General features: G+C 46.0%; 1 protein-coding gene across 1 annotated transcript; it reads right to left on the bottom strand.

Annotated features, from left to right (window-relative positions):
• Positions 1 to 21,290: 21,290 nt before the first annotated feature.
• On the bottom strand, positions 21,291 to 45,812 carry LOC148508297 (uncharacterized). The gene is made up of 2 exons (XM_088444757.1): positions 45,777 to 45,812; positions 21,291 to 23,520 (listed from the first exon to the last, which is right to left on the bottom strand). The coding sequence occupies exon 2, from the start codon at positions 23,513 to 23,515 to the stop codon at positions 21,779 to 21,781; it is 1,737 nt and encodes a 578-aa protein (XP_088300883.1). The 5' UTR covers positions 23,516 to 23,520; positions 45,777 to 45,812; the 3' UTR covers positions 21,291 to 21,778.
• Positions 45,813 to 72,089: the final 26,277 nt, after the last annotated feature.

The following is a 72,089-nucleotide window of genomic DNA, read 5'->3' as shown; positions in this document are numbered from 1 at the left end:
ATTATTTTTTTGGTTTGGACTGGAGTGTACTTTCGGGGGTTACAGCACCCTTTAACGGTCAAGCCAGCCGGCCCTTTACTTATGACACAGGCGCACGCTTGGCACTAATTTGTTGATGCACGTGCGGCTACTGCGCACACAATTCACAAACACAGAAAATAATTTTTTTTTTGGTTTGGACTGGAGTGTACTTTGGGGGTTACAGCACCCTTTAACGGTCAAGCCAGCCGACCCTTTACTTATGACACAGGTGCACGCTTGGCACTACTTTGTTGGTGCACATGCGGCTACTGCGCACACAATTCACAAACACAGAAAATTATTTTTTTTTTGGTTTGGACTGGAGTGTACTTTCGGGGGTTACAGCACCCTTTAACGGTCAAGCCAGCCAGCCCTTTACTTACGACACAGGCGCACGCTTGGCACTACTTTGTTGATGCACGTGCGGCTACTGCGCACACAATTCACAAACACAGAAAATTATTTTTTTTTTGGTTTGGACTGGAGTGTACTTTCGGGGGTTACAGCACCCTTTAACGGTCAAGCCAGCCGGCCCTTTACTTATGACACAGGCGCACGCTTGGCACTACTTTGTTGATGCACGTGCGGCTACTGCGCACACAATTCACAAACACAGAAAATAATTTTTTTTTGGTTTGGACTGGAGTGTACTTTGGGGGTTACAGCACCCTTTAACGGTCAAGCCAGCCGGCCCTTTACTTATGACACAGGCGCACGCTTGGCACTACTTTGTTGATGCACGTGCGGCTACTGCGCACTCAATTCACAAACACAGAAAATAATATTTTTTTTTGGTTTGGACTGGAGTGTACTTTCGGGGGTTACAGCACCCTTAACGGTCAAGCCAGCCGGCCCTTTACTTATGACACAGGCGCACGCTTGGCACTACTTTGTTGATGCACGTGCGGCTACTGCGCACACAATTCACAAACACAGAAAATAATTTTTTTTTGGTTTGGACTGGAGTGTACTTTCGGGGGTTACAGCACCCTTAACGGTCAAGCCAGCCGGCCCTTTACTTATGACACAGGCGCACGCTTGGCACTACTTTGTTGATGCACGTGCGGCTACTGCGCACACAATTCACAAACACAGAAAATAATTTTTTTTTTGGTTTGGACTGGAGTGTACTTTGGGGGTTACAGCACCCTTTAACGGTCAAGCCAGCCGGCCCTTTACTTATGACACAGGCGCACGCTTGGCACTACTTTGTTGGTGCACATGCGGCTACTGCGCACACAATTCACAAACACAGAAAATTATTTTTTTTTTGGTTTGGACTGGAGTGTACTTTGGGGGTTACAGCACCCTTTAACGGTCAAGCCAGCCGGCCCTTTACTTACGACACAGGCGCACGCTTGGCACTACTTTGTTGATGCACGTGCGGCTACTGCGCACACAATTCACAAACACAGAAAATAATTTTTTTTTGCTTTGGACTGGAGTGTACTTTGGGGTTTACAGCACCCTTTAACGGTCAAGCCAGCCGGCCCTTTACTTATGACACAGGCGCACGCTTGGCACTACTTTGTTGATGCACGTGCGGCTACTGCGTACTCAATTCACAAACACAGAAAATAATATTTTTTTTTGGTTTGGACTGGAGTGTACTTTCGGGGGTTACAGCACCCTTAACGGTCAAGCCAGCCGGCCCTTTACTTATGACACAGGCGCACGTGCGGCTACTGCGCACACCATTCACAAACACAGAAAATAATTTTTTTTTGGTTTGGACTGGAGTGTACTTTCGGGGGTTACAGCACCCTTAACGGTCAAGCCAGCCGGCCCTTTACTTATGACACAGGCGCACGCTTGGCACTACTTTGTTGATGCACGTGCGGCTACTGCGCACACAATTCACAAACACAGAAAATAATTTTTTTTTGGTTTGGACTGGAGTGTACTTTCGGGGGTTACAGCACCCTTAACGGTCAAGCCAGCTGGCCCTTTACTTATGACACAGGCGCACGCTTGGCACTACTTCGTTGATGCACGTGCAGCTACTGCGCACTCAATTCACAAACACAGAAAATAATTATTTTTTTGGTTTGGACTGGAGTGTACTTTCGGGGGTTACAGCACCCTTTAACGGTCAAGCCAGCCGGCCCTTTACTTATGACACAGGCGCACGCTTGGCACTACTTTGTTGATGCACGTGCGGCTACTGCGCACACAATTCACAAACACAGAAAATAATTTTTTTTTTGGTTTGGACTGGAGTGTACTTTGGGGGTTACAGCACCCTTTAACGGTCAAGCCAGCCGGCCCTTTACTTATGACACAGGTGCACGCTTGGCACTACTTTGTTGGTGCACATGCGGCTACTGCGCACACAATTCACAAACACAGAAAATTATTTTTTTTTTGGTTTGGACTGGAGTGTACTTTCGGGGGTTACAGCACCCTTTAACGGTCAAGCCAGCCAGCCCTTTACTTACGACACAGGCGCACGCTTGGCACTACTTTGTTGATGCACGTGCGGCTACTGCGCACACAATTCACAAACACAGAAAATAATTTTTTTTTGGTTTGGACTGGAGTGTACTTTGGGGGTTACAGCACCCTTTAACGGTCAAGCCAGCCGGCCCTTTACTTATGACACAGGCGCACGCTTGGCACTACTTTGTTGATGCACGTGCGGCTACTGCGCACTCAATTCACAAACACAGAAAATAATATTTTTTTTTGGTTTGGACTGGAGTGTACTTTCGGGGGTTACAGCACCCTTAACGGTCAAGCCAGCCGGCCCTTTACTTATGACACAGGCGCACGCTTGGCACTACTTTGTTGATGCACGTGCGGCTACTGCGCACACAATTCACAAACACAGAAAATAATTTATTTTTTGGTTTGGACTGGAGTGTACTTTCGGGGGTTACAGCACCCTTAACGGTCAAGCCAGCCGGCCCTTTACTTATGACACAGGCGCACGCTTGGCACTACTTTGTTGATGCACGTGCGGCTACTGCGCACACAATTCACAAACACAGAAAATAATTATTTTTTTGGTTTGGACTGGAGTGTACTTTCGGGGGTTACAGCACCCTTAACGGTCAAGCCAGCTGGCCCTTTACTTATGACACAGGCGCACGCTTGGCACTACTTCATTGATGCACGTGCAGCTACTGCGCACACAATTCACAAACACAGAAAATTATTTTTTTTTTGGTTTGGACTGGAGTGTACTTTGGGGGTTACAGCACCCTTTAACGGTCAAGCCAGCCGGCCCTTTACTTATGACACAGGCGCACGCTTGGCACTACTTTGTTGATGCACGTGCGGCTACTGCGCACACAATTCACAAACACAGAAAATAATTTTTTTTTTGGTTTGGACTGGAGTGTACTTTGGGGGTTACAGCACCCTTTAACGGTCAAGCCAGCCGGCCCTTTACTTATGACACAGGCGCACGCTTGGCACTACTTTGTTGATGGACGTGCGGCTACTGCGCACTCAATTCACAAACACAGAAAATAATATTTTTTTTTGGTTTGGACTGGAGTGTACTTTCGGGGGTTACAGCACCCTTAACGGTCAAGCCAGCCGGCCCTTTACTTATGACACAGGCGCACGCTTGGCACTACTTTGTTGATGCACGTGCGGCTACTGCGCACACAATTCACAAACACAGAAAATAATTTATTTTTTGGTTTGGACTGGAGTGTACTTTCGGGGGTTACAGCACCCTTAACGGTCAAGCCAGCTGGCCCTTTACTTATGACACAGGCGCACGCTTGGCACTACTTCATTGATGCACGTGCAGCTACTGCGCACACAATTCACAAACAGAAAATATTTTTTTTTTTGGTTTGGACTGGAGTGTACTTTGGGGGTTACAGCACCCTTTAACGGTCAAGCCAGCCGGCCCTTTACTTATGACACAGGCGCACGCTTGGCACTACTTTGTTGATGCACGTGCGGCTACTGCGCACACAATTCACAAACACAGAAAATAATTTTTTTTTTGGTTTGGACTGGAGTGTACTTTGGGGGTTACAGCACCCTTTAACGGTCAAGCCAGCCGGCCCTTTACTTATGACACAGGCGCACGCTTGGCACTACTTTGTTGATGCACGTGCAGCTACTGCGCACACAATTCACAAACACAGAAAATTATTTTTTTTTTGGTTTGGACTGGAGTGTACTTTGGGGGTTACAGCACCCTTTAACGGTCAAGCCAGCCTGCCCTTTACTTATGACACAGGCGCACGCTTGGCACTACTTTGTTGATGCACGTGCGGCTACTGCGCACACAATTCACAAACACAGAAAATAATTTTTTTTTTGGTTTGGACTGGAGTGTACTTTCGGGGGTTACAGCACCCTTAACGGTCAAGCCAGCCGGCCCTTTACTTATGACACAGGCGCACGCTTGGCACTACTTTGTTGATGCACGTGCGGCTACTGCGCACACAATTCACAAACACAGAAAATAATTTTTTTTTTGGTTTGGACTGGAGTGTACTTTGGGGGTTACAGCACCCTTTAACGGTCAAGCCAGCCGGCCCTTTACTTATGACACAGGCGCACGCTTGGCACTACTTTGTTGATGCACATGCAGCTACTGCGCACACAATTCATAAACACAGAAAATTATTTTTTTTTTGGATTGGACTGGAGTGTACTTTGGGGGTTACAGCACCCTTTAACGGTCAAGCCAGCCGGCCCTTTACTTATGACACAGGCGCACGCTTGGCACTACTTTGTTGATGCACGTGCGGCTACTGCGCACACAATTCACAAACACAGAAAATAATATTTTTTTTGGTTTGGACTGGAGTGTACTTTCGGGGGTTACAGCACCCTTAACGGTCAAGCCAGCCGGCCCTTTACTTATGACACAGGCGCACGCTTGGCACTACTTTGTTGATGCACGTGCGGCTACTGCGCACACAATTCACAAACACAGAAAATAATTTTTTTTTTGGTTTGGACTGGAGTGTACTTTCGGGGGTTACAGCACCCTTAACGGTCAAGCCAGCCGGCCCTTTACTTATGACACAGGCGCACGCTTGGCACTACTTTGTTGATGCACGTGCAGCTACTGCGCACACAATTCACAAACACAGAAAATTATTTTTTTTTTGGTTTGGACTGGAGTGTACTTTCGGGGGTTACAGCACCCTTTAACGGTCAAGCCAGCCGGCCCTTTACTTATGACACAGGCGCACGCTTGGCACTACTTTGTTGATGCACGTGCGGCTACTGCGCACACAATTCACAAACACAGAAAATAATTTTTTTTTGGTTTGGACTGGAGTGTACTTTGGGGGTTACAGCACCCTTTAACGGTCAAGCCAGCCGGCCCTTTACTTATGACACAGGCGCACGCTTGGCACTACTTTGTTGATGCACGTGCGGCTACTGCGCACTCAATTCACAAACACAGAAAATAATATTTTTTTTTGGTTTGGACTGGAGTGTACTTTCGGGGGTTACAGCACCCTTAACGGTCAAGCCAGCCGGCCCTTTACTTATGACACAGGCGCACGCTTGGCACTACTTTGTTGATGCACGTGCGGCTACTGCGCACACAATTCACAAACACAGAAAATAATTTTTTTTTGGTTTGGACTGGAGTGTACTTTCGGGGGTTACAGCACCCTTAACGGTCAAGCCAGCCGGCCCTTTACTTATGACACAGGCGCACGCTTGGCACTACTTTGTTGATGCACGTGCGGCTACTGCGCACACAATTCACAAACACAGAAAATAATTTTTTTTTGGTTTGGACTGGAGTGTACTTTCGGGGGTTACAGCACCCTTAACGGTCAAGCCAGCTGGCCCTTTACTTATGACACAGGCGCACGCTTGGCACTACTTCGTTGATGCACGTGCAGCTACTGCGCACACAATTCACAAACACAGAAAATAATTTTTTTTTTGGTTTGGACTGGAGTGTACTTTCGGGGGTTACAGCACCCTTAACGGTCAAGCCAGCCGGCCCTTTACTTATGACACAGGCGCACTCTTGGCACTACTTTGTTGATGCACGTGCGGCTACTGCGCACACAATTCACAAACACAGAAAATAATTATTTTTTTGGTTTGGACTGGTGTGTACTTTCGGGGGTTACAGCACCCTTTAACGGTCAAGCCAGCCGGCCCTTTACTTATGACACAGGCGCACGCTTGGCACTACTTTGTTGATGCACGTGCGGCTACTGCGCACACAATTCACAAACACAGAAAATAATTTTTTTTTGGTTTGGACTGGAGTGTACTTTGGGGGTTACAGCACCCTTTAACGGTCAAGCCAGCCGGCCCTTTACTTATGACACAGGCGCACGCTTGGCACTACTTTGTTGGTGCACATGCGGCTACTGCGCACACAATTCACAAACACAGAAAATTATTTTTTTTTTGGTTTGGACTGGAGTGTACTTTGGGGGTTACAGCACCCTTTAACGGTCAAGCCAGCCGGCCCTTTACTTACGACACAGGCGCACGCTTGGCACTACTTTGTTGATGCACGTGCGGCTACTGCGCACACAATTCACAAACACAGAAAATAATTTTTTTTTGGTTTGGACTGGAGTGTACTTTGGGGGTTACAGCACCCTTTAACGGTCAAGCCAGCCGGCCCTTTACTTATGACACAGGCGCACGCTTGGCACTACTTTGTTGATGCACGTGCGGCTACTGCGCACACAATTCACAAACACAGAAAATAATATTTTTTTTTGGTTTGGACTGGAGTGTACTTTCGGGGGTTACAGCACCCTTAACGGTCAAGCCAGCCGGCCCTTTACTTATGACACAGGCGCACGCTTGGCACTACTTTGTTGATGCACGTGCGGCTACTGCGCACACAATTCACAAACACAGAAAATAATTTATTTTTTGGTTTGGACTGGAGTGTACTTTCGGGGGTTACAGCACCCTTAACGGTCAAGCCAGCCGGCCCTTTACTTATGACACAGGCGCACGCTTGGCACTACTTTGTTGATGCACGTGCGGCTACTGCGCACACAATTCACAAACACAGAAAATAATTTTTTTTTTGGTTTGGACTGGAGTGTACTTTCGGGGGTTACAGCACCCTTAACGGTCAAGCCAGCCGGCCCTTTACTTATGACACAGGCGCACGCTTGGCACTACTTCATTGATGCACGTGCAGCTACTGCGCACACAATTCACAAACACAGAAAATAATTTTTTTTTTGGTTTGGACTGGAGTGTACTTTGGGGGTTACAGCACCCTTTAACGGTCAAGCCAGCCGGCCCTTTACTTATGACACAGGCGCACGCTTGGCACTACTTTGTTGATGCACGTGCGGCTACTGCGCACACAATTCACAAACACAGAAAATAATTATTTTTTTGGTTTGGACTGGAGTGTACTTTCGGGGGTTACAGCACCCTTTAACGGTCAAGCCAGCCGGCCCTTTACTTATGACACAGGCGCACGCTTGGCACTACTTTGTTGATGCACGTGCGGCTACTGCGCACACAATTCACAAACACAGAAAATAATTTTTTTTTTGGTTTGGACTGGAGTGTACTTTGGGGGTTACAGTACCCTTTAACGGTCAAGCCAGCCGGCCCTTTACTTATGACACAGGCGCACGCTTGGCACTACTTTGTTGGTGCCCATGCGGCTACTGCGCACACAATTCACAAACACAGAAAATTATTTTTTTTTTGGTTTGGACTGGAGTGTACTTTGGGGGTTACAGCACCCTTTAACGGTCAAGCCAGCCGGCCCTTTACTTACGACACAGGCGCACGCTTGGCACTACTTTGTTGATGCACGTGCGGCTACTGCGCACACAATTCACAAACACAGAAAATAATTTTTTTTTGGTTTGGACTGGAGTGTACTTTGGGGGTTACAGCACCCTTTAACGGTCAAGCCAGCCGGCCCTTTACTTATGACACAGGCGCACGCTTGGCACTACTTTGTTGATGCACGTGCGGCTACTGCGCACACAATTCACAAACACAGAAAATAATATTTTTTTTTGGTTTGGACAGGAGTGTACTTTCGGGGGTTACAGCACCCTTAACGGTCAAGCCAGCCGGCCCTTTACTTATGACACAGGCGCACGCTTGGCACTACTTTGTTGATGCACGTGCGGCTACTGCGCACACAATTCACAAACACAGAAAATAATTTTTTTTTTGGTTTGGACTGGAGTGTACTTTCGGGGGTTACAGCACCCTTAACGGTCAAGCCAGCTGGCCCTTTACTTATGACACAGGCGCACGCTTGGCACTACTTCATTGATGCACGTGCAGCTACTGCGCACACAATTCACAAACACAGAAAATAATTTTTTTTTTGGTTTGGACTGGAGTGTACTTTGGGGGTTACAGCACCCTTTAACGGTCAAGCCAGCCGGCCCTTTACTTATGACACAGGCGCACGCTTGGCACTACTTTGTTGATGCACGTGCGGCTACTGCGCACACAATTCACAAACACAGAAAATAATTTTTTTTTTGGTTTGGACTCCAGTGTACTTTGGGGGTTACAGCACCCTTTAATGGTCAAGCCAGCCGGCCCTTTACTTATGACACAGGCGCACGCTTGGCACTACTTTGTTGATGCACGTGCAGCTACTGCGCACACAATTCACAAACACAGAAAATTATTTTTTTTTTGGTGTGGACTGGAGTGTACTTTGGGGGTTACAGCACCCTTTAACGGTCAAGCCAGCCGGCCCTTTACTTATGACACAGGTGCACGCTTGGCACTACTTTGTTGATGCACGTGCGGCTACTGCGCACACAATTCACAAACACAGAAAATAATTTTTTTTTTGGTTTGGACTGGAGTGTACTTTCGGGGTTACAGCACCCTTAACGGTCAAGCCAGCCGGCCCTTTACTTATGACACAGGCGCACGCTTGGCACTACTTTGTTGATGCACGTGCTGCTACTGCGCACACAATTCACAAACACAGAAAATAATTTTTTTTTTGGTTTGGACTGGAGTGTACTTTCGGGGGTTACAGCACCCTTTAACGGTCAAGCCAGCCGGCCCTTTACTTATGACACAGGCGCACGCTTGGCACTACTTGGTTGATGCACGTGCGGCTACTGCGCACACAATTCACAAACACAGAAAATAATAATTTTTTTGGTTTGGACTGGAGTGTACTTTCGGGGGTTACAGCACCCTTTAACGGTCAAGCCAGCCGGCCCTTTACTTATGACACAGGCGCACGCTTGGCACTACTTTGTTGATGCACGTGCGGCTACTGCGCACACAATTCACAAACACAGAAAATAATTTTTTTTTTGGTTTGGACTGGAGTGTACTTTGGGGGTTACAGCACCCTTTAACGGTCAAGCCAGCCGGCCCTTTACTTATGACACAGGCGCACGCTTGGCACTACTTTGTTGATGCACGTGCGGCTACTGCGCACACAATTCATACACACAGAAAATAATTTTTTTTTTGGTTTGGACTGGAGTGTACTTTGGGGGTTACAGCACCCTTAACGGTCAAGCCAGCCGGCCCTTTACTTATGACACAGGCGCACGCTTGGCACTACTTTGTTGATGCACGTGCGGCTACTGCGCACACAATTCACAAACACAGAAAATCATTTTTTTTTGGTTTGGACTGGAGTGTACTTTCGGGGGTTACAGCACCCTTAACGGTCAAGCCAGCCGCCCTTTACTTATGACACAGGCGCACGCTTGGCACTACTTTGTTGATGCACGTGCGGCTACTGCGCACACAATTCACAAACACAGAAAATTATTTTTTTTTGGTTTGGACTGGAGTGTACTTTGGGGGTTACAGCACCCTTTAACGGTCAAGCCAGCCGGCCCTTTACTTATGACACAGGCGCACGCTTGGCACTACTTTGTTGATGCACATGCGGCTACTGCGCACACAATTCACAAACACAGAAAATAATTTTTTTTTTGGTTTGGACTGGAGTGTACTTTGGGGGTTACAGCACCCTTTAACGGTCAAGCCAGCTGGCCTTTACTTATGACACAGGCGCACGCTTGGCACTACTTTGTTGATGCACGTGCGGCTACTGCGCACACAATTCACAAACACAGAAAATATTTTTTTTTTGGTTTGGACTGGAGTGTACTTTGGGGGTTACAGCACCCTTTAACGGTCAAGCCAGCCGGCCCTTTACTTATGACACAGGCGCACGCTTGGCACTACTTTGTTGATGCACATGCGGCTACTGCGCACACAATTCACAAACACAGAAAATAATTTTTTATTTGGTTTGGACTGTAGTGTACTTTGGGGTTACAGCACCCTTTAACGGTCAAGCCAGCCGGCCCTTTACTTATGACACAGGCGCACGCTTGGCACTACTTTGTTGATGCGCATGCGGCTACTACGCACACAATTCACAAACACAGAAAATAAATTTTTTTTTGGTTTGGACTGGAGTGTAAGGGTTAAGCACCCTTAACGGTCAAGCCAGACGGCCCTTTACTTATGACACAGGCGCACGCTTGGCACTACTTTGTTGATGCACGTGCGGCTACTGCGCACACAATTCACAAACACAGAAAATAATTTTTTTTTTGGTTTGGACTGGAGTGTACTTTCGGGGGTTACAGCACCCTTTAACGGTCAAGCCAGCCGGCCCTTTACTTATGACACAGGCGCACGCTTGGCACTACTTTGTTGATGCACGTGCGGCTACTGCGCACACAATTCACAAACACAGAAAATATATTATTTTTTTAGCACTTGGGGGGAGCACCCCTGATGGACAGAGCACCCCCTGGACAACACTACAGCACCCCTTTAGGACTGGGACACTGCACAGGACTTTGGAGTGGACACAGCCCCTATGGAGAACTGACTGCACAACACAGTCCAGCCAGCCCCTATGGACTTTGAAGTAGTGGACACAGCCCTATTAACAACAGCAGCACAGCACAACACAGCCAGCCCTATCGACTTGAAGTAGTGGACAACAGCAGCACTACACTACACTACACTACACAGCCCTAGTGAGAAAATGGCGCCGACGCGGGTACCTTATATAGGATCCAAAACCCGCGAGACTCGGAAGGCGGGATGATGACGTTTTGCCTCGATTTCAGATCCGAGTCAGGCGGGAAAAGTCGAGCCTGATTCAGATCGGACTCGGATCGGGGGGGCTCGGGGGGGTTCGGATTTCAGAAATCCGAACCCGCTCACCCCTAGTCTTGACCATCGCGACCATCGCCACTGCGAGCCGAAGCCTGCGGTTGAGATTCTCAACCGCAAGGCCCGGAGTGATTTTGGCTCTATCAGAGCCAAAATCACTCCCACTGACATCACTAGTGATGTCAGTGGGGCCGGCTTCTGATGGTAGGCATTCCCTTGGGAACGCCCCGTCTGGGAGGCACGCCCCCGGCACGCCCACCAAAGGGGGCGTGCTGTCAATCAACATCGACAGCACGCCCCCTTTGATCAGACACAACGAGCGAAGGAAAGTCCTTCGCTCGTCGCGTCTCGCGCATGCGCACGACGGAGCTCCCTCCGTCGTGCGCATGCGCAGTGCAGACCATTGACCCACTTGCGAGCCGACAGCCGCTCGCGAGTGGGTCTGAATCAGGCCCATTCTCTGTATAGCACCGCAGTATATGTGTGCACTGTATAAATAACTAGTAATAATTATATATATATATATATATATTTATATATATATATGTGTGTATATGTGTATATATTTGTGTGTGTGTGTGTGTGTATATATATATATATATAAATATATATATATATATATATATATATATATATTGAGACACAGTCAGATTAGGGGTCCCTCTCCTGGGTAGAGGTCTCCTTCCTTACACACACACACAGCAGCAGGGAAGCAGCACACCAGTCTGGATGCGAGTACAAGCTGGTCAGCGCCAGTCTTTATTGTACAGTGTCAGAAATAACATAAAGAAAACATAAACATAAATCCTAGCCCTGTCGGGGCACTAACTTCACAGGTGGTTCCCTCACTACCAGAACCTGGCAGGGCCTAATGCCCTCACCAGCAACAAAGGCCCAGCACAACACTCACAGTTAGGTTTTCAAGTGTCTCTGAGCAAACTCCCTGCCTGCTCTCCCAGGTGAGACACTCAGCTCTAAACACACTAGGCTTATATTGGCCACTCTCAGGTGGAAACCCTAACAAGCCTGTTACCAGGCTGTGAGAACCAAAACCTGGAGTGGCCGTGGGTGGAGCCCTCCCTCTCCTCTCACCCACAACCCCCAGGTCCCAAACTGGCTTTTCAAAAAGCCGAAACTCAAGCCTGCTACACTGCAGACTTTCTCCTGGGGGTTTAAAACACATAAGACAGGAATCTGGGACAAATGTACCTGCCACAGACCACTTTACCAGTGATCCTATCACAATATTCTATAAATATTTGATGCTCCGCCCCCCCATCATGTTCCTCCCAGAATGGGATTGAAATACCAATGTTTAGCCACAGGTTCAAATCCTGACTGCACAAGCCCGACTGGAGATATTCCGACTGGAGCTGGTAAGTATTCTACCCCTAACCCTCCCTTGGTGGTGCCTAGCTCTAAAATTCCCAGGGTGGTGCCTAACCCTAAATCCCCCCGGGGGTGCCTAATCCTAACCTCCCATTCCTTCAACCTAAACCTATCCCTCCCGGGGGGGAATTGGTGGGTACCTAACCCTAACCTACCCTTTCCCTAGCCTAACCTTTACCCTACCTGGGGGGTGCCTAACCCTAAGTCCCCCTAGGGTTGCTTAAATCCCCCCCCCTCCTCCCCACAGTTAAGACATGCCAGACTCACCTCGATCAGTGCAGCGTCTGTCTTCCAGCATCAGGGTTTAGGCATCGGTATTTAGACCAGCGGTCTAATAACTGCCTCCCGTTCCTCCCATATCCACCTGTGTTCCTTCTGTCTTTCCATGTTGTTCCCCCTGTCTTCCTCATGTCTCTCCCTGTTTTTCTCTCATCTCCCCCTGTTCTCCACATTCCGATGCTTAGAACATATTGGAAATGCGGTATAACCTCAGAAAACAAAATTTTCAGCTGTTTTACCACATTTTTCACTTTAGTACATCCCGCTCAAGTGAGAGAATTGGTGTGGGTGGATGTGGGCAGTTAGAGGAATATGTTCTAACTATTTCTTAGCTGGGTACACATTAGGTGATTTTTGTCCTGACATATCGTCAAAATCGTCTAATGTGTACCCACTATGTCGGCCATTGCGCACTCCTGTCGGGTCGTCGGCCGCATCGTCCGGTCATCCCACATAGGGCTGGATTCAATTTACGGTTAATTCATACTTGCCTACTCTCCCGGGACTGTCTGGAGCCTCCCGAAAACCGGGTGCCACTCCCGACACCCCGCAAGACTAGACAAGTCTCCCGGAATGGATGCCGACACCCCTCTATCCCCCGCGCCAGCTGCAAAAGTGGGCGGTGCGGGGGTGTGATGACGCGATTCGCGCTGAATCGCGTCATCGTAGCCCCGCCCCCTGCCTTATAATGCCAGTAATATTGGCATTATAATGCGGTGGCGGGGCCACGATGACGCTGTCATGTTGGCACTCCCCCGCTCCGCCTCTTTGACCCGCCCTCATCCTCCCTGCTGGACGTACCTGCCAGCCCCCTCCCGGATTCCCCAGCCTAAAAGATAGTAGTATTGCTGTAAAGTGCGGGAATTGTGTGGTACTGCTGTAATGTGAGGTTTGTATTGCCGGTTTCTGTGATGTGTAGAGTTGGAGGCCTATTGCTGTAATGTGAACAGTCTTTGTCTACATGTTACCCTCTGTACCTAATTTAGGAGATACAGATCTCTATGCACACATTGGGATTCGGAGATACACCATATAGAGAAATCAGATCACTTAAAACCACTTTGGGGGGGGGGGGGAGATGGGGTGTGTGTGTGTGTGTGTGTGTGTATATATATATATATATATATATATATATTATAAGTCGTGCCCTTATATTAAGGCTGCATCTAAAAAACACGGATTTCTCCATAGAGAATTCTGAAGGGGGGTCAGGGTGTTCAAAGGGCTGCACTTCAAAAGCTATAGGAGGTACGGATCTGAAATTTGGCATGGCCGGGTAGAACTGTCACTGGGTGCTGCATGCCAAATTTCAGGGCATAAACATAAAAAATGAGGACATGGGAGTACTCTAAAGCTCCAACTGTCAGTTTTTTCTGACATTCTCAATTAGGAACCCTTTTCTGCATAGTCTATGGGGGATATTTGGGAAGGCAAAACTCAGGGTAGGGGTGGAATTTAGACTTGGGGTTTGTTTTATTAGGTAGCTATTGTGCCAGGGTACGTGCTTTTGTGGTTCAGGTAAATTAGAAACTTACAGTTTTTAAACTATTACCTCAAGAATGCGCCATTATAAAGATAGGACTTTTCAACTTGTTGCGCAGCCGCAGTAGGAGCTTCCAGCAGGTGTAGTCATAGTGGCTTCACTTGGGTGCAGCAAGATGGCCATCGTTTGCGGGCGGCAGCGGGCAAAGCAGCGGCGGGGACACGGATGTGGCGGTGGGGACCTCAGCGGCGGCAGGTCGCGGTTGTTGGCGGGGGAGGCGGGTGTCTGCGGGGGCGTGGGTGTTGGCGGCGGTGGTGGTGGAGGGTCCGGCGGCAGCGGAGGGTCCAGCAGCTGTGAAGGCGTTGGAGGCGGGCCTGGACCGGAGAGGATTCAGACACCGCCAGCCATTATGCCGAATATGACAGCGGCGCCCATTTTAAAAATGGCGCCTCAGCTCTAGTTTAGAAATTCAAAGATGGCTGCAGCTAGCCAATCACGGCTCGTGACGGCCATCTTTGAATTTTAAAATGGGCGCCGCTGCCGTACTCGGCAGAATGGCTGGCGGGGACTAGATCCTCTCTGATCTAGGACCGCCGCCGACACCCGAACAAGCGCCGGTCCTGCAGCTGCTGCCGCCGATGACGTCGCGAGCCGTGATTTTCAAAGATGGCTGCCGCGAGCCAATCACGACTCGTGACGTCATTGGAGGCGGCGGCACCTGCAGAGGACCGTAGAAGCCCTGGGGAGGTGGCAGCCACCTCCCAGGTGAAGTCGCCAGAAGCCCTGGTGGGTGGGCGCCCACCAGGCGAAGACGCCAAAGCCCTGCCGTATTGGCGCCCACCAGGCGAAGACGCCGAAGCCCTGGTGGGTTGGCGCCCACCGGGTGAAGACACCGGAAGTCCTAGTGGGTGGCGGCCATGCAAAAGAGCTGACACAGGCTGCCGCCCACTAGGTGAAGAGGCCGAAGCCCTGGCAGGTTGGCGCCCACCAGGCAAAAATGCGAAAGCCCTGGCGGGTTGGTGTCCGCCGGGGAAGACACCGGAAGTCCTAGTGGGCGGCGGCCACGAAAAAGAGCTATCACAGGCTGCTGCCCATTAGGTGAAGACATCGAAGCCCTGGTGGGTTGGCGCCTGCAGGCGAAAACGCCGAAGCCCTGGCGGGTTGGCGCCTGCCAGGCGGAGGTGCCTAAGTTCCGGGGTGGCGGCGGCCATGCAAAAGAGCTTAAAGGCCACCATCCCCCAGATGAAGACCTGTAAAATAAAATATTACAATATTAAAGTGTGTTGTGTTATTTTAATATTTTTTTTACAGGTGGCAGTGGGCCCTAATGCCCAGCATGCTGGTACTTGTGGTTTTCCAAGTACCAGCATGCAGGAAGGTGTGCTGGGACCTATAGTTCACCTGCAAAAGAAAATATTCTTTAAAATGCACCACACAACACAATCAACCCAGCACCCACCGCCCAGGGGTGCTGGGGATAGCCTGGGCCTGGGGTGCCCTGAGGAGGGGGACCCCTTTATTGGAGGGCCCCCAGCTGCAGCATCACCCCTGACCGCAGAAGACACCGCAGAAGCCCTGGATGTGCGGCGGCTGCGCAAAAGAGCTTACTGGCCGCTGCGCTCCAGGTGAAGGTCCCGGACTGTGTCTGTGTGTTTTATTTGAATATTTCTCTTGCAGGGGTACTATAGGTACCAGCAGGCCCTTAATACTCCGCCTGCTGGTACTTGTGGTTCTCCAAGAACCAGCATGCGGGGGATGCCTGCTGGGACCTGTAGTACTATTGCAAAAGAAAATATTTGTATTTTCTTATGCACCACACTATACATAATCAACCCGGCACCCACCACCCAGGGGTGCCGGGGATAGCCCCGTGCTATTAGCCTGGACATGGGGTGCCCCGAGGAGGGGGACCCCTTTATTGGGGGGTCCCCAACTCCCCAGGGATCCCCGGTCTGGGTTGACTAGCAGTCAATGATCGTAATTTCATTGCTTTTTGAAGTTTGAGTGGCAGAAAATCAATAGGTTTTGTGAATTTTCAGATCATGTCTAAGCAGCCTTAATGGGACATATGAAACCATAAGGTTTTTTGTCTATGGAATATATATATATATATATATATATATACACACACACACACACACACACACACACACACACATACACACACACACTACCAGACCTGTAAGCTGTACACTGTTGCAGGGAAGCTGCCCTCCATTGGATATCTCTAGCTGAGGACAATAAGAAACATCAGACTGATAGGTCATTCATCATTTTACCTAAAAACTGAATATATATTGTAATAGGAGCAGCCAGTTACCTTAGTCTAAGTGCTGTTTAAAGAATGTACTATTTGCCATCCTGATTGAGGATTAAAGTTTAGGCTGGAAGTGCATACATTTTGAATTAAGCTATCATTGTAGACACTGAAAGTGGTTCCCTTCTTCGTCTTCATCTTCATCCCCTTAAAAGGACATTAAAACATAAAATATCAAGGGAAAATTTGAACCTGAATAATTGGAGTATGGCGCTCCCCAAGATCATCATTCCATATATAATATGTCGATCTCTGGTATGATTAATTTCAGCTCCAGGCCCATGAGGACCTTAATTTGGCACTGGAATCACCCACCACTCACATAAATGTCACTGTGTGCCCTGTACACAGACTGCTATGTAGCCTATCCTATGCAAGTGAACGTGGGTCCAAAGCACCTCTCCCCCCACCCCTTACCGGCCACGCGCATGGTGCCACACCTTTCTCTTGCATTGATGATGTCAATATATTTTGTTTTTGTTATTGGTCAGCTTTAATTTTAAAGATTGAGATGAAACAAAGTGCAGGTTATTGCTAGGAGTTTCCACTATAAAATGATGCAGTTTTCAAGAAAATCGGTTCAGTAGTTTTCGCGCCAACTTAGAACAGACAGACAGACACAACGTTCTTATTATATTAGTATAGATTACATTCTCAATCTGGGGCAATCATGCAAAGGACAGTGCATTAAAGAAATCAACACATTTTTACAAAGTAGAACTTTTATTACAAAATAAAGATAAATATTTAAAAATAACAATGCATCATATAAATCATGAAATGGGATACCACATATTACTGTAGTTCTATTATGAAATGGGATACCACGTATTACTGTAGTTCTATCATGAAATGGGATACCACGTTTTACTGTAGTTCTATCATGAAAATAGTCGCTAAAATAATTTTCTCTACTGATTGTCTTTCCGTCCATAGACAATTATTTTAGGCATTTTGCTGTTGGAGGAGCAGGTTCAATATTACCCAAAAAAAGGGCAGTGGAATAAAGTGGACCACAAGAAATATGACTCTACTCATTATAACATTCATTTATATTGACTAAAATATTTTCATTTTAACACTATTATCTACTTTATATGTTTCAGTTTCAATCAAATCATACCGTTAGTTTCACTCTACCGTTAGAAAAGAATGTTTGAATTTAAAAGGGTGGTTCATTTAGGGAGTGTGCTTTTTTATATCCTGCCCCAGCCAGCCTCCCACACTTCCACTTGTACCTTACCATTACCTAGTGCCAGCAGCCAGATTGTGCCGCTTCAGAGCAGACACACTGGCACTGTCCATGTGACTGACTTAACTAGTACAGGAGAGAGATAGACCCTCCAACATGACCCGTTCCATTAGGTACAAAATGCTCTGCTTCTGGACTTCCCTCTTAATTTCTGATTTCAGATACCTGTGCTGAAACATCTGTCTCATCAATTACCTAGTTCAACACAGGTGACTGCAATCATACATTAGGTGAGAAGTCCAGGAGCAGAGTGTTTTGTACCTAATTGAATGGGTCATCTTGGAGGGTAAGGAGAGAGAGAGAAAGTATGTGTGTCCTTCCTCACATCTGACATCCCTACAATGCTGCTAACAAAGATAAAGCATTTACTAGCTTACTACACACCTCTTGGCTGGGAGGCTGTATGTGCAGGTGCTCACAGAACTGCTTTCACAGGTAATCAGCTGTTATTTAAGCTGCTCTCCAGGTTGTTTATGACACAAGAGTCTGTAGAAGATACTTTGGCTCCTGTTTGTCAACAGTTCTTGGACAGACTCAAGTGTGACGATAGATACTCTGTTAGACTGATACTGGAAGAAAGGCACTATGGTAAGAATAGTGACAGCACTAAATGTGTGCCAAATCCTTCCACAAAGATATACAAACAGTATAATAAAACAAAGTTATAGGGGCTGGTTATATATACAACAAGCCATATACATACCAACACAAAAAGCCTATGCATAACTAAATAAAAGCACTGCTGCCAAGCTCTTAACCCATGAAGGCTAACTCCAGCTAATTAGTCATTTTACATAACATCCCCCTACATCCTAACTACCTACCCACAGGGTCCCGTGACACTCACCCCTACTGTTTTACAGAAGTCACCTCTGCCAGCGTTCACATTGTTTCAGACCCCTGTGTTGACAAAGGCAAATAGTTTGTGACACAGGTGCAATGTAGACAGGGCCATAGCTGTACACTATTAAGTAGGTCTGCCAAATGTAATGGTCGCTGTAATGAGACCCACAGTTCTGTTTTATGGGGTTGGGTACGGATCCTGGCTGTCGGGATGCCGGAAAGGATGATGTTCTGTAAAAATTCATCATAGTTAGGAGTTGAGGGGCCTATCCATTAGGCGACCTGACAGTCTAAATGTCTAGCGTTCAGACCTTCATGTCGCCGAGGGGCGTTGCCCGCACTGAACGGCGTTCACTGAACGTCATTCAGTGCAGGAGCCTGACCTCCTATCTCTGAACATGCCAAACCTGAAGAGCGTCATCAGGTCATGTTCAGTAGATTGTCGGGAATGGCAAGGACCCAGTGTGCAAGCGTATCTCTGGTCCTTGTCGGCTATCCATTACCCGACTTTGTGAACAATGTGATCAAAACCTCCTGGTAAAAGTCGGGTAACCGAAAGTCAACAAGTGCTAAGCATTTATTACTTTAGCTGCATACACACACAACGATTGAGTTAATGAACGATTTTAGTAAACTATTTTCTACCTTGAAAAAATAGGTGCATACACACACAACGATTTTTTGAACGATTATCGTTTGTAAAAATCGTTCACTTTCTGAGTCAAATGATGAACGATTTTCGTTCATGCGCATTCACGTTTGTAGTTTGTAGTTCAGTCAGACTTGTCAACTCAACGATTTTCAGTAAGGGAATATGCAAAAATCGTTTGTAGTTCTAAAAAATCATTCATTACATTTAAATGAACATAGTAAATGAACAACTTTAGTAAACGATTTTAGTTCATTTTTTCAAGGGATAAAAATGTTTACTAAAATCGTTCATTAACAATCGTTGTGTGAGCTAAAATCGTTTACTAAAGTTGTTCATTTACTATGTTCATTTAAATGTAATGAACGATTTCTATGAACTACAAACGATTTTTGCATATTAACTTAATAAAAATCGTTGAGTTGACAAGTCTGACTGAACTACAAACTACAAATGTGAACGCGCATGAACAATAATCGCTCATCGTTTGACTCAGAAAGTGAACGATTTTTTCAAACGATTATCGTTTAACGATAATCGTTCAAAAAATCGTTGTGTGTGTATGCACCTTTTCTTATAGCTGTTCTTTAATGGTCAAACACACAGACTTGTCAGATATGTCAGATGAACGATTGAACGATTTTACCAAAGTTTTGAACGATTGAACGATTTTTGACTGCATTAAAATGAATGGAATCGTCCAAGTCTGACTGCAAACACATCAGATGTCAGATATCGTTATCTGACAAACAGGAACGGGCATTGTAAATCGTCCATCGTTCAGGTATGTCAGATATGTCAGATTTTCCTTCAGATATGAACGACTGAACGATTTTTAAATCGTTATCGTTCATATCTGAAGGAAAAATCTGACCGTGTGTATGCACCATTAAGCTGCATAAACACACAACGATTTAGTTAATGAACGATTTTAGTAAACGATTTTTTCCCTTGAAAACATTAACTAAAATCGTTTACTAAAGTTGTTCATTTACTAAATGTAATGAACGATTTTTTAGAACTACAAACGATTTTTGCATATTAATTTACTGAAAATCGTTCAGTTGACAAGTCTGACTGTACTACAAACGTGAACGCGCATGAACAATAATCGTTCATCGCTTGACTCAGAAAGTGATTGATTTTTACAAACGATTATCATTAAACGATAGTTTAACGATAATCGTTAAAAAAATCGTTGTGTGTGTATCAGGCTTGCCTACCCTCCCGATTTGGCCGGGAGCCTCCCGATTTTCGTGTGCCGCTCCCGGCCCCCCGGAAAGGCAGGCAAGCCTCCCAGCAGCCGGCAACCCTCCCGACCACCCCCAAGAATAAACGGAAAACCCCCGCAGCGGGGGGGGGCGGTGACGCGATTCGCGTTGAATCGCGTCATCGTGGCCCCGCCCCCTAGTTCACAATGCCAAAAATAATGGCATTGTGAAGAGGGGGCGGGGCTACGATGACGCGATCACGCAGCTCCACCCCCGGCTCCGCCCCAAAAGCGACATCATGGCCGGGCACGCCCCCCGCTGTTAGCTGACAATCAGCTCCCTCCCGGAAGGAGGGAACTGATTGTCGGCAAGTATGGTGTGTATGCACCTTTACTGTTACATTTCACCTGAGAATGATGACTACTGTATAAAGTTAACCTATAATAAAGTCCAGATAATGTATAAAGTATATTTAATACAAATAGGTGTGTTATACTTACTTATGATGAGTATACTTATGTCATTATAATGGATTTAATATCTACATTTCTTCTTAGAAGCATGTACAATATTGTGTGCTCTTATTATAACAGTACACAAGATTGCTTAAAATATCCTATTTTGCCCACAAAATAGCTTGGAAACGTTTTTTGTACACCTACAGTATCATGTTATTTATGTGATTAAATCAATAATAAGCAATTAACAAAAATTTAATTCCTATCAATTAAAATGATATATAAAAAATGTTGGTCATTTGTAACTATATAAAAAAAACTTTAATGCTCTAACGTGCAATGTTGTGGTTGAGAAGTAAATTTTACATTCATAATGGCCAGTCTTATTGGAATGCTACTTTTCCCGTACTTCAAAATTTAATAAATTCACCACCCCAAAAATACTGCCTTGGATGCTGAGAGTGAACACAGAAAAAATGCTTCTGCAGTACCAGCTGTGATCATAAGGGGATAGTCTTCTTCTGTTGCTTAAGCATAAGAATAATATACGTATGTGGTGCATAGATGAATACAGAAAAGTAGTAGCGTTATTTAAGAAAATATTATGATTTCCCCTTTATCGCAGCTTCAAATGATCACTTCTGAATGGATAAGAGGAAAGATACCAAGTCTTGTTACCTCCAGACAAAGTCAGATAGACCAAACAGTCATATAACAGTGCTTCCATAGAAACCCCCAGCAACATTATTTTTGTAAAAGTTTTTTAGTGACTGTAAGTCACATAACTTCCTTCATGCTTCACTTTGCTGCTTCATTCTCATGGCAATGACATGGTTCTTTTTCTTTCTGTTATATAATACACAAGCTATAACTGTGCAAACAATTGCAATACAGCACAGCACTATTATTGCAACAACTACAGCGACCAGCTTGTTTCCACCATGGGCTCTGTTATCAGGGGGAATGTATGTGGGATACTCATCAAAAAGGTACTCTTCTATGGTTACCTCCGTGGAGGCATCTGCTGAATTCTCAGGTTGTGTCGTTGCTATAAACTTGATAGTTGTTTCTTGGTTTGTTGTGTAGAACATTTCTGGTGCTATTGTAGAAGTCAAAGATACTAATAGTTTTTCATTTAACTCAGCTATAGGTGTACCTGCATAAGGTGGGTTGGTGCACACTAGCTGGCTGTGGTTCCCAAGTTTGTGTATATTATGGGCAAACCAGCTCTTGAGAGGAAGAAGGTCAGGGTCACATTTCCATGGATTATTATTAAGTTTTACTTCATTTAAATGCACCAGAGAGTCAAATATACCCTCAGGTAGATTCTCCAGTGAGTTATTTTGCAGTTGTATGGTCATTAAAGTGTCCATGTTACTGAAGACACCTGCAGGGAGATGTTGAATCTTATTGCTGTGAAGAGATATATTCTGCAGCTTGGGAAGATTCTGGAGGACATTTTCATGTAAAGTAGAAAGCAGATTGGTATGCAGTGAGAGTTCCAGGAGCTCATCCAAGCCATTGAAAGCAGCTGCAGAGATGGAATGAATTTGATTTCTGGATATAATCAGTAACTGTATTTGGGTTAGATTGAAAAAGACATTATCTACAAGAGCCTCAAGTTGGTTGTCATATAGCCAGAGTTCTTTTAATTTTGGCATTGTACCAAACACTCCAGTAGAGATGTGTTTTATTGCATTTTCAAATAATGTAAGTTTGGAGAGCTCTGGCTGGTTTACAAATAAGCCCTGTGGTAACAGTGCGATCTTGTTATTTGATAAATACAGTTTTTGTAAACTGGGATTGTTGGAGAAGGTATCAGCAGATATTTGGCTGATCTGGTTACTTTGTAATCCAACTTCTTGCAGACTGGTCAGTGTTCTCAGGAGTCCTTCTGGGATTTCCTTCAGCTGATTTTCGTACAGCCGTAGAGTCTGAAGCTTAGTGACCTTATCCAGAGTTTTGGGATGCAGGCGCGTGAGATTGTTTTTGGCCAAATTCAATTTAAGGAGTCCACCCATCTGGTCAAAAGCCCCTCTTGGTATGGAACGGAGGTTGTTACCTAGCAAACTGAGTTCTTTTACATTCATTAATGCAGAAAATAGCGATGGCTGTATCTGACCAATCAAGTTGTTTGACAGAATAAGAGTTTCCAATTTTCCTAGGTCATTAAACAAACCTACAGGTAATTCTTGCAACTTATTGTTAGACAAGCTTAGATAACGCAAGGATATGAGGTTGTTGAATGCATTAGAGCCTATGATAGACAGTTCATTCTTTTCAATTCGCAAAATCAATAAAGCTGTCAGGTTCTCCAATATACCATCTTCAAGTTCTGTCACCTCAGTGGTTATTATTTGCAGGGTCCTGGTGTTCTGAGGAAAAGTACGTGGAATGTCAACAACATCTGCTCCGTTACAGTCCACTTGGCCAGCTTTAAGACATTTGCAGGCTTTAGGGCACTGGCTGTAAGTCAGATGGATCATAAGGGAAAATAAAATTCCAATGAGATGATAATTCTGCGGCATAATGTCTAGAGGGAAGGGAAACAGAACAGTTAGATGTACAGCAAGTCATGGGGAAGACAAAAAGAAACATATCACTAGTTTGTATATGCTGCCATACAAATGATGCCATATTACTAACACAGTGCATATAAAGGGCTGACTCTTCAGTATAAGCAAATATTGAAATTCAGACCTCAATTAGTTAAATTCTCCTTCACAGAAACCTAAGCCTGGAACCCACTGGAAAATCATACTCTAAAAAAAAAAAACACACAGCATGCCTAACTATTTCCATAAATATTTAGTATTAACTTTTCCATTCCCATAATGAATGATAAATTGTCAGGGCCTTTGCTTGAATTGTACGTCAGCTGCTCAGAAATATTTCTCGGCTTATATACTTAGGTACTACAGTATTTCATATCTAAACATACATATCTTTATCTCTGCCCATACCTGGAGCCAGAAGATTTGTATACAGAAGAACATTAATTTTACATTACTAATGCTCAGTAGCTATTAAATGATGTTCTACAGACTACTGCAATAGCGCTTGTATATATCATGCAGAATAACTTATGTAGTAGCCAAAAGGACATAGTAAGGGAAGATATGGGCCTCTGTGTGAAAACATAAATGTATCAGTGCCTGCAGAATTACTGCAGTAAAGCGTGGCTCTGTAAACAGATGGAACAGGACAGGTCACATGACTAAGTAGACACACACAAATCACATCTGCTGGGATAACCACTTCTCTTACACAGTATAATGTCCTGGATATTCCATTTGTGAAAATGCTGTAGCAAAAAAGTTACAATTTTAATTGTTTGCAATCATTTCTGTATTAGATTGACTTCTATTGAGGCATGCCACACCCACAGTGCCAGCGCCACCATTACCCAAACATACCTGGTTGCCTTGGGCATCAAAAACACTGAATGAATGATTGGGAGCATCTAATTTGCCAAGAACGCACTGACCCTGGCCACACCACTTCACATCACTCCATTTATAATGGTACTCTTGTTCCATAAGGATACACTTTACTGACACATTGTACTTATTTCTACACAGATAATGTACATTACATAAAACCAGTGGTAACAATGGGTTGGGTATGGGATGCCGGCACTCAGGATCCCGGCAGTCAGAATCCCAACAGGGTTAGGATGCTGACACCTATCGGCAGGGCCGTAGCTAGGGTAGTGTGACCGGTGCCGTCGCACAGGGCACCACAGGTCAGTGGGCGCTGTTTAGGCCTGTCAAATTTCTGTTTATTATCATTCTTGCTTGTAGCTTCCTCTTATTTCATCCCCAGCATCTCCTGGCCTCTCCTCTCTCTTCCCCATGAAGCCATGGCCCTTTTTTGGGTGCATTATGTCCCTTTGAAAAATGAGGGGGTCGCCAATGCTCTTTCTGGCACAGGGCACCAAAAAGTCTAGTTACGGCTCTGCCTATCGGTAGGTATCAACCCTAACCCACCCTCCTCGCACCCTATCCTTCCCCCCTAGTGCCTAACCCTTTGGGTGAATATCTGTATGTTCTCTGTGCACACAATGAGGTACGGTAACTCTGAATCGACCCCACAGAGGTTACTTACTAGTTGCAAAAACATTCTAAATAAGGAATTTGACCAAACAAAGTGCAATCCCCACCCCTGATGCTTAGCTTGCAGCATTCAGTGAATTTGTGCACCTGGTCTAATGCCTGGCACATTTCTGCACCCATCTACAGTCAATAAGGAACGTTTGATCCACCCAGCTTTACCCATCAGATGGAGATATGTTTTGTATCCCCACAACCAGCTCCGCCTTGACGTGCTAAGCTTATCTATAGAAACACATTTTGCAGCTTTGAGAAAGACCATCTAAGGCTGATACGTCATTACATGAGGAAGCAGTATGCACCTCTCACTCATAGTGATAAATGCAACTTTGTAGTGAATTAAGGATCTCTATGCAGAATGATTGATTGCTGTAAAAAATAAAGAGAATATTACCCCTATTTTAGAGGATCAGTCCACCCAAATCAGAAAATTCAGCTTTAGGCATACTTACCTACTTTTGAAAAAGCATTTCAGGGAGATTGTAAAAAATAACACCTATGAGCGCGGCGGTAAAGTGGGCGTGTACTGCTACATCTGAGAGGCGTGTCATAATCCTGATTTACATCCAAATGTAAACAAGCCCAAAAGCAGTCAGTAAGATCTATTTGTTGATGAAAACACACTGATACTTTCCAGAAAATGCATGTAGCCATAGGGATCATTGGAGCTTATTCAGACCCGCTCGCTATAATGTGAACGCTCGTAGCTGGCAGATAGTCGCTATCTGCGCATGCTTACGCATCGCAATGCGCATGCGTGAACCAGTGCGAGAGATCGGGATGTGTTCACTCACGGCGCATAGACTGCCCAGCTGAATGAGTGACAGGACAAGCCGTTTGTGGGTGGTTACAGGGGCTGGCCACTGGTAACGGGGGAGTTGAGGTGCGAACACAGGCATGCCTGAGTGTTTCAACACCGTTTCAAGGGTATGCATAATTAAAAGACAGCGTCATAGTACACGTCACTTGATGGGATTTCACTCTGAAGTGATCGCAGTGCTTGCGGCAGAGTATAGTCAACCTCAAACGCTACGATCGCATCCAATGGTGGTCGATGTACCAATGTTTTCAAGAACTTCCAGGAGATGACGTGCGCAAGTGGGCGTCTTAAGAATGGCTGGTGGGCGTCTACATACACTAAGTAATCACACGCCAACGCATAGTGGGCGTGCTAAAGCCTTACAGTGCGATCTCCTGCCTTGCTGGGTGTGCGCTGGATTTGCATAAGCAGGGAGCGAGTGAATGCATATAGCAAGCGGGTCTGAATGAGCTCCATTGCGCGTTATAACCAATGCAGGGAAATTATACTAATATCCCTATATGGAGCCAATGCCAAAAATAACTTGTACCTGACATTCAGGATGTCCCCTGACATGTTCTGCATGCAGCGCTGGCCTCTGCACTCACTGACAGACTGGCCCTCATTCAGAGGCGGTTGCAAGAAGCGATCGCTCTCTCTGAATGAGGGTGGCCATTTGATTTTTTAAGTGCGGCCTCCTGGTCGCTAGCTAAGCTGTGGGTTACCACTCACAGCTTAGTGACCAACCAGGGTGATGGTCGCGATGGTCAAGACCATCGCGACCATTGGGGCTGCGACGAGACCCTAAGGTTGGGTCTCGGCAACCGCAAGCCCCAGGGAGCTTCCTGCTCTGATCGAGCAGGAAGCTCCCCACTGACATCACTGCTGATGTCAGTGCGGCCGCACACAAAACGGCAGGCGTTCGCTTGGGAACACCTCCGTTTGGTAGCCACTCACCAACATCGACAGCCGCCCTTTTTGTAGTGAGCTCCGGAGCGACAGAATTTCTCTCTTGCTCCGGGGCTGGCGCAGTGCGGCAGCTGCGCATGCGCAGGGCCTTAACATTGACCTGGTTGCGAGCGCTTATCGCTTGCAACCGGGTCTGAATGAGACCCACTGTCCGAATGAAATAAGATCGGATCAACAGAAGCGAAGAGAGTGCAGCAGACATCACTGGACTCTTGATTCTGCTGGTCCGGTATTTTTTCATGCATCCTCAAGACACAGAGCTTTGTTTCTTCTGATTCGAAGATCTTTGTGGAGCAGCAGCAGGCCTGCAAAACACACCACGGGGTAGAGCTAGACTATTGGCAGGGAAACTGCTATCCCATAGTATATATATAATATATATATATATATATATATATAAATAAGGGGCCTGCACCAACTATTTGCCCCACCCCAACAAAATGGCAATACTAGTTAGCTGACTGCACAAACCAACAGGAAGTTGCAGATACGTTTAGCTTGCGGATTACTACTGGTCAACATAGTTGTCACGCAAACATACAACCCAACACCAACATTGGGAGATACCATATCAGGACAGGGGTCACTATGGGGGTGTGACAGAGTTTTATCAGCAGCAATATTAGCTGTAAAGAAAAATAAAAAGAGATACAAATATAATATTCCACTATAACATTCCAATGAAAAGGACTCTCAAGCTGCGCTTTATCCTCAGTCTTAGTACTTTTGGCTATGTCTAGAATACTGTAGTTATGTTGTCAAGCAAGCCAGGGCAAGGCGGAAAAGTTGAAAACACTGTTAATTCGGGCCACATGTTTCTCTAGCTTGAGCTTCCAGCTAATACAGACATCCCTATTCTTTCATGATAAAAATAGAATGCAGATCAGCCAGTGTGTAACATGTGATAAGGATTAGTTGTCCTTAACGTGCAGTGTTATGTATACCTCATTCATACAAATCTCCCTCAGTTCTGCCTTGTTTGCTGTTGTACATTGCTGGAATCAAGATTCAATCTAGTACTAATTACTGTTTTAGTCCAGATCCTTCAAGCCAGGGGCGTAACTCCCAGAGACAATGGAGGCACCTGCCTCCGGGTGCCAAACCCTGAAGGGGCTCCTCCATCTATACCATGTACAGCAGCACTTGTGTGGTTAACAGAGGAAAATGAGTGTAACCACTTATCTTCCAGTGCAGCTCTGCAGTGGTGCATCCACTGCTGCTACAGCATTGATAGGCTCTGTTCCGAGAGCCCAACTAACACCTGCAATGGGGATAGCAAGGCTCCAGCCTAATAAACCCTCAGCCTACGCTGCAGCAAGCGACGGTGCACCAGATACTGCTGCTGGACAGTGAGCTAGGACCCGAGACACCTGTCTGATCTCAGGGCTGTCTTAACAGCAGTGTGGGCCCTGGGCAAAGCAATGCACCGGGGCCCCTACCCACCCATTTATGGGGAAAAAAATGAACTGTGTCTGGGTAACAGCTACCCAAAATGACATATATAAAACAGGCACTGGAGCGCTGGTGGTTGCTCCTGGTAACCAGAGGAGTGGAGTTTCAGTAAAATCATGTGATGCACCTGCAACTTTTTTATATACATATATATATATATTATATATATATATATATACATACACACACACACACACACATATATATATATATATATATATATATATATAGAAAATTGTCAATAGATGTCTCACAAGAGCTAGACAAATCTTCAAAGATGGTCAAAATCCACAAAATAAACAAGGACAGGATCCTTTTGTTGTCTGTACAACTTTTGACACAGCAGGGCCTATAGTGTCTGGAGCTATACGCAAACACTGGCATGTGGTAGCGTCAGATCCAGTTCTCAAAGGTGATATACCTGAAAGACCCCTAATGAGTTTCAGGAGGGGGCGAAATTTGAAGGATATCCTGATGCGGCCTGATCGGTCGAATTTAGGTACTCCACAGACCTGGCTTAGTGCTACTAAACCAGGATGTTATCATTGTGCTGGATGCACCACCTGTAGAAGCATGCTCACGGACCAGACGTTCTGTCATCCGCGGATGGGTCAGAAATTCTCGATCCGCCATAGAGTTACCTGCACTACTGAATATGTAGTATATGCTCTTATCTGCCCTTGCTCATTATATTATATTGGCAAAACCATAAGATCATTCCGCAAGCGAATGGCAACCTACAGGTCTTCTATTCGATCTGCTCTGACAAATGAGACTTCGGATAAACCTGTCGCCCGACATTTCTGTGAAATGAAACATCCATTAGCCAGTCTCAAATGTGTAATTATCGATTGGGTGCCACCACCAAGCAGAGGAGGAGATCGTGGTAAACTGCTACTGCAGAGAGAGGCTTTCTGGACTCATAAACTTGATACTATTTATCCAAAGGGACTTAATGAAGCAGCCCATTTGAGTGTGTTCTTGCACCTCCAGCATTTTTCCATTATTTTTTCATTATCAATAATTTTTTTATCATCAATTAATTTTTCTAATGGAGAGCTACAGGTTGCGTGTCAGTTAAAAACTTCATTTTTTTTATTTTTTAATTTTTCTATTTTTTGTTATTTCTTTACATGTATCACCCAACAATATAATGGATTATTCCAACATGGTATACCATTTATGTAATATATCTGTTGTTTTGGGTTAACACAGAGTTTATACTTATTAGTTTTTCATTTAGCTTTAATGTATGACATTTTATATTTTATGATATGACCCATCATCACCTGTGGTTGTTTAGCATGTGTGCTATTTGGCACACATTAGCTTGAATAGCGTATTATCACAGCAACATTGTTTTTTTGTTTTTTGTTTCTACGTATCCATGGCAACATGGGGCGTGTGTTTTGCCAAATGATTCAGCGGCGTTCCAGCCGCTGTTATCAGCACTGGTCATCATGACTCTGGCTGAGTCACATGCTCAGGCTCACTTCCTAGTTACAGCTTTACAGCGCTTCTGGTAACCAGGATGTGTGCGCTCCACAAGGAGGAATGAGCATAGACTGGAACGCACGCGGGAGTTTCGCGCCTGATCAGAGTATACAGTGAACGGTGAGCTATTCTCAGATGCTTTCTATGCTCTATATGTGCCTATTATTCTCATCATCAAGTCTCAATTGTTGTTTTTCTGGCTGCTGGGTATGATTGTATATGCAGCAATGGATAGATACCACGCAGGTGATTTAGGTGGGAGGTACTTGCTTTAGGTAATTGCTTAATCATGTAATTAGTGTGTGTATTTATATGTGTCCAGTGTTATGTGCACTTGAATCTTGACAAAGGTCCATGGACTGGACCGAAACGTCGATGGCTGTACTTTTATGATGACGTAAATAAAACCAATATTTTATGATTATTCTATGAAGTCTGGTGAGTGCATCCTCATTTTTTGGAGATTATATATACATATATATACATATACAGTACACATAGAGAAATTATGACAGCACCTACCAGTCACTGGAAGACTTGCTCATTTGCTCTTCTGCCATCTGCTTGGGCCATCTAGTTAAGCCACTCCTCTCACTCCCTGTCAGTGTCACCTGCAGTAGTAGAGAGCTGGCTGAGCCAAGGGGACGTGGCCTAATAGCATCCGTCTGTGGCCACGCCCCCTTAGGGGGAAAAAACAAACACTTTCTGCAGCATGGTGCGGCATGTCCCCGGGCTACAGAGGTAACCATCTTGGGGCTGTGTGTTACGGGGGGTTGCATTTCGGAATTCAGTACTTTTAGAAATAGCTGCAGGGCCCGGGTTGGTGGGCCTCTTGTAGCTTTGGGCAATTGCCCAACAAGCCCAATGGAAGAGACGGCCCTCTCTGCTCTCCTATCCTAAGGACCACCGGTACAGAGAGCCACCAGCCGATAACCGCTGATTCTGTATTACAACAAACGGCGGCTCACCAACTTATGCTGCTGCAGAGTCGGCTGAAACTCAGTAAGTCTGTCTGACTGAGCCACCAGCTGTTGTCACACACAGTCTCTGGAGCCGTGGAACAAAATTTACATATCAGGCATCATTGTTCATGAGTGTCTGTTCCTGATTCGGCGCTGCCAAGGCTAACCTTGTAAAAGCCACAGCACGTCGGTGTCCTGCTGTGTGTCAGATCTCACATGTACAAATTGTGAATACTACAAATATATATGTATTTACACACACCCCCTAGTTTCCTTGTTTGGGAGGGGGGGGGTGCGACAAACTCTTACTTGCCTTCGGGCGACTGGGATGAACTTACGAAAATGCTTAGAAGCAATGTAATCGCTACTGCTATCACTTTGCTTCCAGATCCAGCATCGGTCTGCCTACCGCGCATACATGGTCATCCGCTGGTGCATGCGTCAGATGGGCCAACAGAGTTGGCGTTAGCTGCCTGGGCCAAGCTCCAGAATGCTTTGTATTCCGGAGCTTGGTAATTCAGACTTACATTGTAGCCCCACAGAAAGCTACAGTATGGGAGCTGCTTTTGAGGTCGGTAATGGAAAGACCGTGGCAGACATCAGACATATATGCTGTGGTCTCTCCTTGTTACATCTAAGGGATACTCAGATTTTGCAGGGTTTTATAATATTTCACAGACGTGTATGTATAAAACAATGAATAGTTTTCCTAGGCAAAGATTTCCATTCACACAGTGTTTCTGAATTACCCAGATTAGCGGTTAGTTACCAACTGCCAAAGCGAAGGTTTTAATTCAATCCTGCTATTCAGCAGCAAGTTAAATCTGCCTGGTTTGGAACAGTCTGAGAGAGGACTGAATACGTCACCTCTGCTTTACTAGGTACAGGATGTCCTTAGATATTTAAAGGAGCAGCAATTTGATTATTTCAAGTGTGTTCTCTGATTTAATTCTAGCTGGCAAGGATGCATAGCATCTCACAGCTAATGCTATACTTTCTATAATGCTATTGTTTGGAGAAATAGTCAGTGATTAGGAGCTCTCCATAGACCAGTGGTTCTCAAGCTCGGTCCTCAGGACCCCACACAGTTCACTTTTTGCAGATCACCCAGCAGGTGCACAGGTGTATTCATTAGTCACTGACACGTTTTAAAAGATCCACAGGTGCAGCTAACTATTTCACTAGTAATTATGTGAGGAGACCTGCAAAACATGCACTGTTTGGGGTCCTGAGGACTGAGTTTGAGAACCTGTGCCATAGACTCTATAATAGAAGACAGCATCAGTTCAACATGGACACAATGTAAATTACAAGAGCGGAATAAAGAACATATAGCTAACTTATGTAGATCTATTGTAAAGGGGAGTGATATGAATTTAGCATACTCACCAACTGTTCTGCTGCTCGCGGTATGAAGATTTTTGTCCTGATTCACAATGTCCCTTGAATGCTGTTTAACCAGCAGCAATGTGAACCAGCAAGAAAGAGTGCTTTTATTGTAGGGGAATGGGGCTAGGGTGGCCTAGATTGTCAAAAGTGCTTGGCACACCCCAATGTGACATGGCATGCCCCCCATATAGTGTGATCATGTGCACATCTCGTACAAAGAGGCAGAATGTGCACAATGAGGTATATGTACCAAACCTCCTGATATTCAAAACAGTATAGGTCGTTATGCTGCAAGCACACATGTAGGCTCCCATAGCTGGAACTGAGCACTCATTGTATAAAACCCCTCCCATCTACTACACAAAATTCACTGTACAACTATCTTACAGTATATTGAATGTTAACGTTGATTATGTCACAAAGGTATGAATGGCCATGTCCTCCTAATTTCACCTGGAACTATTTAGATAATTTTTTTGCTGCTCCTCTAAATTCCCTATATTTTCAGTTACAAATAATATCAGTGTCAATGGGTGTGTAAAAGTGTTTTCAGTGTATTCTGAGAGGTGTCCTCAGTCCGATATATGGATTAGCACTGTTATTATTCATTATATTTACATATATACTTCATATGAAACAGTCATGTCATGTATTATCATTGAGTACAAGTCACTTTGCGTTTACCTCAGATGTACGATCCTGTTCAGCACACAACGGGATCTGTCAGTGCATAAATCATAATGAATTATCTCCTGTTATGGGCAGAGAATACTTTCACTGGAAAACTCTGGTGTCAGAAATGATAGGGAGACTTATGTCCTATGCAGACCTTATTACGGTCTCTTTCATACTGCCCCTATTTTTGATCAGATGTATAAATATGTGTGTGTATATATATATATATATATATATATATATATATATATATATATATATACACACACACACAAAATATATAGAGTAACTCCCTAATTGTTACATGAAGTTACTGTGAAGTTCCATGGGACTCCATTCTGGATTTGTAAAATTGTCAGAATTTATAGCCTAGTATAAATAGTGCTGGGACTACAACTGTGTCAATTCATTCTGCTCTGTGGGTGTGGCTGAGCTATAATAAGAGAGATGTCTGGGCAGAAACAAAATGATAGGGGAAATGACACACTTAATGCTAGATTCCTCTGGGGAAACTTGCAATGTATCACTGCCAAATGCAGAATGAGGTAAATATTTTGCGGAACAGTTTTGAACATCTCCAGTCATACCCAGGGTCTCAAAGACAAAAATCCCATACTTACCGACACTTATTATCTGCTCCCCAGGAGATGCCCGAGGAGCAGACACAGCTGGCCACTTTGGGGGCGGGGCTAGGTTTCTATGTTGTCAGGCCCCGTCCCATCATGGCAAACTGCCGTGAATTACGGGAGCGCGAGGAGGGGGCTGTGCTAAATTATGCGTTTTTGTGTCATTTTCTCCCCATCCTGCCCACTTCACTAGGAAGTGGACGGAATGTGGGAGATCCGGATACTCTTCCATGGGTGCAGGAGGCTCCCTGAAAATCCAGGAACCTCCTGCAACTTCCGGGAGAGTAGATAAGTATGGATTTGCATGATGTCATATGAACACAATACATTGCATAAAGAAATAGAGGCATATTTCCCTTGGGTTGGGTATGATAACCTGGCTGTCTTGATGCCGCTAGTCAGAATATCGACAGCGGCATCCCGACAGACAGAATCCTGACACCCATTGCAGTGAATGGTAAGTAACTTTCTAACCCCTACCCTAACCCTAATCCACCCTTCCCAGTGCCTAACCCTCCCCCCCTTGTGCCTAAACTTAACCCCCCCTCCCCACACCCTGAACCTAACCTCTCCCTCCCTGCACCCTAATACTAACCCTCCCTCCCTGGGGCCATACCTTAACCATCCCCCTAGTGCCTAACTCTAACCCCTCACCCTAACCCTCCCCCTGCACCCTGATTAGGGATGTGCGCCGGACCATTTTTGCCGGATTTGGATTTGGTTCTAATTCGTCGTCCGGCTTTGTATTTGGAATTGCCAAACTGCGGTGACTGGCTTTGGATTTGGATTTTTTTACAAAAATTTACAAAAAAAAGTTAAAATCACATAAATTGTTCTTTTTTTTTTCTTCCTAGAGTATTATTAACCTCAATAAGATTAATTTCCAGTCAATGTAGAACACCTCACAGCTTATAATATTGTTTTCAACATTATTGGCCAAAGGTTGCAGTGAGCTGACTGGTTACTAAGCTACAAAGCAGCGGCACAGACACCACAGTATAAAGCGCATCTATGACACATTGCCACACAGCAGTGGCAGAAATGAAAAGTAGTGCACCCACCCAGTAGGGTACGGCCAGCAGAATCACAGTACTTGTTTACAAAGTGGGCTACGGCCCAAGGAGTCACAGTGCACAATCTTATTCACATTACACTGCACATAGGCCCTGATTCAGAGCCGGACGCTCTGACAGAACGCTCGCTCTGAATCAGGGCCGTCCCTGCTCCTTTTTGTAGCGGCCTCCTGGCCGCTCACATAGCTGTGGGTGACCACCCACAGCTATAGCGAGCGGCCAAAATGATGGTCGCGATAGTCAAGACCATCGCGACCATCGGGCTTGTGACGGGACCCTGCGGTAGGGTCTCGCTGCCGCAAGCCCAGGAGTGCTTTTATCTCTATCAGAGCCAAAAGCACTCCCACTGACATCACTAGTGATGTCAGTGGGGCCGGACCCAGACGTAGGGGTTCCCATGGGAATGCCTCCATCTGGGCAGCCACGCCCCCAGCACGCCCACCAAAGGGGGCGTGCTGTCAATCACCATCGACAGCACGCCCCCTTTGGTACGAGACCCTTAACGACAGCTTGGTCGTCGTTACTCGGTCTCGCGCATGCGCATGACGGAGGCACCTCCGTCGTGCGCATGCGCACTTGGGCACCATCGACCCGCTTGCGAGCGCTCAGCACTCGCAAGTGGGTCTGAATCAGGCCCATAGTGCCCCTGATTCACAGTACACTATAAAGTAGTGTCTCTTATTTATGTTACGATACACAGTAGTGCCCCTTTTACACAATGCCCACAGTAGTGACCCTTTTACACAATGCCCACAGTAGTGCCCCTTTTACACAATGCCCACAGTAGTGATCCTTTTACACAATGCCCACAGTAGTGACCCTTATACACAAAGCCCACAGTAGTAATGCCCCTTATACAATGCCCACAGTAGTAGTGCCACTTATACAATGCCCACAGCAATAGTGTCCCTTACACAATGCCCCCAGCAGTGGTGTGCTTTACACAATGCCCCCAGCAGTGGTGTCCCTTACACAATGCCCCCAGCAGTGGTGCCCCCTATCAGGGGCGGATTGGGACGGAAAACCAGCCCGGGAAATTTATGGAAGCAGCCCTAATGGGGGCATGGCTGTTGAGGAGGTGGGGGTCCATCGAGGGGTTGGAAAAATGACAGTTTGGAGCTGATTGGCTGGGACCTATCTTTCTCCATTTTATATCTCTCCAAGGATTAGTGAGTAGACCCCTAAGACTTTAGACACCACCATCGGTTGCAGCATTGGAACGTTGAACAGCCCTATGCTAGGCGCAGATCATCCATCTAAGTATGGCCTCCAATGTGAGCAATTCAGCGTCTCTATAGCCAACCCCCTGTAGCCACCTAGTAACACCCAACACATTTCTAATACACTACTCGGTGCATGCATCTCTGTACCTGCACTGCCACTCAGACACATGTGCAGATCAAAAACAATACACAAGAAAAAAATAAAACACTTTGCCCCCCACAGAAAAAAAACCCCACATTGAACCCAGAAGGAGCCCTGATGTCGGATTCTCTAGCGAGAATCCGACATCAGGCGGCCGCCGTTCGGCCACGAACGGGGATCCGAGTCAGGCGGGGAACACCCGAACAGGGTTCGGGTTGACTCGGATTCCACAGCGTCCGGCTCTGAATCAGGGCCTATGTCTCCCTAACTACATAGAAATGGAAAAATTGCATCATTTATTTTTTGGGCGGGGGACTAAAAAAACTATTGAAATACTTAAAATGTATGGCTAGTTAGGCAGCTGGTAATCATGCTGTCATGTTGATGGGCCTATTTTAATCTGGAGGCCTGGAGCTGTAGCTCCATCTGCCCCATTGTTAATCTGGCCCTGATAGGCTTGTTGGAGGGGCCTGGCGGGGGCCTGAGAACTGAGGACACTTCAGTGTGACATAATATATATTGGGGACACTGTATGGCATAATGAGTACTGGCAGCACTACAATATTGCATGTTGTGAACTAGGACACTTCTATGGCATACATTGCACTAATAAGGGGCATAACAGTAACAGTATAATACTATTGGGCAGATAATTAACTAGGGCATTATTATGGCACATAAAATGAACAACTGCAGCAGAGAAGTGTCTCTCTAGAAGCATTAGGACGGGAGCTCTTTCAAAATGTTACAATGGGGCTTACAAAGTTCTGGCTACGCCCCTAATTTAGTTGATTGCAGCAAATTAATAGTGTTATAAACTGAGAGAGTTCTCTGTTACAATGTACATATTCCTGCATAGACAGTCAGCACATTGAATTTATTTCTGAGCTTACAAAGTTACAACACTACAGTGTATATTTGCTGACAGCTGTAAAAACATGAGTGCTTATCATGAACATCTCAGAGTAGAAGAATCCAGAGAGCAGCCTCTTATCCCCATCTGCCCTCCCATCCTAACGGTCCAGTTTCATTTACACTTCCTGAGTCTGCTGCATTAGAAATATCTCCAACTAGTAGCTGCCTGCTCTAGGCATCCCTATGTTTTGCATCAGAAACTAACAGCCATGCCAGAAACAGTACTTATGGCAGTAAACAGTGCACCATAGCCAAGGATTAAGTGAAAGATTATTTCTGTTATCTTGTTCAGGGATCTGTGAATAGCTGAGCTCTGTTTGGCCCAGGCCATTCTAGTTAACTCCAAAATGTTTTCAGTGCCCTGGTGCACGTTTAACTGCTATACATGGCGTTTCATGTGTACTACAGAACAACTCACTGCCTCACAAGTTCATTGAAATGAAATGTCGTTAACTATCTTTTACTTGTGCTCAGGAGATCACTGAGGGTCACTCAGAGCGAGAAATAATCGTAAAAACCACAGTGCCAATGCAACACACCAATTGCAGGGAAAAACTGAAGTGGGTACGGTGGCATTAGACCAGTCTGCATGCGTTATTGTACTAGCATGTATTTAACACCAGTGAGTATGGTGCTTTGTAATCTCAGTTCCAGGAACACTAAACAAAGTATTACATAATAACAAACCAGTAGCCAAACTAAACATTGATCTCCAGCTACAATAAATCCAACTACTTGCATTTATTAAATACTGCTGAACTAATCAAACTGTATCTAAATGGTCCTTTGTTTGCTCACTCTCTAAACATGACTGTATTCAGCAGTTGAAGGTACACTGCTTTAGTCAGACTATAGTCTGCCTAAAGTCTGTTCATTCAGTCTGGAACCAGTGACATAATTGATGAGCAAATTGTCTCAATGGTACTAAAGGTTCCTTCTTGATGTATACAGTATTCTCTTATCTTTTTTTTTTTTAATATTGATTGAGACAACAAAGTTGTTGCATCCATTGGCTAGCTAAGGACTGGAAGTTGTATATAGGAGTCTGAAGAAACGTAGCACCAAACAATATTTGTTAGAAGCAATCCTGATCATATAGCATTAATGTTTCATGACCATGAGCCGTATTGAATTTGATTCGCACCCGCGATACTTTTTCGACTCCCGGACTTTCCGCCTGTTTTGCAAGCGGAAAAGTATTACGTGCATGCCCGCGTATCCCCGTATTGGATTTGAAAGTACGCGACAACAGGACCCGGCGAAACTGAAACAAGCGGAAAGTCATGTCAGATTTGGGGAAATCAGCCTGACACCCCCCAAAAGATGCTCTGACATGGGGGTTAGCTATGGTTACCCCCGATTTGGCTTGCTGAAGGTATTTGGTGTTTTTAAATGGTCTCAATAGCTGCTAAATAGCGTTTTTGTATAAGTGGTGCAGAATAGTATTCAGGAGGGGTTTTTTTGCAGAAAATAACTTATCCCAGCAAATTTAGGGTACTTGAAAATGGGGGTCAGCATATTTTAAAGTTGCTAAAGTTAAGTTTAAAAAATCGTGAAAAATCCACCTGCAATGGAAAAAAAACCTGGGGTATACTTGGGGACCCTCCTGGAGTCTAGTTCGCTAGTTTTTAACTTTGTTCCCTAACTTTTTTTTTTTTTCGCCCCCAAAATGAAAGTGTTTTTTTGGGGTGTTCTAAAGTGTTTTTTTTTTTTTTTTAAATGTTGATGCAGTTTCCCTTTGGGGGACTGTCTGAAGGCTGCATGGGGGTTCCCGCAAAATCGCACCCCAAAACCCCAATTCTGCACTTTTTTCCGCCTGCTATTCATAGGCGAAACTTTTTCGCCCATTACATAGCATTGAGGTGGAAAGTCTTTCAAAATGAATACGGAATACTTTTCCACCTGGTGAAATGACGTCATCGGCGAAACTTTATTGACGATTCCGGCTTTTTGCTCCAAATTGAATACGGCCTTTGTGTCCTATTCTGAGGGTATAATTTAGTTTTCAATAATGTGGCAATAAGGTGGCAATATTCTGTAGTGTATGTAGATATACAATTTTGCAGTAAACAGTATATTATTATCCTTTGCTAATACGGCACCACAAGTGTTCCGCTGCATTCTACAAAGGGTGGGATGATGATCAGCTCAGTCTTAGACATATTAACTTTAAGAAAGTGCTGGGACATCCAGGAAGAGATAGCAGAGAGACAGTTGGAGATATGAGTGAAGAGGGGGTGGGGAGAGGTCAGGGGAGGTAAGGTATACTGTATGTCAGTATCGTCAGCATAGAGATGATATTGAAGGTCAAAAGAGCTAATGAGTTCACCTTGAGAGGACGTATGGAGGGAGAATAGGAGAGGTCCAAGTACAGAACCTTGAGGAACACCTACTGTAAGTGGAAATGGGGGGGGGGGAAGGGTCATGAGAGGAGTCAAATAAAGAACAGTCTGAGAGGTACTAGGGGCCTGATTCAGAGCCACTCGTAAGCGGCCACTCGTTCGCTCCGAGCGATGTCCGCACATCTGCGCATGCATATGGGTCATAATGCGCATGCGCCAACCAGTCATTGCGATCGGAAATCGAGCGCTCGCAAAATAGTGAGTGCCTGCTAATTTGAGTGACAGGATGAGGCGTTTGTGGGTGGTAACAGGGGAAGGTGCTTGAAAACGGGGAGTGGAGATCCGAACGCAGGCGTGCCAAACGGTCAAAACAGGCGTTTTAAGGGTGTGCATAATTAACAAAGCAGCGTCATTGACCACGTCACTTGGTTGTTTCTTAGCCTGAACTGTTCGCATGATTGTGGTAGGAAAATCCCACCACAAGCACTGCGAGCAGTTCAGACGCCTTTCGATGTACTCGATTAATCTAATAAATAGCAGAGATGACGTAGGATGCGAGCGGCCAGGGGGCGTCTTTACAAAATAGCGAGCGCATGTTTCGTTCGCTCGCTCGCTCGCTCAGACATAGAGGCGTCAACAGACCGCAAAGAGCGAGCGCTCAATTTAAATAGCCGGCCCCTTTTTCTGAACGAGCGAGCGCAAATAGTGTCCGGCTCTGAATCAGGCCCTAGGACAGCTAGGAGTGGGCAGTATCACATTGACCTAGGGTGTGAAGGTTTTGCTGAAGGAGAGGGTGGTCTACAGTTTTGAGGTCGAGGAGAATGAGCAGAGAGTAGTGGCCCTTGGATTTGGCAGCAAGGAGGTCATTGCTGACTTTCATGAGGGCAGTTTTAGTGGAGTGGAGAGAACAGAAGCCAGATGGAAAAGGGCCAAGGAGGAAGTTGGAGGAAAGAAAGGCAGTAAAGGTGATTGTAAACAATATGCTCAAGGAGTTTGAAGACAAAAGGGAGGAGATGGTTCAGTAGTTGGAGAGAGTGTTGGGATCAAGGGAAGATTTTTTAAGAATGGGAAGACAAGGACATGTTTGAATGCAGAAGTGACAGTGCCAGATGAGGGGGTGAGATTGAGGAGGTGGGCAAGATGGGAACAGCAGAAGGAGGAAGGTAGCAGAGGAGGCGGGAAGGGATAGGGTCAAGAGGGGAGGTGGATTAGATGAGGGCCATGACTTCCTCTCCAGATACAGGGGAGAAAGAGGTCAGAGTTGGTAAGATGGATGGGAAGTGGTGGTCTGGGAAAGGAGGGGGAGGAGTGCTGAGGGTCTGCTGGGATATGATGTCCTGAAGTATGGAGTCAATTTTAGATGTAAAGTAGGTGGCAAAGTCAAGGGCAGAGAGCAAGGAGGGGGAGTGCAGAGGAGGGAGTTGAAAGTGACGAAGAGATGCCATGGATTTGAGGACTGGGAGGAGATGAGGTCTTTGAAATATGACTTTTTAAAGAGGGACAGGGCAGCACTGTAGGATGAGAGCATAAATTTGAAATTGGGGAAATCTGCCTTAGAGCGCGATATGCACCACTGTCGCTCGGCGGTTCGAGAACACTTTTGCAGGTATCTGGTGCATTTGGAATGCCAGGGTTGAGGTGTGGATCTGCGAGGGTGAGTAATGATCGCCGGAGCAACAGAGTCAGGAGCAGAAGTAAGGGAGGCATTGTATAGGGAAGTGGCTTGTTCAGGGCAGGAGAGAGAGTGAATAGGGGAGGGAAGTGAGTCAAAGAGGGAGGAAAAGGAAACGGTGTTGATAGCCTCACTGTTACGCTTAGTGATGGTGCCATTAGGAGGTAGAGGAGGGTAAGGAGAGAGGGATAAGTGAAAAGAGAGATGGTGATGGTCAGAGAGGGGGTACTGTAGCTATTATTTTTATTGCGAAATACAGATATACAGACATAATAGCATTTGTCACTGTATAATGTGGTTTACTGAACATTGGACCTGATTCAGTGTTGTACTTAAACCCAATGGTTTGCGTACAACATCGATGGTGAGAAATCTGCACAAGTACAGGATCAGTACTGGGCATGTGCAGGTCTCCTTCTGTGACATTGCTCGCAGTGCCCCCAAGCCACAGCATGATTGACTTGCTGCAGCCATTATGGCGTGATACTTGGGTGACAACGGTGTGCGTTTTACAAAATGGGGGTGTCTCATCCCCATTTTGTAGATGTGCCGAGGCCAGGGTCTGCATCTTACAACGCAGATTTCCAGGCCTCAGCAAAGTGAAAACACCGGCCTGCGTAAACTGAGGGTTACTCAGCGGCAGAGTACAGAAGCTTGCAGGAGGCATTGTATTTACACAAGATGCATCATTAGCATATTTACACACAGCAGCCGGGTACATCTCTGATTCAGGACCATTGTTAGTACATGAGATATACGCTTTAATTGTCACTACATAACTTCCTTTAAAGGTATTTTAAAGCACATCAATCATATTCTTTGTTTTATACCTTCCTTATATCTTCCTTATATCTTCCTTAGCCTCTGTAACCAATAGTAATTGATTTGCAATTATAATTGTATGATGAATCGCCAGTGAAACCGCATTTGTGAAATGCTAATATGGTTCTTTTACTAGCATTTAGGAAGCCATTGGAGGTCACTGCATTAAGTGCTTTGAAATAAAAAGGCAGCATTCGGTCAACCACAATGCTGGCGCAGCACTCCCGTACCTAAGTAATATTGTGAGTGGGTATGAGGTCACTGGACACAATGGTATACATGCAGGGTACTAGCGTTAAAAAGTACAGCCATGAAAATGACGTCAGTGAGTATGAGGTCTTGATGTGCCATTTTGGCAGCAGTACTACAAAACATCATGTAATGTCTACTGAATGTGTTTATTATATACTTTTTTACTTGTTAAATACTCATTTTTAATAATTATTATTTATGAAGCCTGGAAAATAAGAATAGCTGGTGAGAATTGCATCTAATAACAATAAAAATATACCTTTTATTTTGCAGTTAGTGACAAGTGGTGATTCCATGTACAGACAGATTAGAACAAGAGGCTGGAAGTAAGGTACAGTTGGCAATAACGTGTACTGTATATAAAGGATGTGAAACACATTAGTGGGCCAAATGGGGCTGCAATGTCTGTTACTTGCTAATCTTTAAAGCTGTTGTTAGCTTTTAACATCTGTAATAGATTGTATGTGCATTTCACCACCTGTTTAAGAAGTCTTCATTCTGTGAACGTGAGGACCACCCAATAACCAGACCAGTGAGCATATAAGACACAAATGTGTATAACCAGATTAAACTTATCTACTGTACTTTTTTGAGTACTTGGCAAAACAATTGCATCACAATTCTATACATGGGTAACTACCCCTTCTAATGACTAATGGGGGATGTAGTTTATCAGAGCCGTAACTAGACTTTTTGGTGCCCTGTGCCAGAAAGAGCATTGGCGCCCCATCATTTTTCAAAGGGACATAATGCACCCAAAAAAGGGCCATAGCTTCATGGGGAAGGGCCAGGGAAGAGATAGAGGCCAGGAGATGCTGGGGATGAAATAAGAGGAAGCTACAAGCAAGAATGATAATAAACAGATATTTGACAGGCCCAAACAGTGCCCCCTGACCTGTGGTGCCCTGTACGATGGCACCAGCCGCACTACCCTAGCTACGGCTCTGTAGTTTATATCCCGACTGTTGGCTGGGGTACGGTTAGGTTAGGATACTTACCTGCAAGTGTTGGTATCCTAACTCTGTCAGGATACGGGCATCCAGCACCTAACCTTAATGGGGCTATATGTTAATAAGTTTTGCTGAGATATATATATATATATATATATATATATATATGTATATATATATATTAAAACCCATTCCAATGGGAACTCTTGTATAGTGACTGTTTTGGTGCCCACAAAGTGGCCAAATTAGAAGTGTGTGATTTCATGGCCTAGAGGCATGTTGTGTGGAATAAAATAGAAAATTACACTTTTAGAGTTGAATGGATTTGGCCACTGAACATAAAGATGAATGCAAATAAGATACACACAGCTCAGAGTCAATAGTTAGTGCACCATATGTCAGGGCTATAACTATGCTTAAGAGGGCATAGATATGTGTTAGTAGGAAATGCTAGTCACATTACCCTATTAATACACAATATAACATAATGAAGTGAAACATAGACAAGACACTTATTAATACATGTGAAAGTCCATACAAAATTTAATTAACTAAAAACACTTTTCCCCTTTAAAAATGTAATTGCAATCTTCTTTCATGCAGTGGTCTAAATAAAAAGTTTGGTTAAATAGAGTGAGTAGACAGCTGCTTTCTTGATATAACTATCTTTTTAAGTACTATTATCAATACACATGCAGCCAATCAGCAGTAGCTAGACAGGGTGGCGAATGGTAATCATCATCATTGTGTATCGTTGTGAGAGCCCTCCAGATATGGTACAATTACATGAACATATGTGCAGTACAGAAATGTATATATTATGCAATAAATATAACATCCAACTCTAAGGGGGTCTATTTACTAAGCAGTGTTAGGAGACAGAGTGAAAAGTGATAAGGTACCGCCAATCAGCTCCCAACTGTCATCTCACAGGCTGTGTTTGAAAAATGACAGTTAGGAGGTGATTGGCTGGTACCTTATCACTTTTCACTCTGTCTCCTAACACTGCTTAGTAAATAGACCCCTAAATGAGGCCCTTTATTGTCACCCTTTTCGTACTGGGATATGAAAACGCCCACATTCCCAGAAAACAGCTGAGGTCAAGTAAGATTACGGGAGATTATAAAAGACACAGTAGATTAACACTTGCTGCAAGCAAATACAGCTCTGGCACTGACTGAATACTATTTGAGAAAAGCTGTATCCAATACACAGAAACAACATTTTTAAATGTGTTTTTTAAAAGTAAAAATATTTATTAGAAACAATATTTTGCTTTAGATAATAAAGTAATGATCAGATAAAATGTTAATTATCAAATTTCTTTTGAAGTTTTAAATTGCTGCTGATTTGCCTTATGATGAATTGGCTACTAGATTAATATGATCACAGCCTGCCTGATATTTAAAATTGAGTTCTATAAATAAAAGGTACTTGTTTACATATGTATGCTGTGTATTTTAACATAGACCTTAAATGAATATCCTAGAAGCCACACAGTCAAAAGTCTACTCAAATAGCAAACTCTGTCCAACTCATGTCCTGATATGGTTGCTAAAGCTGTAGGTAACTTTACACTAAGTAAACGGTTTATTGTGATAGGACATGACCTGTGCTCTTAATGGGGGGATGTATCAAGTCTTGGGGGTCTATTTACTAAGCAGTGTTAGGAGACAGAGTGAAAAGTGATAAAGTGCTAGCCAATCAGCTCCTAACTGCCATCTCACAGGCTGTGTTTGAAAAATGACATATACTGATCGGTTGGTACTTTATCTCTCTCCAAGGCTTGATACATCTCCCCCAATGGAAGAACATTTAGTTTGTTTACATTTTGAGTGCTTAAATGTTCTGTACCAAGATGCCAAGCTGTACTGTCAGAATATAAAAGTGTTACAGTCTTAACGTACTGAGCGCTCCACCCTGAAGGGCTACATTGAGTATATGCTGTTCCGTGCAGTCCAGCATTATGGATGTTTTCCAAACAAGCTACATTTTAACACTATAAATTCCAGCTTCCTCATTTTAAAAGGAGCATTATTCTGTAAGACAAAATATTCCTTTTTGTATAGAGAGCTTGGCTCTATATATCACTCTATATGCAAGTAGACAAGCTGTATTGTGTCCTGGAGACTCTTTGTGAACAGCCAAAACATTGTCTTTTTCTTGTAGAAGGATTTCCTGACAAACGTTTTCATGTGGTCCCAATACTGTGTATTACATGCATTGTATCCATCCAAATATAACGTCATTTTATTTGGAAGTAGTCCAGAGCAGCTCTTCCAGGTCTGAAATCTCTGCACGTCAGCAGCACATGTGGGGTATTGATGGATTTGGCTTGTATGCACATAATATTGTAAATGTTACATTAGAAGCATTGTGTGGAGAAAGAGTAATCTCTAGCATATTGCTTTTATTTTTGGAACAAATAGTATGACAGGAGAAACAACTGTTCACATGTAAGTCTACACACTGTAAAACTGTGTTCTAGCAGAAAAAGCCTTATTGTAAATGCTCTTGTTACCGTGTTATTTGAATTAAACAATCTAAGGTGATTAAAGCACCTGCAAGCACAGTAATATAAAGACAGAGAGAGAAACAAATGATAATGGATGGAAATTCATAAAACAATAATAATAATGGTACATAACTATGCTCAATATAACATTAATTTAAACCTATTTATCAGTTTGTAAAATTAAGCAATTCAAATAGTAATTCAAAGCTCAACAATTAAAAAGAAATGACTTACTAGATAATGTTCAAGACATATTACTACTTTGATTTACCTTAAGTATTTTCACAGTGAATATTTTAGAGGTTTCTACAGTAAAAGTACACTACAGTTAGAAGATTGCTGAAGTGTACAGATTTTGTCATTGTTATATTATTATTAGCATTATTAAATCCAGATGTCACCTACCCTGGCTGCCGAGTATGCTGGAGTGGATGCTCTGTGTTGCAGATGTACAGACTGAGAAAAGTTTGCTCCCCTCCCTCTATATAAAGCTCCTAGATCTGTGAATCAGCAGAGGGGGATGTGTCAACAGGTTAAAAATTCAGTTTTTCCAGAAGCTGAAAGTCATCGTACTTCTGCTATTTGGTACGTACTGTGCACATCTATTGCTTGCATAACTGTAATGGGATTTCCCAATTATTAAATTAGTAATCTCTTATTTTATTCTGCACTAGAACAGATTCACTTTATTGAACACACTTAGACTAGAAGAAAGATTTCTTCCTGTTGCTGCTCTCTCTCCTTGTGGTAATAATGAGGTACGAGTACGACCATAAAAGGGGGCAGGGCACTAGGAATTTCTAGGAATGTTATAGAGAAGTGCTAGGCTGGGTTTCTGAATAAAAAACTAGAACTTCTGATTTTCCAGTCTGTTGAAATGGATGAAAGTGTTTCAAAAATATTATTTTCTTATTATTATTATTATTATTATTATTATTATCAGACAAATACTGGCATTGCTGCAAAGTCCCACTCCAAGGTCTTGAACACAAGGGTGCTGTCTTGCTGCAATTTCAAGAATTGTCCATTCTTAAAGCCTATTAAAATAGTTTTACACTTACAGTCAAAACAGTAATATTAAATAATGTAGCTGGAAACATACAGTTTCCAGTAAAGTATTCACTTAGTATCAATGAGCCAGGAGCAGGGTCAGATTGTGAATTTATGGCCTGATTCAGCTTGGATCGCAATTGCAAACATCAAGGCACTAGAGCGATTTTTATCCTATGCGCATATGCGTATTCAGAATAGCGCATTCGTGTGATCGCACTCCGATGGCAGTCTCAAGCCAGCGACCATGCAGAAATGATTGACATGTAGCAAGCGTTTGGGGGAGATGACGGGGAGTGGTCTTAAAAATGCAGCTGTGTCTTACCATTAGATGCCGTTTAATGGGCATCCATAATTTAGCCAGTACGATCACATCCGCACGACAAGAACTCTCTGCCTGTGCAGAGACTCACAGAATTAGAGACAGGTCAGACTAGCCGTAAGTGGTCAATAATTGTCGAGGTTCCTGATGTGTACGCTGGTCTGCGTGTGCACTCACAAAAGAAAAGGCAGCAGTGGGCGTCTCTATGCATGGATAAGGTTGTGGCTGCACCTGCATATATTAGCAGCTGCGTTCCGTCAGGTTTCACAGATGCACTTGCAGTCCAAGCTGAATCAGGCACTTAGAGCACACTCACCGATGGTCCGGGAGACTCCCGAATTTAGGGGGGCTCTCCTGGCCTCCCAACAGACTTGGCCAGTTTCCCGCTGCTGCTCTCTTCCCAACTGAAGTGGGCAGCCGGAGATAGGATGACGATATTAGCATTAAATTGAGTCTTCCTAGTCCCACTCCCCACTGTAAAATGCAACAAATCATGGCATTGAACAACGGAGAGTGCAGGGCCGTCTTAACAGCATTGTAGGCCCTGGGCAAAGCAATGCACTGGGGCCCCTACTCACCCATTCACAGGAATACAAATGTAAACGATCAATAAAATTAAACCTATAGATTTATTGGTACTTTCAATCAGTGGTATCCCTCCCCATGGTGACACCAGGTGCAAAGGGGGCATGGCCTTGCCCCATTTTAGTCACTCCGGGGGTCCCAGAGATGTGGACTGCCCCCAGGGACCAGTCTGTGTGCAGTGCCGGCTCCGTCCTCTCTGTGTCAGGAGCCGAGTTTTGCACATGCTACAGTGCAGCACCCTGCTTCTGTCACTGAGGAGTCGTCGGCACTTTGGTGTCACCCCTCGGTAGGTTACACCCTGGTACAGCCCGCACCACCCTTGTAACGCCACTGCTTTCAATAAAATCAATATTTAAACATAAAAAAACATGAGGTAAACTATTGAACATTATAAAATTTTGAACATTATATGCCTTGAAAAACACAAACATTTCAACATATAAAGGATAACTGCAGTTCACACATACATATAGTCACACACACATACATATGTACAGTCACACACTGATACACATACATATGTACAGTAGGCTTGCCTACCCTCCCGAATATCGGGTGCAGCTCCCGGCCCCCCGGAAAGGCAGGCAAGCTTCCCAGTGGCCACCAACCCTCCCGCTCCCCTCCCAATGTAAACTAGAAACCCCAACAGTGGAGGGCCTAGTGGCACGATTCGTTATTTTTGGCATTGTGAAGACATGGCGGGGCCACGATGACGTGCCCCCAATACTTCATTATTACCCGGCTACGCCCCCTGGCCCTGCCTCCAATACTTCATCATTACCCAGCCACGCCCCCTGCTGTAAGCAGACATTCAGCTCCCTCCCGGAAGGAGGGAGCTGAATGCCGGCAAGTATGATATACAGTCACACACTGATACACATACATATGTACAGTCACACACTGATACACATACATATGTACAATCACACACTGATACACATACATATGTACAGCAGGGTTGCCTACTGTCCCGATTCAGGCAGGAGCCTCCCGATAAATGGGTGCAGCTCCCGCCCACCCAAAAAGGCAGGCAAGCCTACCGCAGATCCCCCCCCCCCCGCCAATACCTGTTAAACCCCCTCAGCGGGGGGTTGCTTCACAATGCCTGTTTTTTTCGGGATTGTGTAGCGGGGGCGGGGCCAAAATTATGTGATCGTGTGGCCTCGCCTCCTGTCACACCCGCAAAACGACCTCAACCCATCCAGCCATGCCCCCTTTTGCAAGCCACGCCCCCTGTTCTGCCGTTCTGGCTTCTCCTCCCTGAAGGAGCAGCCAGACAGTCGGCAAGTATGAAGTACAGTTACACTCAGAAATACACATACATATATAGTCATACACACACACACACACATATATATATATATATATATATATACACACACACACAAACATACAGTCACTCACACATACATAGTCACACACTTATACACATACATACAGTGAGACACACACATACACCTTCTACACCAAAATACATATATATACCTACACTATATACATGTAGACAGTGCCCCCTCCCTGAGTCCCTCTTACCTTATAGGCTGGCTGCTGGATAGTCTTTATCACTCTGGTCTGCAGCAGCTCCTACCCCTCCTCTCTCCCAGCTGCCCAGTGCACCCATATGTTAAGATGGCCCTTGTAGAGCGGGGTTATGATGGCATGGAACCCTGTCCCCATTGTAAAATTCAGTGAATCGCAGCTTTAAACAGTGGGCGGTGGGGCCAATATGTTATGAATGTGACACCACACCCCATGTCCATCGGAGGGAGTTGCTCCCTCTGGGACTCTATCTTAGGGAGGATTCTAAAGATGTCAGCAAGTATGACAAAGTGGCCCTGGAAAAAGTTCAGAAAGTGGACTCATGTACTGTAAATGGTTGGTAGGCAAGGCTAATGCAACACATAGTGGTAGACGGAATTTCACCAATAGCAGGCATTCTAGGCACCAGCAGTGGCTCCTATCCTCTTAGATGTACACGCATTGCTCCATGCGATTAGCCGCAGCCGCGTGACCCATGGTACGCCACAAGCTGCGTTCGCACCATGCAATCCTAGTGTGAACGTAGCACGCGTCCCCATCCTCTTCAATTCACTAGGAAATCGGAAGGGTGACCTACTCTTCTGGAAATTCATGGTACGGTTTACATTCAGAATGTCGATATGGAAGAGAGGTAGACAATCAACATGTCGACATTCACAATGTCAACAATAACAGAATATCGGCATAGGGAATTAGTTTTAGGGTTAGGCTGAATTTAGGATTAGAATTAGTTAAGTCTCCAATGAAATACCGTATGCTCGACATGTTGACTGTCGGCAATTACAATGTTGTCAACATTGTGAATGTCAACATTTGACACGTTAACCTCCTGTCCATGTTGAAAATCTGAATGTCGAAATTTAGACATTCTGGTGTCAACATTCTAAAATGACGACATTCTGAACTTTGACTTCATACCACCCCATGGCACTCCACAAAGATTTCCCAGTTTTCTAGACATGTCAAGAGAGTTGGAAAGTATGGCCTAATCTATTAAGTGATTATTGCCCTGGAAACGTTTATTACGGTATTTTGAAATATGGGGTAGTAGGTTGGACTTGGATGTGATATTTTAGATTTTTATACTTCCCAACACATCAAATCGCTGACAGGTACATGGTGAATTGCCCCGATTAGTACAATGCCATCAGAAGTGATATTACTTGACTGAATTGATTGATTGAATGATTTAATCAATTAACAATCTTAATTGACTACTAGTTAAACATTTTGCTGAAACTACATGCTGCTGGACTGGGCCATCTAATTGGGCACCGCCCCATATTGAGAGGGAAATCTCTCCCACTGGAAATCATGTCCCTCAGCTGAAGCTCATCAGAAATGGTGCGCCCTTATTATATTTTACTGCTGATACATTAGGACACTCCCCACAATGAACAGTAAGCAATTTAAATTTTTTATTTCTGGTACATCTGCACACAAGAGAAGCTGTCTTCTCATCTTGTTCAGTGTGGATTCTGAACATCCCCCTATTCTCTCAAAGACAGCAAAACTACTGAGTTATCAACCTATCCTACCTCAGCTAGGTTTTGTCATTAATTCCAACTCCCCCTACAAAGTATGAACATGTAAAATTGACAATAAAACTATAGTTTGCATATTACAGGGATATAGGGAATACATTTAATTTTGTTTTTAGGGTCCTATTCAGAAGCACACGGCTAGAGATCCTTAGGACACTGCTTTTCCTATGTGTTCCATTATTATAAGGCTATTTTCCCCTGTCATTACAGAATATATTTCAAGTACCCTCCTTGCTGTGACGGTCAGGGTCTGAGAACACTGGTCTGTGGGTAAGCTGTTTTACCAATAATTCAGTCAGAATCCAGAACACCCGGCAAATGCAGGTTTAATAATGCTAAAGTAGATGTAATCTAGATGCAGTAGATGAAGCAGTTTATAGCATACTTGCTTACTGTACCGGAACAGCCGGGAGGCTCCCAAAAAACAGGTGGCGCACCTGGCCGCCCCGATAGAGTGGGGAAGTCTCCCGCCAGGGAACCACCCGCCCGCCCCATAGCACCAGCAACCACTTTCCCCTCACAGCCGCCCACGTACACAAGTGGGCAGTCCGGGGAGATCTGATGACGTGATTTGCAATGAAATGCAACATCATGGCCCCGCCCCCTGCTGCACAATGCCTGTTATCTCTGCATTGTGCAGCGGGGGCAGGGCCATGATGATGCAGTCATGCCCCCAACTCCGCCCCAAAAACTTATGTCACACTCCTCGCCTCGGGGGAGGCAGCCAGATTGTCGGCAAATATAGTTTATAGTTTCCAGTAATAAAATGGTTGGGTTCTAGGCCATCTTGTAATTGAATAAATGAACTTGGTATATTTGTTTATGTACAGTCGTTTTCCTCTCCATCACAAATCACTTTATCTCATTATCATGCATGACAATGGCAATCATCTGATTATCACACAGGTTGTAATGCATACCTTGACTCCGTAGCTAACACTCCCTCTTGGTGCTGCTTTAACCCTGTGTCAGGCGCACCTCTGGGACTCCCAAGTTCGGGCACAGTGCGTCTGACAGGCGCCTGTTATAAAATCATCATTAACCTAATTAACTCAATTCTAATGCTCTTACAGTGATCAGTGACCTTCATTAGGATGTAAAAAGAGAGAATATATGGAAATCTGATTCACAAAACCACATTTATTAACCTTAAAGCAAGTAAAACAAAAAATACTAAATTTTAAGAGGCGCAGTGTGCCTAAGAGGCCATCCTGGACAAACCTACATATTTCCACAAAATACCCACAACCTTTGTAATTTTCATTCATAAAGTGAGCAAAATACACAAAATTGTGAGAAAATAAAAAGAAATACGTACCCTCAAAAGTCGGACGAGTTCGGGCGCAATGAGCCTGAGAGGCCAGGAAGGTCACTACTGCACTCCACGCAGGCGGCGGGAATACTGACTGGGTTTCAAACAGCACCTAGAGATAGGAAGGTACTAGGAGGGGCAGGCCCCTGCACCACCTTGCGGCGGAGAGGTGAGCGAGAACAGCTTTGTGGCGACTGTCAGGCCAGCTGCACCTGATACATGGTTAACAATGTAGCCTGTACTTGAATGGACTCACATACTCAAAGTTTATGACTACTTCTTACCACTGCCACAACTACAGTATATTTAGGGACAGGGTTGAAGTCTAGGGTTTCTGTCAACCTGTCTGTTATAGCAGCCAGCCAATGAGAGTCAGACAGACTCTCATTGGCTGCTGCGTCCATGGAGGGAGCCAGCTTTAGCTCACTCATGAGCTCCGCCTTCCGACCCCCCTCCGCAGCGGGTGATGGGAGAGACGTCATGACATTTCTCGCATCCCATAGTGCAGAGCGAGAGCGGGCTCAGAGGAGTGGACAGCGGCTGTCGTCAGCAGGAGCGGGGATCAGGTAAGTTGTTTTTTTTTCTGGCACAGCACAGTGGGGGAGTGTGGCTACTAGGGGGCACTGTATAGAGGGTGGCTGCTACTGGGGGCACGTTACGGGGGGGGATGGACGCTACTGGGGACACTGTATTGTGGGGGCCGCTACTGAGGGCACATTATGGGGGGATTGGACGCTACTGGGGGTACTGCACCTTTGGGCTAGTCAGCCGCCGATATTTCATACCCAACCCGTTATGACCACAGCAGTGTTTATGAAGCAGGTCCTGCTGAGGCTGTGGGGAAGAGGGCTATTAGAAGAGAGAAAGTGGCCATTCAGCCTATTGTTGTAGTGCATAGCCATTGTGAGGGGATAAGATGTATGCTGCTGACTGCCCTCCCTGCCTGCTCCCCCTGCCATCATATTTAACTGTAAAGTAAAATACTAGATATACTATACAGACCATGATCGTGGCTCCGGCTCCACCTTCTAGCGCTCCATTCCTGTCCATAGACCCATGCATGTACCCTGCCGCCCCAAGCTGAACCCCTGTTTAGGGAACTGGTAAATGCAGTACTGAGTTTACCCATATAAGACCTCACTGAGCCCAAACTCTCTCAAAGCTTGACTCATGCAGTTTGTTGTAGTAAATCCTGCTCCAACCTCACAGTGCAGCTGATCCCCCACCAATCTCTCTCTGTTCTGGGGAAAATAACTTGTAACTGAGCAACAAAAAATAAGGACATAAGTTGACTTGAATTGGATATAGACCAGCACACACGGTCAGCTGCGGCTTCATTTGGAAATTGGAAACCAAAGCTTTCTCTAAGCCCCTCAAAACCCCAGAAAACACACTAGATATACAATTTAAACAATAAGGTCCTGGCACCACTCACAACACACCGTTGAAGATGTTATGATGCTTGTGTCATAACGGGTGGGACACTCATACTGTTACACCGCTGTATGTGTGATAAACTGGTTCATGTAGGTAGGGGAAACTTTACTATAGCATGCAAGTAATGTTTATTGTACTTCCGCGTTATGATTTTTATGAAATTAACTAAATATGAATTTCAGGGGAAATCTAATAGGGGAAAAAAACTGTCTCCGTGGGATGTATCTGGAACAAATAAGCACACATCTGGATTATTAAAAGTCATATAAATAGTGTAAAATAGAAGTGCCTGCTCTGCAAAATAAGAATATATATAAACTAAATCCAGATCCTGCGGCAGGGTGGGGGTTAGAAGAAACAGCATTTATAAATGTCTCAGTGATGAAAAGCCACAAACTCTGTTATGAAGAGAGATATAGTGTTAAAACTGTAGGCAGTGTCTATTTGATTTCCGTGTTTATTTTATATTCAGTTTAATAGATTTTACATATTGAATGTAACATATTAAAAAATATTTAGTATGTAACATATATTTTAATATGTAACATATAGATGTTACATATTAAAATATAAAGCAAAGAAAAAATATGTTGTAAGTATGATTGATTGATTAGAGGCTCCAGTGGCGGGCTGGGCCGGGGGGCAGGGTGCCATGTACCCCCCGGGCCGCAGCGTCATGCGGGCCGCGGGTCGGGGCAGTCTGTGTCCCTGTGAAGGCTGGAAAGGGGGCAGAAGGCTGGAAAACGGGGTAGAAAGGGGGCAGAAGGCTGGAAAAAAGGGGGCAGAAGGCTGGAAAAAAGTGGGTGGAAAGGGGGCAGAAGGATGGAAAAACGGGGGTGGAAAAGGGGCAAAAGGCTGGGAAAACGGGGGTGGAAAGGGGGCAGAAGGCTGGCAAGGGGACAGAAGGCTGGACAAACGGGGGTGGAAAGGGGGCAGAAGGCTGGAAAGGGGGCAGAAGGCTGGAAAAATGGGGGTGGAAAGGGGGCAGAAGGCTGGAAAAACGGGGGTGGAAAGGGGGCAGGAGGCTTGAAAGACAAGGAGGAGAGTGGGCAGAAAGCTGGAATGGCGATGACACAGGGCAGAGAGGCTTGAATGACATTGGGATCTGGAGGGGAGACGGGACAGGAATCTGGAATGTTGCAGGGATCTGGAGGTGACATAGGGAGCAGGAGGCTGGAGATAACATGGGGTATGTAGCTGGAAAGACAAGGGGATAGATAGGACATGGAGCAGGAGGCTGGAGTGACACATGGGCAGCAGGCCGGAGGAGACACAGGTGGCGAGTCTGGTTGAACCTTTGTTGTATGATAATGACATTAGTTATATTCCTACACAAACAGGCATTTTCCGGACAATGGGATTTCCTACATGAATAGTAAATACCGACTGAAGACACCATCTGCCCAAGGAGGATCAATTTCTTCAGAGGTTCCCCATCACAGAGAAACCACCATACAGATAAGGTCAGGTGTATTTTTTATTTCATATGCACATGCTGTGCCTGTGCCAAATATATTAGAATTGCACATAGTACATGGAATTGCAGAGAGAGAGTCCAATGAGCAAAAGATGTGGAAAAGCAGTTCTACAGATTACACGTTTTGTTGTGCAGATCATTGCTCTGTTGTCTCTGCAATTCCAAAACCCCAGCACATGTACCATGTGCAATTCTATTTGGCTCAGGTACTATGCGAACAGTCCAGTCACAGTGATCCCCCTTCTCATCCTGTCCAGTGCACCCCCATTCAGCCCAGTGTCCCCCACCATCTCACTGACTCCCCCATTCCAGTGTCTACCCCCTTCCCTGCCCAACCAGCCCACTGCCTCCATCTAACTGCCCCTCAGCAAGAACCCCAGCCAGTCTAGTCAGTGTCCCGCCATCATCCAGCCCAGTGTACACCTTCTCCAGCCTAGTGTTCCCCCCTCCCACCACCATCTCACTGGCCTCTTTCCATCCAGCCCAGTGCCCCCCTATATCTCACCCACTGCCTCTCCCCATTATTCTCTACCTGTCACCCACTGCCTTTCACCCTTTACCTGGCATCACCCACTGCCTTTACTTTTCTCCCTCTACCTGGCGTCACCCATTGCCTCTCCCTGTCACCTTATCCCCGGTGTCACCCACTACCTCTCCCTGACACTATCCCTGGCGTCACCCACTGCCTTTCCCTGTCACCTTGTCCCCGGCATCACCCACTGCCTCTCTCTGTCATTTTCTCCCTGGCATCACCAAATGCCTATCCCCTTCACCCTCTCCCTCTCCTGTCACCCACTACCTCTCCAACTCACACTATATCTACCAGTCACCTATTTCTCCTGCCAGCCACTGCCTCTCCCCGAGGAGCCGCAGTATGTGAGGACTGGGGAGCAGCTAGAACTTAATAATAAGAAGAGTGTGGTAACTTAGTTAAGTGTCTGGGGTTGTGGGGAGGGGGGGGGGGGGCCTGCCTATTTTGGTAGTCCCGGACCCCATAATTTCTGATGGCAGCCCTGGCTACACAAGTGACAAACACACAGCCGCCGGCTCCGGCAGCTGTGTGTTTGTTTTGATCAGCAGCCAATGAGAGTCTATCAGACTCTCATTAGCTGCTGCTGCGCCCACTGCAGGAGCCGCTCCATCTTCCGGCTCCCGCAGTGGGCAATGGGAGAGGCGTCATGACGTCATATGACGTCTCTCCCATAATGCAGAGCGGCCCGGCCCGGGAAGGAAAGATGGAGGAGCGGATGGCGACGGCGGGAGCGGGGATTCAGGTAAGTGGTTTTTTTTTTTTTTTAACTACGTGTGTCTACTGGGGGGGAGGCTGGCACTACAAGGGGGGAGACCACTACTGGGGGCACCACAAGGGGGGAACCACTACTGGAGGCACTGCAAGGGGGGGGACTACTACTAATGGGGGCAATACAAGGGGGGGACTACTACTACTGGGGGCACTACAAGGGGGGGACTACTGGGGGCACTTCAAGAGGGAGGGACTACTACTGGGGGCACTACAAGAGGGAGACCACTACTGGGGTCACTACAGGGGGGGGCACTACAAGGGGGGACCACTACTGGGGATTATAAGTGGGGGCACTTCAAGGGGGGGACTACAACTGGGGGGACTACTACTGGGGGCACTACAAGGGGGGGACTACTACTACAAGGGGGGACTACTACTACTATGGGCACTACAAGGGGAGGGGACAACTACTAGGGCACTGCATAGGGGGGAGGGGACTACTACTAGGGGCGCTGCATCGAGGGACCACTGCTGGGGGCTCTATAAAAAGGGCAATACTGGGGGTACTGCTTAGGGGGGAGATTTCAACTGGGGCCACTATTTACGGGGCACTGCATAAGGGTTACCACTATTGGGGGTACTGTATGGGGTGTGGACTGCTACTGGGGGCACCATATAAGGAGCACTGCATAGGGGGTACCACTACTGGGGGCACTATATAAGGGGCTTACTACTGGGGGCACAAGGGTCACTGCACAGGGGGGACCACTACTGGGGGCACTGTATAAGGGGCACTGCATTAGGGGGATCACTACTGGGGGCACTACTGGAGGCCTGCTTAAGGAAATTCTCTTCTGGGGCACAGGGGGGCACTGCATATGGGCACCACAATGGGGCTGTCCCTAATCTTTATATTTACTTTACATTAATCCCATATGGCCAGCCTCCTCCCTGGAACACTTGTGGGGCGGGGGCGCCGTAGCACGCACGTTCTTCGGGCACCCTGGCTACACGGTACTCCTCTGCCAGGGCCGCCTGCATGCATTTGCCCCCCAGGCTAAAGTTGCCAGCCAGCCCCTGATTACAGCAGTGGTTCCCAAACTGTGCGCCGCGACACTTGCAGGGGTGCCACAGGGTGCATCAAATCAAATTATTTGTGGTCAATGTAATGTAAATATGTGGACAAAAAGAGGTGCAAACCTTTCCACCACCACATAACTAAACCTAAGGATGACAGGTCAGCACGGTATGTAGTTATGAGAACGGCGGACGCATGGCCGCCGGTTTCAATACCGACAGTGTAATCCAGGCAAGGGATCTAACATAGGCATCGAAATACTGACGCCTATGTTAATCCTGATGCCGGAACTCAGACAGGACGCCTGACCGATCGGCCAATGCTGGGGGTAAGTATCCACGCAGCCCGGGATCGTGGGGTTAGGTTTAGGGACCCCCTGGGGGGACTTAGGACACACATGATGCCGGAATTAAGTGTGAAAACAAAATATAAAAAAAATATGTTCACCTAGTCATCTAGTGTGGGCAGCTGTATTGGGCCCAACAGTTTTAGCTGTTTCTCCCCCCTCCAGTCATGATTGCAGGTACCAGAGATCTACAGGACAAACTAGAGTAGGCTAAATCAATATTTGGTTCTTTATTTGGGCAACTTTGGCTTGTAGTTCCAGAACAACTGAAGAGTCATAGGGTCTCATTCAGACCCGTTCGTGAGTGCAGGATGCTCGCAAGCGGGTCGATGTTACCCCAATGCGCATGCGCACGATGGAGGGAGCTCCGTCGTGCGCATGCGTGAGACCCGGACAGCGACAGCCAAGCTGTCGCTCCGGGTCTCGCACCAAAGGGGGCGTGCTGTCGATGGTGACTGACAGCACGCCCCCTTTGGTGGGCGTGCCGGGGGCGTGGCTGCCAGATGGAGGCGTCCCATGGGAACGCCTACCGTCTGGGTCCGGCCCCACTGACATCACTAGTGATGTCAGTGGGAGTGATTTTGGCTCTGATAGAGCCAAAATCACTCCAGGGCTTGCGCCACGAGACCCTACATCGCGACCATCATCTTGACCATCTTGACCATCGCGACCATCATCATGGACGCTCGCATAAGCTGTGGGTGGTAACACACAGCTATGCGAGCGTCCAAAAGGCCGCTCCATATATATATATAGGACGGCCCTGATTCAGAGCGAGCGCTCTGGTCAGAGCGTCCGGCTCTGAATCAGGGCCATAGGCTGCCAACCTTTGGCCTAGAATGTGTTTTCCTATTACAGAGGATGTTCTATACTTTACATAAGTTATTAAGGAAATGCTGCTGTTCATTTTCATTTAATTTCTTTGTCTTCACAAAATAAAATGTAATCTATAATGTAAATGTTGTTATGTTACTTATTACTAGAGATGTGCGCCGGACCATTTTTTGCTGGATTTGGATTCAGCTCTGATTTGTCGTCCAGTTTTGGATTTGGATTTGTCAAGCCGCCGTGACTGATTTTAGATGTGATATTTTTAGAAAAATTGACAAAAAAAACCTAAAATCACATAATTTGTGTTTTTTTTGTTCCTAGAGTATTATTAACCTCAATAACATTAATTTCCAGTCAATTTTGACCACATCACAGCTGTGTGGAGTCAGACCGCTTTTACGCACACGCTCTGGGGTAATATAGCATACTTGGTCACAGTGCACAGTACAAACAAATGCAACAATTTTTACTGTTTATAGCTCTCAGCTTGGCTCACACTGCGTGGGGTCAGACCGCTATTACCCACATGCTCTAGGGTACTACAGCGTACTGTGGTGCAGTGCTCAGAACAGTACAAATACAAACAATATTTATTTTTATTGGTCTACTTTTTTAAAACTTTTTTATTACTTTTTTTACAAATAAATATGGAGTCACACTGTGAACGCAGTGGGTGGGACATGCCGAGTCAGTGCAGCACGAGTGTTATGGAATTAGACTAAGGTGACTGGGTATGGCTTGTCGATGGACACAACACAGCCATAGATAGACACAGTGACAGCAGAGCCTATTAGAGATGGACACAGTGACAGCGCCACAGCCTCTTAGAGATGAATACAGTGACAGCAGCACAGCCCCTTAGAAATGGACACAGCCCCAGCAGCACAGCCCCTTAGAGATGGACACAGCCCCAGCAGCACAGCCCCTTAGAGATGGACACAGCCCCATCAGTACAGCCCTTTAGAGATGGACACAGCCCCAGCAGCACAGCCCCTTAGAGATGGACACAGCCCCATCAGTACAGCCCTTTAGAGATGGACACAGCCCCAGCAGCACAGCCCCTTAGAGATGGACACAGCCCCTTAGAGATGGACACAGCCCCTTAGAGATGGACACGGCCCCAGCAGCACAGCCCCTTAGAGATGGACACAGCCCCATCAGTACAGCCCCTTAGAGATGGACACAGCCCCTTAGAGATGGACACAGCCCCAGCAGCACAGCCGCTTAGAGGGGGACACAGCCCCTTAGAGATGGACACAGCCCCAGCAGCACAGCCCCTTAGAGATGGACACAGCCCCTTAGAGATGGACACAGCCCCTTAGAGATGGACACAGCCCCAGCAGCACAGCCCCTTAGAGGGGGACACAGCCCCTTAGAGATGGACACAGCCCCTTAGAGTTGGACACAGCCCCAGCAGCACAGCCCCTTAGAGATGGACACAGCCCCACATGGACACCACAGAGCAGAGCATGCAGAAGCGTGATTGGACTGGAGTGAATGTCGGCTCCTTAAATGGAATCCAAAATATGTGAGAATCCGACGCTGGGAGGGTGACGTTCGGCCCTGAATCTGACATCCGAGCCTGGTGGAAAACCCTGAGCCAGGACTCGGATGCAGTTTGGATTAAGAAGTTCAGAGCGGTCCATCTCTACTTATTACAACATTTATGTATTTTTTTGCACAAAACAATATATATTCTTTTTTTTTTTTTACTTTTTATTGAGCATATGGTGAAGAACAAGAATACAGTTATCAATGTTAATAATGGTACAACAGACATTATTCATATAGAACAATAATAAAAAAGGAAGCAAGAATATATAATTCGTATCATAATAGACAGTACAGTAAAACGTACACTGTACTCACAATATACATTGAAAACAAAGAACAGTATTTATATCTGTGCAAAAATAAGAAAGCAAAGAAACTCACAATTTTGTTTTCTTTCCAATTATGTATAATTAATACAAGAACAATTATGAAATGAAATAAAAAATAAACAAGTAATAATGAAAAAGGCGAAAGAAGTGGAGGAGGGAGGTAGAATATGGTCCTCCAAGGGAGTGTCATCCATCTCACACTGAGAACATCAAATCACTCATACTTGAATACTCATACTTGAATAGAGTCATCTTCTAATAACAGTCTGGTTTCCAACCTGTGTGTCAAAAGTAGGTTTTAACTTGCAATTGTGTGGCTGTGGGTAGAGTATCCACATAGCTTTCCCAAAATTCTAAAAAATGTTTAACCTCAGTCTCCTTATGGAGGGAGCCCTCCAACCAATCCACTTAATAAGAAGAACAGCTGCTCCTGAAAAAGGGATAAACTAGGAGGGTTGGGATGAATCCATTGCTGAAGTGTCATTTTTGTTTGCATCAGCGGAGAAAAGGAGCTGGAGCTTCCAACTGCCCCTAGTATATCTAGATCCCAGAGGCGTAACTCCAAGACTGACCCATTCAGGTGTCACCGGGAGACAATTAGGAAGGTGGTCAGTAGCAAAGGTTTTTAATTTGCACCCAAAATCTTTCAATTAACTAACAGACAATCCACACATGCATATTTAGGACAGGACAAAGGAGGTTGTTATCCCATCAAACAACTTCTGGAAAGGGATAAATAACCTCTATAGAATAATAAAACAATATTTTAAAATATGCCTGTGCCACATCTTAGCATGAAAGCGTCCATGGTCTGCTTTCTAAGTTCATCTTTTTTATTTATCAAGGAATTTTTTAGCAGGATATAGAAACCTATGGTGGCTGGCTATTTGCATAATTTACCAAGCTATAGCATGTAAAGCATTCCAGAACTTGGTCCCAGTAACTAACGCCATTTCCAGATGGAAAGCCTACGGGAGGCTGATGTGGCCTATGGAATACAGTTGGCAAAAGGTAACGGAGAGGGATCCCCGGCACTAATGACTCTGGCATGTGTGGTTAGCAGACCGTGCATACACAGTGGTATGCCCGGCTCCTAAAGGAGAAGAAGTGAAGTGGTCACATTAGAGATAACTTCCCTTCTAGCACATCGCAGGGACAGGCTCCTATCACAGCTCCTCCTCTCGCTGCATGTGTATTTTAATGCGATATGTCATTTTTTATTGCTATGATAATTGCCTATAAGAAATTATAATTATTATTAGTAGATATGCCTCACAATCATTATATCCGGATTGAATTTAGCATCTACACTTCAAACATGATTTCCGGTTATATTCTAACAGAAAATAATTTGGATGGTTAATTAGTCTACAGCTGTGCTGATGATATAAATTAGTTATATACAGAGCAGCTGCTTACTGCACTTGAATAAACACAACGCACCAGGTGGTCATCTTCAATATCATCATACTGTTACTGGATATGTCATCCTAAAAAGAAACAAAATAATTGACTGTGGGCCTGATTCAGCAAGGATGCAATCGGCCGATTGTTGCGTTCTGCAAATGCATCGCAGTGCGCAAACTGCCACTACGATTGGGACGGCGATCGCAGTGACCACGCAGACCCATCACAGAGTGATTGACAGGAAGTGCCATTTGTGGGTGGTGACAGAGGGGTGGTCAGCGAAATGCAGGCATGCCAGTGCATTTCAACGCCGTTACAGGGGCGTTCATAAATTAGCCACTGCGATGCCCTATGCACTTGAGGACACATAGTGTGGGCTGAAGTTAGCAATTTCTGAGTAAAGTCTGACCTTGTACAAGTGTGTGTGAGGCAGTTTTGCTAAACATTACGGACATGTGTTAATCCATAGCGATTGCAATGGATTAATATAGTATCGCAGTTGAACTGCGTGCATAATCGCAGGTGCAATCACAATAGCGATCTGTAGTTAATCAGGCGCTGTGTCATTTGCATTATTTGGAAGTATTTTTATAAAAACACTAATTACTGAGGTCAAGACTCTGGAGCAGTGATTTTCAACCTTTTCAACTCAGGACACACTACACAAGATTTTAAAATTGCCAAGGCACACTATCCAGCTCTGCGGTGTGCGTGACCAATGAAAAAACATACCCACTGGCTCCAACATAAAAATATACACACATATTGGCCTCCACAGGAATAAAACAAACTACAGTACAAGTGCGCTGAGCTGACCAACGCGGCACACTTGACAACCTCTCACGGCACACTACGGCACAATCTTTGAAAAGCGCTGCTCTGGAGCGTGATCTGTGGATGGCCCTGGCAGTATGAACAGAATAAACCAGTGGAAAAAGGTATGGAAATTGATTGGGAGTTGGGGTGGGGAAAACATCCTTCAGTACAATATAGATCTACGTTGGATTACCTAGAAAGGGAGACAATGGGGGTCATTCAGACCCGGTCGCAAGCGTTGATAGCTCGCAACCGGGTCGATGTCCCCCCACTGGGAATGCGCACGTCAGAGCCGGCTCTGACGTGCGCATGCACGAGCCCCGGCTAGCGACGGGCACTCCGTCGCTAGGGACTTGCACCAAAGGTGGTGAGCTGTCGATGGTGAGTGACAGCTCACCCCGTTTGGGAAGCGGGCAGGGCCGGCCAAACGGATGCGTTCCCGTGATGTCAGTGGGGAGCTTCCTGCTCGATCAAAGCAGGAAGCTCCCTGGGGCTTGCGAGTGCCGAGACCCAACCTTAGAGTCTCGTCGCAAGCCCCGATGGTCGCGATGGTCTTGACCATCGCGACCATCACCCTGGTCGGTCGCTAGAGCTGTGGGTGGTAACCCACAGCTTAGTGATCGACCAAGAGGCGGCACTACAAGATGCAAGCAGCTGCCCTCATTCAGAGCGACCTCTTGCATCTAACAACCGCCTCTGAATGAGGTCCAATGTGCCAACAAGGTGGTTGCCAAAGAGAGCAATGAGTCTTCAAATCTAGTGGGTAGAGGGGAAGTATACAAATACAATCTCTCCATTTCAGATAAATCACTCATATGAAAGGATTGCATAAGAGGTTGGAAGACCCTACTTTAAATAGGATTTATCATTTTCTGATTACTGCAGTCATTGAAACAGGCATTTAAGGACCTAAATAGTGGTGTCTTGAGCATATCCTTATGTCCTAAATCTCCATATAGAAGTTAAATTTGTTATACCATTCATTATGGCGGAGGGATTAGAGCAGAGGATCCCCAACAGTCCAGGTTTTAGAGATATCCATATTTCAGCAGAGGTGACTTTATTAGTACCTCAGTCGATTTAATTTAACCATGTGTGTTCAGCCATGGATATCTCTAAAACCTGAACTGCTGGGGAGCCTTGAGGGCTGCGTTTGGGAACCTTTGGAGTAGAGGATATAAAGCGTCTGTGCATGCTGTAATACCGACTGGTGCTTCCTTATACACCACCATCGGTCGTACCATCGAAAATTTGCACCAGCCATATGGTAGGTGCAGTTTTCTATTTGACCACAGCCTTCTATGCTTGCTGCTGTACATCTGTGAATGCAGTTGCTTTCATTGGGACGCCCGTGACACTCCCATAATACACCCACTAAATGGATCATTTTAGCACAAGTAGGTAGAACCACCTAATCACTGCCCAGGAACGCCCATCACTTTTCCACCACACTTCTGATACAGACAGAATCGATGCAACAGCTTTGTGCGAACATTCATGGCAACACAAGCACCATAAGAGATTTTAGAATTTTTCACTCATGCACAGTTGAAAATCGCACAGCTACATTAAAATAGGCATTGTGTGCAGCCCTGTTTCAGGCCCTTTGTAGCATTTCCAGTGGTGAGCCTTTAGGAGAACCATTGCTCAAACTCTGCAAGTGGGTATCCTTTGCCTAATAATGTCTGGCATATGAAGTTTAAATGGTTAGCCCCTTTAACTTGGTCAGCCTACCAAACAGCATGGAGTCGTGGGCAAACACACAAGAAAGCAGAAGTGGGGCATGGTAAGAGCCAAGTAGCTTCCTTTCCTACGCTGCTAGCACAGCTGGGGAGTTGTCTGGGGAGAAAGACATCACTAAGAAATTCACTGTAAGGAAAGTTATGAAGGGTTGGTCCATGAGAAGTTGCTCCTGTCTTATAGAAGTTTGCTCATAACTACTGTATACACCTAAGTAGAATAACACATGAATTATGTGCAGGTGAGAGTGAAGCCAAGCTATTTAGAGCAGCATTTGTCATGGCTTTTTTTTGTGTATTTAGAATCAGCAAGCTGGTTATCTCATCCATTTACAGCAAACAGAGTGTTATCCTCACCAATCACTCCATAAAGTAAAAGGGTTACCGTTTATCAATGCAATACAGACCATATACTCTGTTTCTGTTTGCCAAATTAGTGCAAGTTTGGATTTTTCTTATTGGCTATCTAAAACACGTGATAGCGGATAGCCAATAATATTCGGTTTTCAGATCTGAATTTAACCGAGCCAAAACTGAACCGATCTTTTATCAGAGGGAATGCTTATAGGGGAATTGTTCAATAGGGATTCATATCTTTGAATTGTATTGCAAGGACTGCCCAAACTGGTGCACCTATATGTAGATCACACACTGACCATCCATATATACTATAAATAAAGCTTTCTTCACCCTCACCTGCATGAAGGTAAAGTGATAGATGGGGAAGAACAGATAGTGGGCGGGATGTACTAAGCATCGCATCCGCTCCCGATAGAACTGTTCTTTGAGATACCCCCGGACAGAGGGACTTCTGGATTTAACACCCAGAAGCCACTCTGGCATCCTTCTGCACATGCGCGAAGGCCGTCGGCCGCGGGGGTTATAGGAGGGATCCAATTGGATCCCTCTCAGGGTAAGCATCCTGGTAAGAAGCCCATAGGCTTATATTGGGTAATGCCACCTGGACAAAGCACCGGAATGCATCGCATTACGGTATTTAGTACATATGGAAATTGGTAAATGCGGTTTCTGGAGTTTTACAGCATTTTCAGCTTTAGTACATCCCGGCCACATTACCTCCACCTACAGCTGTCTCACATGTCAGTTGAAGACATGTTGAAGGGACCTTGTTCTGCATTAAGCGCATATTTTGAAACTGGAAATTTGGACGATCATGTGACATGAAGTTTGTTATAAAACTCATTCTGTTCTTCCTTTTGGTTTTCAAATGTAGTAAAACTGTTACAGATGTCTAATCTCTTTACCCTGATAATCCAGATGAATAAGGAGTCTGTGGCAAACATTGGGACACACGAGGGCTTCTGTGGTGAGAGGTGTAGGTCTGTTAGTCCTGCTCTATTTACACTGAAACAATTCTACACAATAAATAAGGCGTCCATAATTTTATTGCAATTAAAACACAATATATAACAGCTTACACTAACTTATACTAAAAACAAAGACACGGACACCGACTGCTTTGGTTAAATGGTCATAACTCACTTTTATTAAAGGTATGACCCTGAATTTTACGTTAATTATTTAATTTAATTTATTTGGAGGCAAAGAAGGATGCTACAAACAATCAGCTCCAGCCATATGATCTTAGCCAATATTAGGGAGCGACTGATACGTCCCCCTCTGTGGCCATTGTGACCAATATTAGGGAGCGACTGAAACGCCCCCCTGTGGTCATTGTAAACTAAGCTGTGAAGACTCACAACCCCTATAATATTGCATAGTACGAGCATGTCCGCAGAGACGGACGCCCAAAGTACTCCCGCAGAGGTAGGCCATACTACGACCATTCAAAGGATATGTGCTCCACAACGATATTCTTACACTTTACGTGGCCGCTGGATTATAGCACCTTCTCGCCACCACCAGGTTGAAAGAACCGCAGTCTGCCACCCAAACCAAAACAACTGGAACGCATCCAAACAGGAAAAAACATCACCCAAAAACACACCTAACCCCACGTCTGATAAATGCACCCCATCAGGGCGAAAAAATGAAGCCTGTTCCAGCAGTAAACTTGTGTGCCGTACCACCAAACCACCGGACCTGGAGACAAAACGAGAAACAGCCTTGTGAATCTTCCTGCGAGCCTTATCCAAAGCCAAAAGGTCCCTAGGACCCCTCCATACATGGCGAGGGATAATTTCAGACCACACCAAGTGCACCTCCGGGCCACCGAGACCGAAGGGCGCTCAAATCTGCCTTCATCCGCAAGATCAGATCTATACACTTAGACTGCCCCACATCATTGCCGCCAAGGTGAATCACCAGCCAGGCCGGGCGCCCACAGCGCCCCGCTGAAACAAAAGATCCAAAAGAGCTGACCAACGCATGCCTCGGACCCCAAACCACCGAACCTGACGCCCCCCTAACAACAGGGATGCCCTCCTTGCCATCGCATGCCTTTCAGCCCAATAAATAAACGAATGGCCCACAAGCCACACTTGCTCAGAAGACATGGACATAGCTGTAAAAGAACAGAAAGAACTAAAACGTCAGTAAAGAACATTATATAAAGAGGATAGAGTGGTAACTTAGAAGGAGAATGTTAGTAACAATGCCCAGGAGAAGGAGAAAATCCAAAAAACCTCCCGTGCGCAGTGTATGATAAGCCAATTGACTTACGGCCCTTAGTGGAGGAAAAATTAAAAAAATCCCTTCACACCCTCAATTTTTGAATACTAGCCATTCAAAAACTGGTGGGTAAACTACGTTTTCTGGGTAAGGAAAAACACAACTTAAAGCTTATCACATCTAACATATGACTTATAGGTGGACGACCTCCATCTACCAATTGCTTGAATGGCAGATAGAGGCAACCCGCTAGCCACTGCGCAAGTAGCCACGCCAATACGGAAAGAATGAGTACCGTAATGCGCGACATCCAAACCCAGCTGACCCAAACAGCACTTAAACACAGCAGCAAACTGAAACTTAGTCAAAGGGGAGGAGTCAGCATGCAATAACCATTGCGAGCCAACTGATGGGCGCAGACCCGCATATATACCAGCCAAGCGCAAAGGGCAAATCTCAGTAATAGTATGAGGCGTGATGGTAACCCAACGCCCCCGCCCTAACTGATCATTTTTAGAACTGGGAATTTTGCACAGGATACCCCCTGACCTGGATTACCACATGCTTAAACAGTAGCCCAGAATCTGCAGACCTCTTACTAGACGCCACAAGTTCACTGATCCGAAAAGCGCCAAAAAAAGCCAGCGCAAACGCCAATTTGAACAAAAAAGATTCAAATTCAGAAGTAGTAATCAACGAAACTACCCCTACCAGACACTGCAGCAGTGCCAGATCAATTGGCCAGAGAGAATCAGCTACCATGGGACTATCTTTAGCCCAACCCTTAAGGCCTTAGGGCCTGATTCAGAGCTGGACGCTCTGACCAGAGCGCTCGCTCTGAATCAGGGCCCTCCTCCATGAAAATGGAGTGGCCTCCTGGCCGCTCGCATAGCTGTGGGTGACCACCCACAGCATATGCGAGCGGCCAAAAAGATGGTCAAGACCATCGCGACCATCGGACTTGCGACGGAGACCCTGCGGTAGGGTCTCCCTGCCACAAGCCCTGGAGTGATTTTGGCTCTATCAGACCCGGCTTCAGATGGTAGGCGTTCCCATGGCAGGCACGCCCCCGGCACGCCCACCAAAGGGGGCGTGCTGTCAATCAACATCGACAGCACGCCCTCTTTGGTGCGAGACCCGGAGCGATGGGAAGCCTGGGTCTCACGCATGCGCACAATGGAGCTCCCTCCGTCGTGCGCATGCGCAGTGGGGAACATCGACCCACTTGCGAGCGTACTGCCGCTCGCGAGTGGGTCTGAATGACCCCCTTAGACAGCAGAAAAGACTTTGTGGGATCATGACCGCCGTGAAGGCGAGAGAAAAAGGCAATAGCCGCAAGGGCGGAAGCCATGGTCGCCTTAGATCGGCCCCTCTGATAATGGTCCCACACAAACTCAACTAAGCTGATCTAAAGACTTACCCACAGCAGAATACCTAACCCGATAAGCCTCCCAGTCGTGCCAAGCTGCCTCGTAAACCCGCAAAGTTGACGGAGCCAGGGACCTCCGGGCCAGACCAATTAGTCCGGCTCGACAATCTGCCAGACAGAAGATGGACAAGTCATCCCAATCGGATTAGCCTCAGGGGCCAACATCCGAAACCTATCAAATTGAAAGCGGGATAGTGAATCCGCTATCCCGTTTTCAATGCCCTGGACGTGCCGCGCCGCGCCCTAAAGACAATATTTGCCTTCAAACATCTCAAAACTAAAAACCTTAACAGACGCAGCGCCATAGGAGAAGAACGCTGATTATTAATAGCGTGCACCACGGCCAGGTTGTCACACCAAAAAATTATGCTCCGGTTAGACAAGCTGTCAGCCCACAAATCGACAGCCACTATTATTGGAAACAGTTCCAACAACTACAGGTTATACTGCAAGCCGCAAGATATCCATGATGCAGGCCATGGGGCGGCGCACCAGTCCCCCTGAAAAAATGCCCCGAAGCTAGTTGAACCTGCAGCATCGGTGAACAACTGCAATTCAGCATTGTCGACCAGCTGCAATGGCCAAATCAACTCCAAATTGAAATCCAACAAAAACAAAGCCCACACCCGGAGGTCATCTACGATTTCCCTGGAAAGGCGGACACTAAAATGTGGGTTGGAGACCCCTGCAATGGCCCACTCCAGTTTACGGCAATACACTCTCCCTATCAGAATGATCCGGCATGCAAAATGAAATTAACCTAGGACCGACTGAACATGGCGCAATTTAACCCGGCGTGAATCTAAGCAACATTGAATCTGACCTAGCAATCGCTGCACCTTATCGGCCAGCAACCGGCAGCACCCAGTAACTGTGTCCACTTCGATAGCTAGGTAAGACAAGCAAGAGGTCGGACCCTCCGTATTATCTGTGGCAACCGGCAAGCCGAGTACCCGAAAAATGGCCTGCGCAGAAAACAAAACGTCCCCACAAACTGTGCTATCAGATGGGCCAACGAACAAAAAGTCATCCAGATAATGTGCGATGCCTGCATGGCCAGTACCAGCCTGGATACACCAATGCAAGAAGGTGCTAAACTTTTAAAAATAAGCACACGAGATAGCACAGCCCATGGGGAGGCACTTGTCAACAAAAAATTGGCCATCTAACTTAAAACCCATAAAACGTAGGGACTCGGGGTGTAACGGTAGCAGGCGGAAAGCAAATTCCACGTCCAATTTTGCCATCAAAGCCCCAGGACCAAAACCCCTAATCATCGTGAGCGCCTCATCAAACAACTGGTACTGGCAAAGCGAGTGGGGGATCGCATCGTTCACAGAGCCCCCATGAGGGTACGACAAATGCTGGATCAAACGGTATTTACCCTGGACCTTTCTGGGCATGACTCCAAGAGGAGAAATGCATAGGTCTTGCAAAGGAGGGGAGGGAAAAGGCCCGGACATACGGCCCAAAGCCACTTCAGCAAAGACTTTCTGTCGTACCACATAGGTAAGCTCTCTGGCCGAACGCAAATTCTGGGAGGAGACTACATGCAAAGCGCCAGCTACGGGCAACTGGAAACCTAAACTAAAACCATCCAGCAAAAATTGGGAATCCTCCCGCAAAGGATACCAGCCCAACCATTTAGCTAACTCGTCTAGTGCCACCGGAGAATAGGCCTTACTTGTCAACTCCGGTAATGTCAGACTTGCCCCCTGAACTGCCCTTTGATCCTGACTTACAGTCTTTGGCGGGTTGACAGATGTGGCAGGAGTGACGAAAACGACACCCTGACACCGAGAATCATTATAAGCTCACACCAGCACGCGAAGGGAGGGAAGCCTTCCTACCTGTGCCTCTTCCGCAGACGCCTTAGCCTCCTGGGTAACAGCTAACCAGACCTCAACGTCCTTATGGCCCAGAGGCATAACCAGCTGACCGTTCTGCTTCCTACGAAACTGTTCGTCGTAATCTCTCCAAACAAAGCCCTTGGATTTGACAAAAATATTGTGCACCAAATGAATATACTTAATTACATTACGGTGCTCCGTTGGGCGTGTTTCGAGGTAGCAGGCTGAAAAAACTAGTATACCGCTAAGCCAATGGTGAAAGCCATGACAAGAGTCCTCCCCACCACCCCCAGGTTTCTTGGCTTTGTCTAAAGCTTTCTTCATGTCATCAGTTAGAGAAAAAACATCCACAAACTTACCCTTGCGAATCTTGTCCCTAACTCGCTTTCGCAAACCCCTGTCCACTGCCATATTGGCACAGTGAACCACACCAGCATCCTCAACAGGCGCTACAATAGCAACTGGAATTGACTGATGCTTAGCTGCTTTTCTAACCAAATGCTGCGCAACCAGTTTAGCTAATTTACGCGGGTGCGGCGGAGAACTAGACTGAGGAGCTACTATCGCTAGACCCTGAAGATTCTCTATCAAACAGTAAAGGTAGGACAGCAGACTCACCACCGGCCAGTCCCGACATCCCGTCACCGACAGCCTCAGGCACCACGACATCAGGGGCAACGATCACGTTACCTGTAGCAGGACCGACCACAGTGCTTCCACTCGAGATCCCAGCACCACTAGAAGCCATCACAGAAGCACTAGGCAAAACACTGTGGCGAGACATAGATGATGTTAAATCACTGGTCACCCCAGCGGGGGTACTATGAACTGTCGCTGGGGGAAACACCATGACAGGAGGAGAAGGAGGTAAAGGGGGAGGGGCAGTGCAAACCGCACTGTGAGAAGGCACTGGTGGAGCATGGGGAAGGACCCTGTGGGGGAGCAAAATGCTGTGGCCAAGATGGGGTGGGAGGCAAATAACCGGAAAAAACGGGCACAGGGTAATGAAGGAAAGGGTAAGGCTGGGCAAAAGAGGGATGCCAGTAAGGAAAAGGGGCCCCTGCAGGAGGGTAAAAGGGGGAAGGGGAACCTTGGCCAGAAAAAACAGATGGTTGGGAAACTGTAGGATAAACTGGGGAGGACCATGAATGGAGGGAAGGAGCAGTGGAAAAAGCAGGGAAAGAAGGATGGGCAGCTGAGAGGGGAAAAGGGGGGTGGGAAGAAACAGGCTGGGGGTGAAGGCTGGAAGACAATGGGGGGGGTGATAGAGTGAGGGAGCTGCCCCCCCCATAGAAAATGTGGGGTGCTGAGGGAAGGAACTCCCGGCGAAATCGACCCCCATGGATATGGGAGCTGACATGTGGTGCAATGGGGTGGGGCCGGGGGGCAAAATGGCGCCCGCAGGGGGGGGGAGAGCTGGAAGCGCAGTAAACCGGGCCCCCTGCAGTTTGATACAGCATCGCGGGGGGCACCTGGCGGCGAGTGGCTGGGCAGGCCTGAAGCAGTGGGAGCCGCGGGAAGGAGTGCTGGGCAGGGGCTGCCTGCGTGCGCCGGAAGTGACGCCGCGCCCACAGGAGCATGCTATGAGGGTGCCGGGGCGAGCGGTGCCCCGCAGGAGACGGGGACCGCTCGCCCGGGAGGGGAGAGGAGCCAGAGAGAGGACGCAGGCAGGAAGCGGCGGGGGGCGTGGTCGAGCACCATGTGGTATAAGATGCCTCGGCAGCACTCAGCAGTGAAGGTAAGCTGAGGCGGCACCGGGCAGAGGAAGGAGCCGGGGCTGGGGAATCCATGAATCGATGGGGGGGAAGGCGGAGCGCTTAGGTCGGGGCATGAAACGGGGGACTACTGGGGGAAGGGAAAGATGGAAAAAGGGGGGAGGTGCCGGGGAGAAGAGCAAGGGTTTGGAAATATAAAAAGGGGAGAAGCAAAGGGGGAAAAGAAAAGACACAAGGGACACAAAACAGGAGAATACAACAGGCAGGGAGGAGGATACAACAGGCAGGGATAATACCACAGACAGGGGGGGGGGTACAAGTATGAATGTCACCGGATACAGGTCCAGAGGATGGCACCAAGCAGGGGCTGGCTGGCAACTTTTAGCCTGGGGGGCAAATGCATGCAGGCGGCCCTGGCAGAGGAGTAGCATGTAGCCAGGGTGCCCGAAGAACGTGCGTGCTACGGCGCCCCCCCCTCAAATGTTTCAGAGAGGAGGCGGGTCCATATGGGATTAATGTATGG

Source organism: Taudactylus pleione, unplaced genomic scaffold, assembly GCF_031769625.1.
Source record: "Taudactylus pleione unplaced genomic scaffold, aTauple2 ptg000372l, whole genome shotgun sequence".
Taxonomy (NCBI): domain Eukaryota; kingdom Metazoa; phylum Chordata; class Amphibia; order Anura; family Myobatrachidae; genus Taudactylus; species Taudactylus pleione.
The sequence above is the reverse complement of the archived record's forward strand: the minus strand, read 5'-3'. Positions and strand labels throughout refer to the sequence as shown.

Excerpts from the sequence above, each read along its gene's own strand:
- LOC148508297 (XM_088444757.1), bottom strand. The coding sequence starts at position 23,515 with ATGCCGCAGAATTATCATCTCATTGGAATTTTATTTTCCCTTATGATC.